Source organism: Panicum hallii, chromosome 8 (assembly GCF_002211085.1).
Source record: "Panicum hallii strain FIL2 chromosome 8, PHallii_v3.1, whole genome shotgun sequence".
In the NCBI taxonomy this organism is placed as follows: Eukaryota; Viridiplantae; Streptophyta; class Magnoliopsida; order Poales; family Poaceae; genus Panicum; species Panicum hallii.
Window position 1 is genome coordinate 6160167 of NC_038049.1, and position 71200 is coordinate 6231366.

The 71200-nt window shown below is 45.2% G+C and overlaps 6 protein-coding genes across 7 annotated transcripts in view; 4 read left to right on the forward strand and 2 right to left on the reverse strand.

Annotated features, from left to right (window-relative positions):
- Positions 1-1783: 1783 nt before the first annotated feature.
- On the reverse strand, positions 1784-13249 carry LOC112903389. Of its 2 annotated transcripts, XM_025972646.1 has the most exons (5): positions 13137-13249; positions 12853-13059; positions 2986-3390; positions 2703-2881; positions 1784-2600 (listed from the first exon to the last, which is right to left on the reverse strand). In XM_025972646.1, exons 3-5 carry the CDS (start codon positions 3355-3357, stop codon positions 1973-1975), a joined length of 1179 nt encoding a protein of 392 aa, XP_025828431.1. In that variant the 5' UTR covers positions 3358-3390; positions 12853-13059; positions 13137-13249; the 3' UTR covers positions 1784-1972. The 2 variants fall into 2 exon arrangements, with proteins under 2 accessions (XP_025828431.1, XP_025828432.1); XM_025972647.1 differs by lacking the exon at positions 13137-13249 and having other exon boundaries at positions 12853-13082.
- An 8266-nt stretch (positions 13250-21515) lies between these two features.
- On the forward strand, positions 21516-22236 carry LOC112903489. Its single transcript, XM_025972758.1, has one exon. The coding sequence runs from the start codon at positions 21542-21544 to the stop codon at positions 22016-22018; it is 477 nt and encodes a 158-aa protein (XP_025828543.1). The 5' UTR covers positions 21516-21541; the 3' UTR covers positions 22019-22236.
- Positions 22237-25056: 2820 nt separating this feature from the next.
- Positions 25057-26505, forward strand: LOC112903568 (transcription factor E2FA-like). The gene is made up of 9 exons (XM_025972820.1): positions 25057-25079; positions 25246-25345; positions 25435-25523; positions 25603-25654; positions 25788-25840; positions 25944-25994; positions 26066-26114; positions 26300-26365; positions 26466-26505. The coding sequence occupies exons 1-9, from the start codon at positions 25057-25059 to the stop codon at positions 26484-26486; spliced, it is 504 nt and encodes a 167-aa protein (XP_025828605.1). The 3' UTR covers positions 26487-26505.
- A 4724-nt stretch (positions 26506-31229) lies between these two features.
- Positions 31230-32123, forward strand: LOC112903315. Its single transcript, XM_025972558.1, has one exon. The coding sequence runs from the start codon at positions 31309-31311 to the stop codon at positions 31792-31794; it is 486 nt and encodes a 161-aa protein (XP_025828343.1). The 5' UTR covers positions 31230-31308; the 3' UTR covers positions 31795-32123.
- Positions 32124-62898: 30775 nt separating this feature from the next.
- On the reverse strand, positions 62899-63306 carry LOC112903569. The gene has a single exon (XM_025972821.1). It carries the CDS (start codon positions 63304-63306, stop codon positions 62899-62901), a length of 408 nt encoding a protein of 135 aa, XP_025828606.1.
- A 7687-nt stretch (positions 63307-70993) lies between these two features.
- The window catches only part of LOC112903570 (zinc finger protein GIS3-like), a 429-nt gene continuing 222 nt past the window's right edge, over positions 70994-71200 (forward strand). The window contains exon 1 of the mRNA XM_025972822.1: positions 70994-71200. This exon is cut by the window's right edge and continues 222 nt beyond it. Coding sequence (XP_025828607.1) covers positions 70994-71200 — 207 coding nt within the window.

A 71200-nucleotide genomic window follows, 5' to 3' on the forward strand; every position in this document is an offset into this window, starting at 1 on the left:
ATAGCAAACCATTTCAAAGAAAATCCAAAACTCCTCCATGTCAACATATATGTAGTATAAGACATGTAAAAAATATGTCCATGTATTATGAGGAAAAATAACGTTTTAGGCTGTGCAAACAAACGGGTGTTGCACTTCTTTAATATTAAACATTTCAAATCTTCATGATTTTCTAGAGACCATAGCTTAGATCCAATTGGGCTGAAATTTCTTTTATTGTCCCTTATGTGCTCCTAGTCTAAGAAACAATATCTGAAAAATAAAATAAAAATAAAAAAATTGATGTGCACTATAGCTTAGAACCTGTGAAAATGGATTTTCACAGGTGGTTTGTGACTGGAACCAGCTGTGAAAATGCAGTTGATTTTCACAGCCAGGTCTAGCCACAAACCGGATGTGAAAATGATTTTCACAGCCGGTTTACTTACAACTCGGCTGTGAAAATGTAACAGTGCCACTTTTTGAAAACTGGCTATGAAAACGCTGACTAGAAAAATCAATTTTGTAGTAGTGTGTAGTCGACGCTGCTGAGGATGGCAACCAGACCAGCGGGCATGGAGAGGCCGGCCAGCGGCCAGGAACTGGTGGAGGAGAGACGGGAAAGAGTGGATGAGAGTAGGGCACTGGTGGAGGAGAGTAGGGCGTGGGCAGCAGGAGCGCTCACATTTATAAACAATTATATTGATCCTGTTTCCAAACAAGAACCAAAGCTTCTAATTAGTACCTGTCGCTGCAGCCGGGATTAGAGACGGAGGCCTTTCGTTTGGCTGGGAAACCGGACAAAGGTTCCCCAATCGGGATTAAAGAGAAGTTTTGTAATATATATTACTTGCTTCACTGCTGACGCAATGAGGAAACACTAAGATGACCTCAGCAGAGTCTCTCGTGGTAAAGTAGCATCTACTGAGATCTAGATTAAATCACACTATATCAGCATGTTGCCTCATTACAACATCACATACGTGTACTTCAGCTCGCGCGAGGCTAGGGCAGCGGCAAACTTCGGGAGACTACCAGTTCTGGCTGCTGTAACATCCCGGGTTTTTCCCATGTTTCTCATGTTGGGAAGCTAACATGAAGATTGGGAGCTATAGAGGTGGGGTATAGAAGGCCTTCATCAAGAGTGGTGGAACAACAAATTGGAGGCACCAAAGATTTGGATCTAAACCTTCACAATATTGAGGATGAATCCCTCTTGCTCTCTTGCAAGATCTCCTTTCCAATCACCTTCTTCTCCCTCTCTTCTCTCTTCTCCTTGTGGAGGCTCTATTTTGAAATTTTCGTGGGTCTCTCTCTCCATGTTTCCATAGGCTTCTTCCTTATCCTGGAAGGCTGCACACATTGTGCTAAATATACCAAAGTTGGTCCATACCTTAGGCTATCTCCCTTACATGTGGGGCTGCTCACTAGGAGCTTAGTTACTCTCCTCACTGCTCATATTATGAGGAGGATTTCCCAACACTAAACACTCTCTCCACTGTTCTTAGCACAGATGGAAAAAAAATCAGCAAAAGCCCCTTCGATCACATCTCTGTAAGGGCAACCACTCAAAGGATAGTAGGAGACAAACTCAGCCCAGAACAAGTATAGCACGATGACTAGGTGGTGGCCAGAGCAACAAAGCCAAACAACTAGCTCACGCAAACAAAACTGAGCACTAGTACTGACAATTGAAAGGAACAGGGGACCAAATCATGACCATCCAAGCAAGACATTCAAACAATGTTTGGATACAAAGAAACAATGTTTGGAACATACATATTTTTGAGAATGATGCGACAGTAACAGATAAATTAAAGCGGAAGACCGAGTCTTTGACCTTGCTTATATTACTTTAGAAAACAAGGCGAACTATAGGGGCACTTAATAAAAAGCATGGCCCGAGCGACGATGACTCTGTTCTTGTAGGTTGTGCCTCTGATTGAAGAGACCACACTGACTCTGCAATGGAGAACACAATAACGTGATGTAGTCACTGTGCCTCTCTGATGATCCAGTCGGCCACGAGGTTGACAGGCGGGCATGGCCGCAGTTCATGCAGATGGTAGAGGCCTTTGACATCAAGAGAGCTGCGGCCCACTTGGACTTTCCCTATGGTCACCGGATGAGCTTCTCGAAGAACATCGCGCTTTGGTAAAATATCGATGTCAATCTGGCGAGCAAGCCTGTGAATCTGAAGCTCCTTCACATCCGTGCCCTCGAGGATAATAGCAAACTGGTCTTGCCGAAGCTGATCCTCCAGCTGACTAGTTAATTCAGTCATAAGTTGGCTCACAGAGACCAGGTTGGCGGGCAGACCTGGAACATGCAGGACGTTCTGGATTGTCACCCCGTAGGCCCCGGTAATGTTCCCGATGCCAGCAACCGGAAGGAGCCTGTCGTTCGCGACGTGGACGTCCCGGATAATGTGCGCGGGGAACCTGGTGTCTGTGCTTTCTATGTTGGTCTCTCGGTCACGGTCCAGGAGTGTTCCGTCTGGAACCATGTGGTGAGTCGCGCCGCTGTCCAGAATGAAGACACTTGGGTCGTATGGATCTTCAGCAGCAGCATAATAGGCCATGCCGACATGGATCGGCAACTCTCTTGGATCATCCGGCCTCCTGCAAGAGTATACGTACGTATACAGTGGTAGATATACTACGTGCATGCATGCGTGGATAGCATCAGGCAATTACATCTCATTTAACTCACATTTTACGTACCTGTTCAAGCGTGGGAGCCCAAACCGGTCTAGCACACGCTGCATCGCGGCCCCCCCTTGCTTTGCTTGAGATGCTGCTGCTTCATCATCCAACGGCAACTCCTGCTGTGATCCCTCTTGATCACACGTTTCTTCCAGCTTCGGCTGCTGTAGTCCTGTGGGCAAGGTTGCATCGGCGTCCTGCATGCATTCAAGTGATACCTTATTGTATTGATTGCGGCGGATCGATCGACCGATCGATCCTAGCTAAGGATTAAATCAAATCGATCATCAATACCGCGTACCTGGCCGATGATCAGATATTGCAACACGTATCTGCCGTCGCGTAAGACAGCCAGGCCAGCAATCTCTCCACTCTCTAACTCCAGCGTGCAATGGTCCGGCCCAAAGTTGGCAGACATGTTATGATCATTAGAGAGCTTGCACACGGAGATGATGTTCAATACTCGGCCGATGTCCGGAACATAGCGCACATCCGGGATATTGAATTTCTCCGTCTGTACCGACCCGCTCCCACGAATAGGAAAGGGCATTCCAACCAACCCAGTCATAAACTCGACAGGATTCTCCACAAGCTGGAATTCGTGCAGCAAATCTCTGTCCGAGGTAAAGTGGAAGGAGGTGCCCGAGTCCAGAACCCACTCGTCGGAACCCATGGTGAAGTGCAGTCCAATGGAAGATCTTGACTTCTGAAATTAACCGAAGGATGATGCATTATTGTCGCTCCACAGCTAAAATTCTAGTGCTTTATTGCTTGCTTCTTTGTTCAGGCCCGGATTTTTCTCTGTCCGATGGATACGTACGTGCAGCTAAATAATAATGTAGCACATCAATTTGCTGTATCAGTAAATAAGATCCTAGTCATCGTCAGTCTAGGCCTTCTTATCTTACCATTACTAATTGGATGCTTATTTTAAAATCTTCACGTTAATCATGATGAGACAGGCGTACTAGAAAAAAAGATAAATCTACAAATTTCTCATAAAAATAATAAATATCCGGGTGCCAATCCAATAGACGACTGCAATCATCATAGCCACTGGATCTATTGTGTCTCCTAAAAAGAATAACCACACATGCCACACTGAAAATTAACCTAAAACAACCCCGTTCTTCATCTAAATTACATACATATTCCATAATAAAAAATAACATAGAGTAACTCACTAAATTTGCATCTAAAATACTCACATATCCATTATAAACAAAATATATGGTAAATAGCTAAAGTTGCATCTAATTTAACTCCAAACATCATTATAAAAAGAGTACTACAAAGTACACCGGTATATACTAAATTACTTATTTCTTCCTTTGATATTTTACTAACATAAGTTATATATGCATGGCATGTATAGCCATGTAGACAAAATGTGTGAGGACCAATGGTGGTCACTCTTGGATGATGAGTGATTGAGAACCGTTGAGTGGGCTGATGTGTCTCTTGGCTCGTGATGTGCAGGTGCAGCATGCGACATGGCGGCCGACGGCGCGGTGAAGATTAGGCGAAAGGTTCATGCCGATGCACCAAGGGCGGTGAAGGGTGAATATGAGTAGGCTTCGACCAAGGGGCCCGAGGAGTCCAGTCGAAGTCACATGCAATCCGCATGGTGCCAGGAAGAGCAAGAGTACATGACAAGATGGAGATGGCGTCGTTCGAGTTAAGTGGGACGGAGGCGTCAAAGGCTTGCAGGAGGCCAGACACACGTCAACATCGAGGAGGTCGCGTGGCGGCCAAGGAGCCATGGACAGTTTACGTGGTTTGGGCCTCAAAACCACCATCCAGGTAGGTTAGCCGATTTGGGCCTCAAAACTAGGGGGTGCCTTTAGTGCGGCTTGATGGCGGGATGGAGGGCACATGGAGCCATCACAAAGCTTGTGTTGAGGCGAAGCTAAATCCTAGAGGCGGCACGTCCGTTCGATGCATCTGTAAAAAGTTGGACCATCTTGCCCCTCTGCGGGTGTGTATCTTATTTTCTGTAGCAGGGGTAATTTAGCCTTTAGCCAACCAGTACATGTAGTGGGGATGGCTTGTTGGAACCTATCTCTTGGAACCCGAACTTCATTTCCCATGTCTTAGAGAGAGAGGAAGAGAGAAGAGAGAGATCTACGTTTACTCAGCGTAGGCGCTTGGCAGTGGCCTAGCGCCTAGCCCTTTCTTGAACCTTTGTTAAGAATTACTTTTAGCTGCCAAATTTTTTTCGCCTTTTAAAGATTTTGAATACCTTTACCCTGGGCCCGCCCCTACCGATGTATCGGCCTAGGCTGGATTCCATCTCGCCTCTCGCCGCCCTGCTCATTACGGCATGCTACTCGGCTTCTCTCTGCTCGCCGTCCTGTGGATGCCCGCCGCTACTCGAGGCATGGATCCCGCAGCGAGGCCCTTTGCCGACGGCGCTGCCGGCGAGTCCACCCGCACGGACCCTAGGGAGACGCTAGCGCCGCCGCCACAGCGTGGCCCCTTTTGTAGCGGGCGAGTCCACCCTAGGGGTGCTCAGTGAGGAAGCCCGCACGTACTGCTTCCCACGGCAAACCACCCACCGTCTGCTCCTTTTAGATGGCCTGGCCAACATTGCCGCTGCCACACATGGATGTCGTGGCCTTGCTCAGTTGCTCACCGTGAGTGCTTGTGCCGGATTTGGGCTGGAGAAAGAGAGAAGAGAGGGAAGAGATGAACAAAAAATTCCTTATGAGTCCCATTCGAAGAAACCATCCGTTAGAGTTCGGAGTTTCTAAGATGGTGTCTTGCTGATTTGACAGTATGAACTACTTATAGACATCAATTCTCGCCTGCAACTGCGAGAAAAGTTGTATACCCTGTGGAATACACTTAGGCCCCCAAAGCTCCCTCGCCGGAATCCTAGGCAGCTGGCCATGCTTAGCAGCACGATCTACTCCCAAGTTCCATATCGTGCCCTTGTGACCCAAAGGAGAAATAAAAGAAGAGGAAAAGGAAACACGAAAAAGCTGAGGCACTTACAGGCAGATTTCACGTCAAAAGAAGATAGTAGCTAAGATTTACCAGGGACTGCTGCTGAAGTTGGATACTAATTTTGAGGCCTCCGGAGGCAGGGGAGCTTCTACTAGAAAAACAGGCCCCGGTACAAGGAGGCTAGTGTGGGAGATGTTAGGTTGATCTCCAAAACCCCCTCAGAGTCCTAACGGATCCGAGAGGGCCTTGCCCTCACGCGCCCTGATCGGGGGCGTACCAGCACGATCTAGCTGGTGGGCCCCCATCGCACTGCGCCATATAAAAGGAGGTGGGGGCCAGCGGCACACGGCACGAGATTCACCGGCGCCGCAGCCACCCCACCGACACAACCCTAACCCTAGCTGATCTAGAGGAGAGGCGCAGCAGCGGCGGGAAGCTCCTCCGGCCATCTCCCTCGACCTCGAGCTCGCGGACTCATCCACACCGCCGGCCACCGCGACCTTGTACGCCTACGGCCGGACCGCCCCGAGCCCCGCGCTGCACCACCATGGCGGGCACGTCTGCGTCAGCTGCTGGACTAGGGCACGAGGGTATGCCGTGCTCCTCTCCTCTCTCTAACCCTCTGCATTACCCGATTAAGCCATTGCACAGAGATTTTCCTAATCTAATCACGCGGTAGCAGATCCTATAATCTAACAATGGTATCAGTTGCCTAATCTGATTGGAGGAATACAGAGCGAATAACCCATCGAAACCCAAAGAGATTAAGAGGAACAGAACCCTTGAAAAGATCCCAGAAACAATCCCGAACAGAACCAAAGAAACCCTAACCCTAGATCAAACACAGAGAAGGGGCGGCGGCCAAGGATGAACTTACCCGTCATTCCTGTTTGCGCCGCCCACCGTCGGCGTGCACGGGATGCCGGTGCGCCGACCGGATCCCGCGAGGCTTTGGGCCCCGCGCGGACAGTGCACGTGCGAGCTGCTCCGGGCTGCTCGCCGCGCCACAGATCTGGGCACCACGGTGAAGCCCCTCGACGGCCGCGCGCTCACCTTGCGGTGGACGCGCACGCCGGCAAGGGGGCTCGCCGTGGCGCCACTCCGCCGGTCGCCTCGCTCTCGCTCGGGTGAGTGGAGAAGAAGGAGGCGTCGGGGAGAGAGAGCGAATGATCTAGGGTTTCGGGGGAGGGGCTGCGCCGTGTGTTTTTGATCCACCGAAAACCACGCGCGTCCGTTGATCTCGATCCAACGGCAGCCATCGTCCCGCGCGTGTGTGGGCTTCTTTAGGCCCAGGCGGGGAAGGGAAAGCGCGGCCCGGGCCCAGGTTTTCTCGCCCGGACGCGCGAGCGCCTGCGCGGCTGTGCGCGAGGGAAGGCGGGCCGGGCCTTAGCAGGCCCCGCGCGCGCACGGGCTGCTGTTGCCGCTGGGCCGCCGCGCGGGGAATGGGCCGGCTGGGCTGGTTGAAAAAGAAAGAGCTGTGCATCATTTTTCAATTTCCAGAATCACTTTTCCAATAGAATTTGATTGAATTTGATACATTTCAAATTCAAACTTGAATGAACTTTGATGCAATGTTTATAAAAGATAAATTTCGACATATTTTGATAGAATTACAGTTTTTCCGCTGCAAAGATTACATAGTTTCATGTGCTTTAATGGTTACTCGTCTTGAAACTTAAATTTGAACCAACGGAATAATTTAAATTCTTCAAGGCAAATAGATATTTTTCTGAGTCGTAATATTGTTATCCTTTTGACCAACGTTAACAAGTGACAATATTGCAACTTTTACTGAATTACCTTTTATAGATATTTTTCATGTATTATTTCTATTTATGCCCAACGGTATTCTAGATTTAATACAAACAGAGTTTATGCCTCAATTTTAATAGATAATTTTTATGTATTGATTCTAATTCTGCCCAACGGAGTTTTAGTTTTAATACACAAGGATATTGCATATTTTAATTTATGACCAACGTCGTATTTATACATATGCAATAATTTTATTTGACTTTAATTTAATGTTTTCACCACTCATGGATGTTTTTCAGGAGGAGTATCAATGATGTTTTCCATCAACGATATTCCAATATTAAAGGGAGATAATTACAATGAATGGTACAGAAAGCTGGATCTCTATTTCATCATGGGTGAATTGGATTGGGTCCTAGCTACACCGACTCCTACAGAGCCTGTGCTCCCTGAAAGAGAGGACACAGACACAGATGCTTCTTGGAAGCAAACAGAGCTTGCTTATAAGAAAGAAAGAGCAGAATATGAGAGGCTGTATGCAAAATGGCTCCCTGCCAACAAGAAATGTTTGGCAGTGGTAAAGAATACGATTGAGCCTGCAATTATGGGCTCAATCCCAGATTGTGCCACCGTCATAGAGTATCTTGAAAAATTAAAAAACCAGTATACTGGTTCTTCAAAGACTTATGCGACCCAGTTGATCAAACAACTGGTTTCAGAAAGATACACTGGCGGTGGTATAAGGGAACACATTCATCGCATGGTCAACCAGAATAACAAGCTAAAATCATTGGACCTTGCCTTCAAGGAGGATCACATTGTCCATCTGGTTTTTGCTTCGTTACCAAAAGAGTTTGACACGTTTGTTGTCAATTACAACACCCAACCACATACTTGGGACATTGAAAAGACCATTGCGATGTGTGTTCAAGAGGAGGAAAGGATAAGATCCACCACTGGCGGATCTTTAAACTATGTAAACAAGAAGAAAAATACCAATTTCAAGGGTAATTTTTCGTCCTCCTCTAAAGGTAAAAGCTCTCAACAACACAGACCGCAGCAGGGACAGGCTCTAGTAGATAAAGATCAGTGTCTCTACTGCAAAGAGAGGGGTCACTACAAGAAGAACTGTCACAAATACTTAAAGATGATCATGGAAAAGAGAGGTGAGAATGTTATTTCGTTTGTAAATGAATCCTTGTATATAGAATATTCAAAATCTACTTGGTGGATTGATTCAGGAGCAACTGTTCATGTTGCAAATTCTTTACAGGGATTCCATTCGACGAGAACCACTCAAAGAAGCGAAAAGCAAGTTAGAGTGGCAAATGGAGATCAGGCAGACGTTGAAGCAGTAGGAGACATTCATTTGGAACTCGACACTGGCTTCATTATTGTACTTAGAGATGTTTTATTTGTTCCTTCTTTACACAGAAACTTAATTAGTGTGTCTCGCCTGGACACAGATGGTTATTTTTGTCTATTTGGAGATGGGAAATGCTTGATCGAATGTAATGATACAGTAATTTCCACTGCATTCAGAAAGAATGATCTTTATTTGATATCGTTACGCGAAAGTGTTAATTCCGTATGCGATCACAGTGCGAATGTATCCTCATCTACACTCGCAAATAGAAAACGTAAGAAAACTCAAGATACGTCGTCGAAATTATGGCACTGTCGTTTAGGCCATATTTCGAGGGGGAGAATAGAAAGATTAATTAAAAACGAAATTCTTCCTCCATTAGAGTTCTCTGACTTAGAGCAATGCATTGAATGCATAAAATGAAAATTCGTAAAGAAAATAAAGAAAAATGCTAAGAGGAGCACAGGTGTATTAGAAATAATTCACACAGATATCTGTGGTCCGTTTAATGTAAAGAGTGTGGATGGTTATGACTCGTTCATAACATTCAAAGACGATTATTCCCGTTATGGATACATTTATCCAATTAAAGAAAGATCGGAGGCTTTGGATAAGTTTAAAATATTCAAGGCCGAAGTAGAAAATCAACACGATTTAAAGATTAAAATTGTAAGATCCGATCGTGTAGGGGAATACTACGGTCGACATACCCAATATGGCCAAGTTCCAGGACCTTTTGCGAAGTTCCTGATGGAACCAGGCATAGTAGCCCAGTACTCGATGCCGGGCGAGCCTCAACAGAACGGAGTGGCTGAAAGACGCAATCGCACCCTAATGGACATGGTGCGAAGCATGGTCAGTTACTCTACGTTGCCAGTGAGTTTATGGATGGAGGCACTAAAAACCGCCATTCACATTCTCAACAGAGTTCCAAGTAAATCGGTGCCGAAAACGCCGTACGAAATGTGGACAGGAAGAGTGCCCTCACTGAATCACCTGTGGGTGTGGGGGAGTCCTGCTGAGGCAAAAGTATTTAACCCGACCATTGCAAAACTAGATTCCAGAACGGTATCTTGCCATTTTATTGGCTATCCAGAAAGGTCAAAGGGTTTTCGTTTCTACTGCCCAGACAGATCCACGAAATTTGTAGAAACAAGACATGCAGTTTTCCTTGAGGATCAAATGATCCGAGGGAGCGGCACAGCAAGGAAAATTGATCTTGAGGAGAAGCGGGTGTATACACCCAATCCCGTGATTCAGGAATCCTTTTTCCCACTGCCCGCTGTGTCTGCACCGCCAGTGCAAGTCACTCCGATGCCGACACCTGTGTTGGCTCCTTCTGTGGTGACGATGAATGAGGAAGAGGAACCCATTCATCAGGCTCCTGACGAGCCAATTGCCGCACAAGAAGAGGAGCACCAGCAGCCCCAAATAGATGAGGCACCGCAGGCTCAGGCACACGGGAGACCTCAAAGAATAAGGAAGCGCGCTATTTCTATCGACTATGAAGTCTATAATAGCGAAGAAATTCAAATGGAAGATGATCCCACTTCATTTGAAGAAGCCATGAGAAGTGAACATTCGTCGAAATGGCTTGACGCTATGGAAGACGAAATAAAATCAATGAGTACCAACAAAGTGTGGGACCTAGAGGAGATTCCTAAAGGAGCCAAAACAGTAGGCTGCAAATGAGTTTACAAAACCAAATATGACTCTCAAGGGAATATAGATAAATTTAAAGCACGACTCGTGGCTAAAGGATACACACAAAGAGAAGGAATTGATTACAACGAGACGTTTTCCGCAGTCTCTTGTAAAGATTCTTTCAGAATCATAATGGCTCTTGTAGCTCATTACGATCTAGAATTACATCAGATGGATGTGAAGACAGCATTCCTTAACGGGGACTTAGATGAAACCGTCTACATGGCACAGCCGAAAGGTTTTGTCGTGGAAGGCAAAGAAAAATTGGGATGCCATCTGAGGAAATCGATTTATGGGCTAAAACAAGTTTCAAGACAGTGGTACTTCAAGTTCGATAAGACAATAAAAGAATTCGGGTTTAAAGAAAATGTCGAGGACAATTGCGTTTACGCAAAGTTCAAGAATGGAAAGTACGTCTTCCTAATCCTGTATGTGGACGACATTCTACTGGCAAGTAGTGATGTCAGTCTGCTACTGGAAACGAAAAAGTTTTTGTCCTCGCATTTCGAGATGAAAGACGTCGGTGAAGCAAGATTCGTCCTAGGAATCGAGATTCACCGAGACAAATTGAAAGGGGTGTTAGGACTGTCGCAAAAGACATATATAGAAAAGGTCCTAAAGAAATTCAACATGCACAAATGCAGTGCCTCACCTGCACCTATAGTTAAGGGCGACAGATATGGGGAATTTCAATGCCCCAAGTCTCAGTACGAGATCGATCAAATGAAAACGGTACCATATGCTTCTGCTGTGGGAAGCTTACAGTATGCACAAGTGTGCACACGCCCTGATATAGCTTACGTTACCGGGTTGCTTGGCAGATTCCAGAGTAATCCAGGACCAGAACACTGGAAATTGGTAAAGAAGGTTCTGCGCTATTTGTAAGGAACAAAAGGCCTCATATTAACGTACAGGAAAATAGAATCTCTGCGTATCGTAGGATACTCAGATTCCGATTACGCAGGAGATGACAGAAAATCCACGTCAGGATATGTGTTCACCCTATCCGGGGGAGCAATATCGTGGAAAAGTTGCAAACAAACCGTCACTACATCGTCCACAATGTATGCCGAGTTTGTTGCGTGTTATGGGGCTACAGGGCAGGTGAACTGGCTAAATAAGTTCGTACCCGGTCTGAGAATGGTTGATGATATATCTAAACCATTACAGTTGTACTGCGATAACGAGCCCGCAGTAATGTATGCTCACAACAACAAGACAAGTGGTGCTGCCAAACACATAGATATAAAGTATTATGTTGTGAAAGATAAAGTCCGAAATCAGATTATAAATCTTGAGCATATAAGCACAGTGAAGATGCTTGCGGATCCGCTAACGAAAGGCTTACCACCCAACGTGTTCAAGGAACACGTAGCCGGCATGGGGCTAAGGGATAGCCTGTGATTTTCGGACTACAGGGGCCCAAAAGGTTAAAGAATCGCTTTCTGAATAGAGGAGTATATTGTAGCTGTTGAATCTATCAGCGATTGACCGTGACGATAAAGCATGCTCTATGTACAAATCCATGAAGAAGCGAGAAAAGTAAAGGAAAGAAAAATACAAAGTGAGATCAAGGGGGAGACTGTTAGGTTGATCTCCAAAACCCCCTCGGAGTCCTAACGGATCCGAGAGAGCCTTGCCCTCACGCGCCCTGATCGGGGGCGTACCAGCATGATCTAGCTGGTGGGCCCCCGTCGCACTGCGCCATATAAAAGGAGGTGGGGGCCAGCGGCACACGGCACGAGATTCACCGGCGCCGCAGCCACCCCACCGACACAACCCTAACCCTAGCCGATCTAGAGGAGAGGCGCAGCAGCGGCGGGAAGCTCCTCCGGCCATCTCCCTCGACCTCGAGCTCGCGGACTCATCCACACCGCCGGCCACCGCGACCTTGTACGCCTACGGCCGGACCGCCCCGAGCCCCGCGCTGCACCACCATGGCGGGCACGTCTGCGTCAGCTGCTGGACTAGGGCACGAGGGTATGCCGTGCTCCTCTCCTCTCTCTAACCCTCTGCATTACCCGATTAAGCCATTGCACAGAGATTTTCCTAATCTAATCACGCGGTAGCAGATCCTATAATCTAACATGAGATGCTTTGCTCCAATATCTTTATACTAGGATTATGAAATGATGTAAATAAATCCAATTAGAATAAAATTACATTTCTATCTAGCCTAGTACTAACGTGGAAACTACTTTTTTTTGTCTACGATTTAAAATGAAAATTGATGAACCATTTTAAGTGCCTTGGTCGAGCGGCTCCTGGTGAAGCTATACCAAATCGTGCCAGTCAAAACAGCTCCGTCGACGAAGCCGGCGTGAAGCCCCTTCCCAAATTTCCCCTCGAGTTCATAAAAATTACACCCAAATTCCATCCTACAGCAGCACTAACCTTGATGGGTGCCGGAGTGCCGTCCCCGCAGCGCCGACGCCGGCGATCACGTCTCACCGGAGCAGATCCGCGTGGAAACCCTCCGCTGCAGTGGCTTTGAATCACCAGGCCTGGTGCGGCAGCACAGGGCCGAGTAATTCACAGGTCTCGGCGAAGGCCGTCCGCTCAGCAGCTTCTCGTCGTCCGCCGGTCGAGCAGGAGGCAAATCTGGTAAGGTGCAGGGAGCGGAGAGAGATCAGGTTCTGCAGGTCTGGAGACAATAAAAGGCAGAAAAAGTAGCTCACTGATATGCAGCACACGGTATAACTATAGCACTTTCAGAAGTACAGAGGATAAGAATTTCCGATATCTACACCAACAAAGGACTGCATACGTACTTCGTGCTACTTGCTTCAAGGGAGCTTTGTGGCATTGATGATTGTTTGCAAGGCAGCCTTAAATACGAGAGCCCTATGGCCGAATCACCAATTATTGGTACGGTGCTAGTTAAAGGTTACAGACCATCTTGATAAGTAAAAGAATATGCACACTGTTAAAAACACTAGCATTAGTATTGGTGATATGGCGTGGCTAGTACGGATTGCCGCAACCGGTACCACCTGGCTAGTACTAAATGAAGAACGGTTTAGTATCGGTTGCAGTAACTGGTACTAAATGCGCCATCTATTAAAAATAAAAAAATATAATGAACCTCCGAAGGCTTGCAAAAAAGCATCATCACAAGTCATGCGAATTTTTCATACGTAAATGCACTTGCGCGGCCGTGAGGATTCAAACCCACAACCTCAAGCCTCACGTGTACCTCCCTTACCATCCCACCTACACATCACATGTGACAAGTTAGAAGATGCTTTTTTTTTAAATAACCCGTGGAGGACTATACTATTTAGTAACAGGCCAAAGCACCGATTTATAATTTGGAACAGAATTATTGCTTAGCAATCTTGATTGAGGGGCAGATATTTCATTTTTTATAAGAATTTATAATATTTATCTTCCTTTTTGGTGTGTCTTGTGAAGAGTTAATGTAGAGCCTCTTGCAGTAATACTGAGATATATAGTGGAATCGCGGTGCGCTAGTCTTAGCGACAGTTTCATCAAAAGTTTCATAAGTATTAAATAAGCATTAAATAGCATGCTGCATTAGTAATTTTGATAACATGGCAAGTTTATTATGAGCACACTAGTACAGAAAATATTTGTGGCGAGACCTTCATTTTACTGTGTTGACAGTCGGTGTTGCCCAACGTCAGTACAAAATCTGGAGAGACCGGCGGCCCTAATGACCGCCACCAGAAATCTTGCCATGTCGCTCGTGACCACAAAGTCAAATGTGGAACCCACCTCTCCTAACCTTATCTCTTCTTTTCTTTCCCCTATGTCGTCATCCTTCTCTTCATTCCACTCTCTCGCTCTCCCCCTCCCCCTCCCCTACTACGAGCAGACGACGAAAAGCAGCAGAGGGCGTGGGCTCCGGCCCGGCCCTGGCCACCGGTACTCCGGCTTGACTGCGGCAGGGTTCCAACCCCAATGGCTCTCCACGGTGGCCGTAGCTCCATATAATGTTCCTTCACCTAACATTCCTCACTCCACGCATGCTTCTTATCGCGGGGCGCTAGCTCCGCCATGGCAAGCGCTTGCCATGAGCAAGGGGACTAGCATGTTGACGTTCAGTGGTGGCAGGGTAATTGGTCACCTGTTAGCAGCTATTTCCTAGTCGGATTGCCCAGCTAATAACGAGACAACAATTAGCTGGTGCCCGACTAATAAAAAAAAGGTAGCGCAGGTAAGATAAATTAGCAAAGAAAGAGACAAAAGAAAAGAAAATTGGTACTCGGAAAGCTGGAGACAAATTGATTGGGGCAAACGCTTGAATTAACAAATCCTCTTACTAATTAAGTAAAACAGGCATATAATAACCAGCCATAAAATAAATTTTCCATGCAGCGACATGGCCATGCCCAACCATAACTCTTATTTATCTATCTAAGAGCAACTCCAGCAATGATTCCTAAATTATACCCTCCAAATGCTAAATGGTGGCTGCCTTTAATTTTTAGAGGATTCTAAATTTGCTTCAACTTCAGCAATAGCCGTCAATTCTAAATTATAATAGAAGACTGCCTAAAAACCCCTAAGAATAGAGGGTGGAGGAGGGGATTTGGATGCCTCCCCAAAATAGAGGGACGAGTAGAGAGTCTGCTGGAGTGCATCTTTTTCTATTTCATCCTTTAAACTTGAGATAGGGGGCTGTTTAGAGAGTTTGCTGGAGTTACTCTGATTGATTAGATGCTACTTAAGTCCTATACTAGCTACGTAATAAACAATCAATTTAATCAGACATGTCTATCAAGTATTATTCTGCATTTCTTTATATGATGGCTTTGTTGATGTTGTTTGTTTATTTTCTGACCTAACCTGTTGGATTGTTTTAGAATGCTTGCATCTTGACAGCATGTATCTCTCTCCCAAATTCTACTTCTATATATGCATGCATATGCGAGTTAAATAAATTTTGGCTTGGTGGTTAAGTTGGACAGATACTGGGAGGTAAGGATGTACGGGAAGGTACTTTCCTATTTTGTTAAGTTACCAGAAGGTACCGGGAGGTACCTTTCCTATTTTGGTATAGGTCACAACTATGTTGGTGTCGTTTGGTACTTTTTCTATGTATCTCTTGGTACCTCTAGGTACTTTTTATGTCTCAATCATCGGATTCAGCCTGATGGACGATCCTAATTTGTTTCAACTATTGCAAAATTCCTCAAATTAAATACGTTAAGTTAGTCAAACTTAGCTATAGGAACCAAGAGCTGATGCCATGGATGAACTAATCCAGCATGCATTGCATTGCATATTCAAGCAGTACCCAGCCTTCTCGATGACATGGAGTAAGGTAGCATTCAAACCAATTGTGCGCGGGCTTCAATTTTGGATAACCTACGGATAAACATAAAAGTAAACTTGCTATGGACAGGATAGGATAAATATCATATGTCTCAAAAGAAATATTGTGCCTCACGGTCAACGAACAAAGCCATTCTCTTGGCCATCCTGAAGTGCTCTGATACAAAATTTAGATAGGTATGGTATATTCAATATTTGATAGAAGTATAATGGATGTTTGAACTCTAGATATGTGCCAGATTGCCCGTTTGTCGCAGACCGCTCCCGTTAATCTGGCTCACGCGCATGAGACCAAACCAACACACCGCTCCCATTAATCTGGCTCAAGCGTGAGACCAAACCAACACAGATCCTCACAAATCGTACTAATTTGTCGTGTAACATCTCAATTGAACCACCAACATTTTGATCGAAAACCAAATAGCAGCAAGTCTCACACGAAGGCGAGCTCAGAGGTTACAATTCTTCACAAGTTTTATATCACAGAGTTTCACATGGATAAATATTACAAACCAAATTCGAATTCTTAAAAGTTATTACATAACAGAGTTCATGGGCAAAACTGAAATAAAACAATAGTTCTAAATGACGATACAAATGACATCATATTGAAGCCCAACACATGACATCATTCACCACGGCCCTTTCCCGAAGCGGGCGGCTCAAACTCAACAGATCAACCAGGTGGCAGTGTACAAGGTCAAGTCAGAGCAGCTACTGGATCATAAGCATCATCGTCATCTTTAAGACTGAATATAGTAATACTCCGCAAAATTTACCCTACTAATGGTATATACTTAGCCAATCCTATACCTGCAAGGCTTTTGGCTGAGGAGTTTGTTTTGCCAAAAAGAAACTAAGAGTGGATCCTTACTAGGTTTTAGCATCTAAATTAATGTGAGGCTAACCATTAACTAGATTTGCAGCTACCAAATTAATCATCGTAGTTCTTCGCTCAATACAATGTGACAAGCTAAGAGATCAAGCAGCTTCATGTAACCGCGAAGGATGGACAACTCGAGTTGATTTTACCGCGAAGGATGGACAACTCGAGTTGATTTTAAACCATGCATGGATAGACGTAATCGCACTCCATGTGAGCGTCACCAACCTCATACATCAACCTTTCCCATCTCTCCCTGACGTCTGCATAGAGCCCACTCCAACCGGATGCAAAGCTCCAAACTGACCACATGCGAACCTAATCCGCAGCCACTACACCCGCCATCTCCCTACGTGTTTGAAGGAGTGGGAAAAAGTCAAACGACGGTTCCAATAGGTACATCGGTTTACCAGTTTCCATTATTTCCCGGCATAGGATTAGTATGTTCAAAAACTTGACCAACTGACCACACGCTTCAGCCTTAATCAAATTCAGCTACGCAGACGGGGCGATCAATCAACACACGAATATGGCACAAGCTCCACCCACGATCCTTATGATTACAACATAAGGTAAAGAACCTATATCTCACGAATGACAGGCAATCACTCGATATTTACTAATTAAGTCTTATTTAGCATGGCAAGGTAACGACCTACACATAATAGTAAGAGAACTTAGGTACTATACATCATGCATCTAAGATTTCAAGTAACTCCTGAAACTTAAATGCTCCGGTGCTTGCCTTCTTCACAGGGTTTAGCCTCTTCCAGATTTTGGTCCAGATCTCGTGGGGTCGGAGTAACGTCGGCTTGAAGCTGCTCACTCTCGGACACACTCTTGGACAGGGCCACCAACTCGTAGACGCCGGCAGCTAATGAGTTATCTACACGACATGCATGTGTATGAGATTCATGCATGCACAATAAGTATAAACACGGTGCTTACTATGAGTGCAGCAACTCAAACATACACATGGACAATCGTTTACCGAGTAGAAATCAACATAAGTGAATCTCATTATAAGGAAGCTGGCTGGCAGTTAGTGGGCTGGTTATAAAGGTGGTTCAGATGTGTGGTTAACCATTTTTAGATATTGAAAACTCTAATTAAGGCATTGAAAAGAGCAAAACTAGTCATTTAACTATACAAATTCAAACACAGCTATCATTAACCCTAACCGAGAGTGTTAAGCCCTAATCTGCACCATGATTTCCTGATAACTTTACCGTGAATTTGATGGAATTTACTCAGCACATAAACTAATTGAGATATTTTTGTGAACAAGAATTAAGGTGAACACATATACAGTGATATCACAGTAAAATATATTTTCCAGTAATTTATGAGTATTTTACCGCACCAGAATCTATTTATCCTAACACCCATAATATCCAAATAGGGAGATATTCACCAAAAAATCTAGGATTATTTTCTGTACTTGAAATTTTTAGGGGCACAAGTATTACCAGATTAAGATACTGCGAAGTTTTCAATATTTTCTGAGCAGAATATAATTTCTGGTGATTTAACTAACGTAAAACACCTAGAAAAAAAATACTAAATCATAAATAAATCTACACTTATTTTCTGGACCTGAGAATTTTACAGGGCACTTATATGACACATTATATCACATGGTAAATTGGCAGAAGTTTTTGCACATTATAAATATTTTATGCATTTTCTTGCTCTTTACTCATGCTTATGCTAAAACCACAGAAAACATGTACAACATATGCTGAACAGCTATGTCACTAAACTCTACTGATCACAATAGAGCTATCCCAAGTGGATTCATATTTATCGTACTCGGAATATTGACTAGGAATTTATTAATTTTATTTAGTATTTTCATTGCATAAATCAAAACTAATGTAACACCTTAGATTCCACAGTTCATGTTATACCACTGGATAGATCTACTCGAGAGGAAGCTAACAAAAGTGGTTTGCATTTTTACATTTTTATATGATTTTCTACGGATTAAACCGTTTTCAGCCTTCTATTCTATTAATTAAAGAAAAAACCGAAAAGTATTTGCAGGAAGGCTCTTAGATATATTGTTTTCTTCACAAAAGTCCCTACACATTTATGCATAACCCCCTGGAAATCTAAAACACATGGCAAAAGGGGGCTTCTTCAAGCTCGGAATGCACCCGAGCAGCCGGGACGGGCCGGGGTGTGGCTCGGGGCCCGCTACGCGGCCTGGGGCACGCGCAGCCTGCGACCAGCGGCTTGGCTGCGTGCTCACAGCGCATGGACAGCGGCGCCCGGCCAGAGGTGGGGCGGCCATCAGTCGGATGGTGCTGGGGACCAGAAGAACGTGGGGAAGGTCACCACAGGTCGGATCGCGAGGAAGATGACCGGAAGAGCGGGTCGACGGTGAGGTGCGGCTTGACGTGCAGAACGGAGATGGGCGGATGGAAAAACCTCGATTCCCAGCGAGGGAAGGTGGGGCTCGGAGCCTCGGACTCAAAGTGGCTCAAATGGGTAGGGGACAAGGTGTAGAGGCCATTTGTGCGAGGAATTGGAGGGAAATGGATTGTATGAGGCGAACTTGGAGCTCGGATTTGAGGACAACAATGGTGGACCTTCTATCGCTTGAAGAAGCATGGAAGAGATGCTGGTTTAAAGAGACATCTCGGAGGGGGAGGCCGCGCCAGCGTCGTGCGAGCTCCCTTGCCCGTTGGGCAGCGCAGCCATGGCCGGCCGCCGCGTGGCGCAGTTGGCCTAACCTGGTTGGCCATGACTAGGGCTGGATAATGAGCCAGCTCGGCTCGGCTCGGTCCGGCTCATTATATAAACGAGCTAGCTCGGCTTGGTTCAATAACAAAACGAGAAAAAGGCTGGCTCGGCTCAGCTCGATCTAGCTCGCGAGCTAGTTCGGTCAGCTCACGAGCCAGAATATTAATGTGACGGCTCATCGTCCTCCATGGCGGCTCCTAGTGGCGGCTCCCTGCTACGGCTCTGGCTATGCGCCCCCACCGCTCGGAGGGGAGTGCGAACAGAGATTGAGGCCTGAGGTCGGAGGGCAGCGGGCAAGAAAGATGGAGGGAGGTTGCAGAGGGGCCGGTGGGCGGCGAGCCGGTTACCGTCCGTGGCGCTGGTGTCCCAGGCACCCATGCGCGGGTGAGTCGAGGAAGGGGGAGGGGTGAGGTGTCGGCGTCCCAGGCTGCGCAATTCGAGGAAGGCTGACGGGCGAGGCTGACGCTCGTCCCGGGCGGCTAGGTGGCGCGAGTAGAGGGGGGTGGGGGACGCTGACGCTCATCCCTAGCACCGGCATCCATCACGACCATGCACATGAGTCAAGGGAGAGGGGGCGACGAGAATTGCAGAGGCCCTGGCGATTGCAGATCCAGCCCGCAACTCCCACGTCCCACGGCATGGCAACCAAGATGCCGTTGCATAAAGCCTTGGCCATGGTTGTCTCGTCCTCCAAAATCGAAGTCCTCGCACTGCAGGCAAGAAGCAGAGAGCAAGGAAGGGAAGAGAATGATGGCAACGGGCGCGCGTCGGCTCCTGCTTCTCTTTTTCTTTTGGAGTGTCTATTGGTCACTCGGGTGAAACAAAGCCTCTCCTCACTCAAATTTCTGAACCATTGGATCTAAAATCGAAGGCTCTCTCTCCACCTTATCTTCTTCCTCCCTCCCCTCTCCCCCACCTTTTTCCTCCTCCAGCCAGCCGCCGCCCACCCCGCCGCCGCCTCCCACCGCCATCGCCATCGACGCCCCTGCCTCGGCACCATTCCAACCGGCCTCCTTCACCGCCCGGGCCAGCCGGCGCACCGCCACCAGCCTCACCGCCCCCCACCCACCTCCACCGCCGAGCCGGCCTGCCGCCGCCGACCCTCCTTCTAAGGTTGGCGGTGCGCAGCCGCTCTCTAGCAACCCCAAAACCCTAACCCCGAAGCCCTAACCTCGTCGGAATCTCACCGGAGTTGAAGAAGAAGGAGGGATGGAGGTGAAGAAGGGAGTGAAGAAAAATTTGGGTGAGGAGGGGCTCTATTTCACTCAGGTGAGTGAAGGGGATGAGGGGACGACTGCGACTCGGTGGTTCAGGGCTAGCTAGAATTAGGGATTTGATGAACGGTTGGAGCTGGACCGATGTGGGCCGTGGGGTTGCTGCTTCTAGCTCGTAGAGCTCACAAGCCATCGAGCTGGCTCGTTATATTAACGAGCTAAAATGCTAGCTCAGCTCGTGAGAAAAACGTAAGCCGAGCCAAGCCAAGCTGAATTAGCCTCGAGCCGAGCAAGCTAACGAGATAGGAGTATTTTGTCCAGCCCTAACCATGACCGACTGAATCCAAGGTTCAGTTCAGTTCAAATTTTGCAAAAATGACCCAAGTTTGACCAATGATTTCTAGTCCCTAGGGTTTGTAGTTGTAAAAATGACCCAGTCTAAGAAACAAAATGTTCTAGCAGTGAAATAAAATGTTACTAGTAAAAAGTGTTCTAATTTATTTTTTTCTATCTTAGATGATAGATGGATGAATGCAAACTCTTTGATTTTAATCCAATGGTCCCAAAAGTAACATATTTTACTCACGTAGCCCGTCAACATATAAATAGATAGTCCCTTTTCTTAAAAAAAAAAGATAGTCCCAGAAATATTCCAGACTGTACATTCATATTCATTTGTAACTCTGATTTTAGTTGTCAGTGAGTGTATGTCTGGTTATTTTTAGATGACAGAAAAAAATTATTCCAGGCTGTACGTACATTCATATTCATATGTAACTCTGGGTTTAGTTGTCAGTGAGCGTATTTCTGGTTATAGGCTGGCTACATGTTCATCTAACCTGCAAGGCGTCTTTATATACAGCCGCCTGGCCGGCTGGCCCATCCATATTTGCATAAGAAATCGCACAATCCACAAGCAAGAACCAAGCCACCAACCATGGCCCCCAGCAGGCACCATCTCCCCCTCCTCGGCGTGACCATCGCTCTCTGCCTCGCCACTCTCACCGTGGCCGCCTCTCCCGACGACACCACCACCCTGGCTCCCTCGCCGGAGCCGGAGCCGCCACAGCCGACGGCCTACGAGATGCTGGAGCGCTACAACTTCACGGAGGGCATCCTGCCGGAGGGCGTCACGGGGTACGTCCTCCGGCCGGACGACTCCTTCGAGGTGTACCTCCCGGGGGACTGCAGCTTCCGCGCCGGCAGCATGCACATCCGTTACAGCAGCCGCGTCGCCGGCAGCATCCAGCCCATGTCGATCACCGGCGTCGAGGGGGTGAAGGTGAAGGTGCTCCTGGCGTGGGTCGGCGTCACGGAGGTCGACCGCGACGGCGACCAGCTCCGGTTCTCCGCCGGCCCGGTGTCCAAGTCGTTCCCCGTCGACACATTTGCCCACAGCCCACAGTGCAGCTGAGGCTTTTTGTCGATTGCAGAGAAAATCATGTAAAAAGCATTGCAGGCTGTAGCATTGATTACCTGTTGATTTGATTTGCTTGTGTGTCTTTGTTACATAATCTTGCTAGAATTGGTTACAGATAGTGGTTAGGAAGAGTCCTAGGATGAGGTTGGAAATCTTCGAGGTCATCTCATTTGTAACCAAGCTCTAATTGTTTTGAGTAAAGATACACAAAAAAGATCCAAACCACAATACATTCATTTATACGCCGAGATCAATCCGAATATCCCGGGAGAACTTACCATCACCACCACCAACTGATCAAATATTTCAAATAGTGAAGATAATTCATAAAGCGCCTGTAAAGAGTAAAGCAACATCATGCATCCAGCATCCTTTTGTGGAAGACCTGAATATAAAGCTAAGTGGCCAGATTGTGTGGTCAATTTTATATGCAAACACAGCACGAGTAAAGTGATCTAGAAGGCTGACATAGTCTCATCTATATATGTAGGCCCATCTAAATGTAAAGCCCAGTAATGCTAAAGTCCAGCTTGTAAAGTACTACTGCTGCTGGCTGGCCACGCTCTCGACTAAACAATTCCATACATATGCGCATCAGCAAAAATTAACAGCACAAACAAAATGTTGATCTGTGCTGTCCAATCAGTCCACTATCAGCTGTCACAAACAGCTACGTTGAAGGAAGAAAATACAACACTCACGCGCGCGAGCAATTTCAAAATTCAAATCCATAAACTCCTCTCAGTTCATATACAATCCCATTTAAACAATTCTACACGCGCGCCCAACAATTATTGCAAACCCAGCGTCACTTCATTGGAGTACTCATTACAGCACTCAACTCGATATGTCCACACTCCAAGAACAATCAACTGAACAAGCTATGCAGCCACACCACGTCGTCGCATTCCTTGGGTGACTCAGCTTGCCGGCAACTTACAAGAGAAGCTTGGTTCCTACAACTTTTTGGGGAATGAACGACCTAAATCTATTATTGAAAGATTGTTTTTACAACATAATGATCATTTTTTCACGGTAAATCTACTAAAACCATTTCATGCATGTCATAAGAATTAATAATTTTGTGTGCATCTGCTCAAAGTTTCTAAAAAGTTACTACTTTCTGACCTAAACGACATCAATTAGAGAATAGAGGGAGTATTTTAAGTACTATTCAACTAAACCATACAAGAAGGAAAAATCCAACCAACTGAATATATACTCGACCTAAAAGACCAACTCAATAGTCACCCTCACCAACCACATGGCATGTTTATATAATTTTTTAATAAGATTTGGAAACCAATTCAAATCTAGCACTTGCTCTGTTTAATATTTAGAAAAATCTAATTATCGACCGTTTGATAGGGCTTCTCTAGAAAGCTGGTGAAGCAAAACAAAAAACTATCTTCACTCACTTTCCAGTTTATTTTTGCTTGGGTTTGTACAAAGGGTTTGTGCTAAGCGCATCGGTTTGCGAAAAGTAGGCGAAGCTAGAGCTGGTAAAAGCACTAAACTGGGCCTTACTGCAAAAATAAATAATTAGACTATCGAAATGACACATATCTAAAATCGGAGGAAGTATATGTTTATTTGTATGAACAAGTGCTCCTACTGATATAGCGGTCTGGCGCACCAGGAATGAAGAAAATCTTGGTGTGATCCCAAAAAATGAAAAAAGAAACAAGTCATTGAGATCAAAAGCCCTTTCTTTCCGACAGAAACAAGGGAGTGAAGTACATAGGTCAATTCTATCTCAACAGATATAGATATAACACTACACCAAAACCGCTCAATTTCGTGGGTCATATATAATTTCATCGGCCAAAAAAAGCCGACGAAAATAACTCACTTATTTCGTCGGCCAACAAAAACCGTCGAAATTATCACTTGTTTTCGTCGGCCTGAGCAGGCCGACGAAAACAGTCTCATATTTTCATCGGCTAGTGCCCGGCCGACGAAAAAAAATTCCTATTTTCGTCGGCCTGCTCTAGGCCCACGAAAATAAATGGACCCTAATTAGGACGATAGGGTTTGGATATTTCTAGCCCGCACAGCACATCCCCGCGCCCAAGCCCCCCGCCCCCGCGCCCCACCACCACCGCCCCCGGCCCAGCGCCCCGCCACCCGCCGCCGCCACCGAGGCCCCGCCGCCACCACTGCGCCCCCTGCCGCCACCCCGCGCAGCCCCGCGCGGGCCCTGCGGGCCCCCGCCTCCCCCGCCTCACGCGGCTCCACGCCGCCCCCCCCCCGCGTGGACCCCACGGCCGCCGCCCCTCTGCCCCGCGTGGCTCGGCCCTGCAACCGCCGCCTCGCGCGCCTCCATGCCGCCCCCCCCCCCCCGCGCGGCCCCCCGCGGCCGCCGCCCCTCTGCCCCGCGCCCCTCTGCGCCCCCCCCCCCCCCCCGCGCGCGGCCCCCCACGGCCCTGCCGCCGCCGCCGCCTCGAATATGTTCCTTAAACATGCATGGTCGCTTGCAAGTTGCATCATATAGGCTTTAAGAGCAGGATTAGGTGCCTGTAGTGCCACTGCAGATTACTGTTGTTCCGTGACAGTTTAGATGTATGTTTGCTGTTGTTTCACATAGTTGCAAGCAGGAAGAAAAGTCGCAATTCAGTCTCTTCTGCTATAATATCCTTTTGTGCATCATGCCCAATTATGCTGTATTATATCTACAAGCTAAAGCTTCATCTTGTCATCAAGAATTCTGGTTTCTAGAGATACCAGTTTTATTCTGTGAAATAGATCGGAGCCATCATGGATCACCTTGGAGCACTGTGCTTGTTTGGGTTACCTATGGTACCAAATTGGTGCCGAAACATGCCTCTTGTGGATAGTTAGCAGAACTTTTCAGGTTGATGCTCCACAAATATAGTTGCGGTAGCGTTTATGCGTAGTTTGAATTCTGAGAAGTGGAGTCGTATGTTAATACCATTGGGTCCCTAATCTAAGCAACTATTCCTCACACACTTATGACTATATTTCACAAGGTTTCTTTCAAATATTTGGGACTGTATTATCAATTTCTTGAGATGAAGCTATATTGTGATCTCTGGTATTCAATTTCTTATGACTGGCCTTATGGTTGAGAACCAGAATATATTTGTAGTCCTTAATGGCATCTAACATATGTTCATCATGTATTTATCTATTTCTTTAAGTTTTGTCAGGGTTTAGCACGTCTTGCTGGTTACCGCTTATGACTATATCCAATATCAAAGGCTAAATGCAGCAAACCTGTATGACTATATCCAATGTCAAAGGCTCAAGCAGGCTCAAGATGGAATTCTGGATTTGAACAGCACTGCAGATAAGTTAGATGTATGAAACGTTTGCTCATCTAAGCTGGTGTTGCTAATCGGCCCACTTGAATCTTGATGCAAGCTTCTGGGTGATTTATGGAAATTCAGTTTCAAAAAAGGCGCATTTATGACATTACAAATGTCCTTGAGGGAATTGGTTTGATAGAAAAGAAGTTGAAGAATAGAATCTGTTGGAAGTAAGTATTGTCCTCCTCCTCTACTTACACTTTTATGCCTGTAATTATGATGCAACATGCTAATGTCATGAACTTTTAGGGGTTTGGATGAATCAGGAACCAATTTGGATAATGATCTTTCAGTTCTGAAGGTACTTATTTCTGTATGTTCATCTTTCAATTTCATGCAATCATGTCCATATTATCAAACTCATAGTCAATCTATCTGTGCTTAGTCATGTTAGAATCCAAGTCTAAGTAACACTTGGTGTAACCTTCTTGCAGAGTGAAATTGAAAATCTTAATCTCCAGGAGCAAGCATTAGATGAACATATAAGGTTTGGACCTGCTGGAGGTTGCAAAACTACCAGCTTCAGATTTCTTTGCTGCTATTTCAAATGAGAATTGTAATACCTTCTAAAAGTTGATTCTTCTTTGCAGTAAAATGCATAAGAAGCTGAAGGAGTTAACTGAAGATGAAAGCAGGCAGAGGTAATTAGTTTTCTTTCAGTTTTGCATGTTGCTGTTTTACTCTTCAATCATGTTTATCACTGAATGTTTAGGTGGCTATTTCTTACCGAAGATGACATCAAGGGATTGCCCTGCTTTCAGGTTCGCTTAAATTTCAAAGAAAATTCCATATTGTAGTTTCCCGAAAGTTCATCCTATTTCTAACTTTTCGTACAAGATTTAACACCAATGTAACTATTTCCTACTATTCAGACTATACTTAACACCAACCGTGACCATCTGGACTTAATTATGTATTGAGCTCATATAGCCTATGTCAACTGCAGAACCAAACACTAATTGCAATAAAAGCACCTCATGGATCTTCTGTGGAAGTTCCCAATCCTGATGTGGTAAGGAGCCAGTGAAACAATGACCAGTCCATATACACTACATTCTATGTTTAGTTATTATTAACTATTTCATGACTTTGCTCAATTTTTGTTTCATAAGATGACCGGTGAGAGCTTTTGAAGGAGATATAGAATAATAATACGGAGTACAATGGGCCCAATTGCTCTCTACTTGGTTAGGTAATGTTTGAATCTTCTCTTGGAGCCTGCACCTTCAAAATAAATTGTCTGACACACATCCTTACTGTATTATTTAGTAACTTTGAGATGAAATCGGAGGAAAAGCTAGATAAAACTGCAACACTGGCAAGTCACACACATTTGGCAAAACGTGCCTCCTCCATAAAAAGCCCCGGAACAAAAAGAGCTGGACAAAGCTGTAGCAAGGAGGTGGTGTTTAATGCTCAGCAGATCCATAAAACTCCAGATCTAAATGCTCCATATCCTTCTGAAGGAGTGTTGAGGAAGATTACACCTTCAGATGTTGATGTCATGTAGACTGTGGATTTCGCGTTTCGTTGACATATATGTCATGTAGATTATGGATTTCATGATTGTACTTATTGGATGTATTTGATGATTATGTGATGATGTATTTCATAATTCTCCTTATGGATATGCTAAGTAATTGCTTATGGATGATTGCGTTATGGATGAGTGCATTTCATAACCGCTATTATATGCAGCTGTTTTGAGCAGGATTCAATTATTTTCATCGGCTTTTGAGCCGTCGAAACAAACATCAATTTTCATCTTATTCAATGGCACTCTGGCCGACGAAAATAGTACTCTTATTTTCGTCGGCCACGCTAGCCGACGAAAATGTGGACGTATTTTCGACGGCTTTTCTGGCCGATGAAAATAAAATATAGTTATTTTCGTCGGTTGCCGACGAAAAAGATCTTATTTTCATCTACTTTTTTCTGTTGGCCTATTTTCGACGGCTTTTGGCCTATTTTCATCGGTTTCTGGCCGACGAAAATATACTGTTTTTCTGTAGTGTAAAAATAGATACAGAAGCAGAGATATATAGTGTATTACGATTGCCTAGTATATTAAAGTTATTCTATAATACTTGAATCTATCTTGGTCCTATTTGTACAAGCCAACTGCCTCGTAGTTTGTCTTATTCAATGGCATGAAAAGGTATTTTATGATGTGGAGAAGAGAGGGGAAGTGAGAGGAAGATGCCAGATTCTTGGAGCAACATTCTTGTAAGCTAAAATTTAGGATTATAAGATAACTGTTGCACAATTGTAGAGTTAGTTCTTGCCATACTCCTCAAAACATTCCATTGTTCTAGTCACAAATTAATGAACAATGAAATTGTGAGGATAGAACTTAAAATATAAACCATTTAAGGTTTGCCTATCAAATCGTCTCAATATTATATTGCACTGCGTATGAGATTGGGTATAAGGCACTACCAGCAATAAAGATATAGAGTAACCAAATCACATAGATGAAGTATATCTCTAATTTTTGGCATGTAGTTATTAACTACTATATATGTTTTTACGCCTCTATTTTTTATGATTATTAGCTGTCTTCAAAGTATTCTGATCCTGTGTGACTATAATTTGGTAATGTTTAAATGTCACATCAATTTTATCTATGTACACTTCAGGAGATATTTCAGAACATGGTATTAAAAGTTGAGTGCTTTCGATGGTCACCAAGTCTCCACAAGCACGATTCAGAGTGACCCCATATGTACGTCATTGTGATAGCCAAAAGGCACATAAAATTAATAAGCGCTATATTTTAAAATTTCTCAGTGTACCTATGAATCTTTGATCTCTATAAACTATCCTTATAAAGGGCCCCCTCCCCTTGCTAGTCTCTGCCTCCTTGTGTCCGATCCCAAGCACCAACTATGGCCAAGCACAATCTCCGCCACCTCTTGCCTCTTCTTTTTGTCGCCACCGTTGTGGCCTCTCCATCCACTGCCTCAGGTAGCTCCTTGACATCACCGCCAGCAACACCGCCAATTGCAGCACCTCCGACAGCAAACTCATCAACACCGACAGCATATGAGATGCTGGAGCAATACAATTTGACCCGGGGTATCCTCCCAGAAGGTGTAACCGGGTATGTCCTTTGCCCAGCTCAACTTCTTTGCTGGCTCGATATCGAAGTCGTTCCCTATTGGTAATTTTGCCAACAGCCCCCACTGTAATAGCTGAGGCTTTGTTGCAGAAAAGGAAGCAAAACATAGCCATCAAGAAAATCACAAGTTGTCTCTTGTTTTTCATATGAGAGCTTTCGAGATATAGAGTTTAAGTCAAGAAAATCACAGGGAATTTTGTAGTTGGGTTATAAGAATGTGAATGAAATCCACTACCAATGCGAAGGTTCATGATAAATAAATAAAAAAGCTATGCCCTATATAAGAATTTATTGGAATCATAGACTGTAAGATTTTAACTCGAGCAACTAAAAGCGAACTCGTAAAAAACATTCTAAATTATTATTTATTTTAATTTTTCTAAATACATATATTTTGCTATGCACTTAAACAAACTATTACAAAAAAGGTTGTTAGGAGCGGGTAAAAATGTATTTTTAGGGAGCAGGTGCGGTACCTGTCCCTACTTTTTGCAGCTAGAAATGCTATTTCTAGGGCCAGGTAACAGGCCCACTCTAAAAATCAGTTTCAACTTCTTGGGGCGGGTCATGCCATGGCCGAGCCCTACAAATTCATTTCTAGAAAATAAAAAATTGGAAAAGAAATCAAAAATAGCAAAATAAAAAAGAAAAAATATTTCAACCAACCAGCCACCACAAGCCCTTGTATTGTCAAGATACAATTTTTTTTACGAAATATGCACACTTGCATCACCCGACGTTCGAACCGCATAGCTCAAGCCTCGCATGTACCTTCCTCTCCACCACACTACACAATCACTTGTAATTCTATAGGGTATGGTATTCTTATGTACTAACTCTGAAATTAATCTGTAGGGGTCGGTGACGCCACCACTCGCCCCTAAAAATATTTTTTTATTTTATTCCAAAAATTCATTTAAATATTTACATATAGCAAAATAAATTAAAAAAGTGAAACTTCTACACTATACTTATTGTGAACACTATAGATAAAAAATATTCCAAATATATTTTATTGTATATAAAGGTTAAGATTGTGAAAATGTCAAAGTATGACTTGAGTTGTATGAGATACTGTATAGTCATAGTTATAGTCAAATGTAGGGTACAACTATTAAATGATCTTGTAATTCTAAAAGATCTTAAATGAATAATGTATAAACTATAAAATTTTAGATCTTACCACTTCAACTTTGATATGGAGCTACTCTAAATCCGAGGTTGTTTGAAAAAAAATCAAAACTTCTAGATTTTAAAATTAGAGAAATTATAATAATTGTTTGGACCATTAAATGAAAAGGTTATCGACTACACCATTTTAGATCTGGTCATTCTCTACAATTTTGATATAAAGTTTGACTTCATCCGAAATTATATGAAAAAGTTATGAACCTTTTTACGTGGGAGTATTTGTAGGGACGGGTCATGCCATCACCCGCCCTTAAAACTATATTTTTAGAGGCGGGTGACTCCATCACCCGCCCTCGGAAATGATGCCCATTTGCAAGAGCCCGTTCCTAAAAATATTTTTCTAAGGACTGGTCGGATGCTACAGTAACCACGCTCTATTTATAGGAGCGGATTACCTTTTGACCTGCACCTAGGAAAAAACAAACGGGACGGCCCTACAAATCATTTTTGTAGTAGTGATATAACATATTTTTAGATGGATAAAAAAATTATGCATTTAGAAAAGCCAAAACTAATAATTTTGGACAGAGGAGTATTGTACTACAATTGCCTAGGAAGCTATTGGTTACTTTTTGTATGTTGTCATTTTATATGTCGTATGATGTGATTCATTTATCAAATTGGATAGTTTAGCTGGTTTCTTGCTCTTCTCACTAGACCGTATGTTAAGTGTAAAATCATGTATAGTATAGATCAGTGCTTGCAAAGAGGATCGTGCAAAACTGTCTCTTATCGTCCCCATTGTACAAGACTAAAGACTTGAGTCGAAGTGACATGGACTGGCATGAATGCTGGGCACCCATTTACAAATCCAAAAACGGCCCAATAAAGTGATATGGGAAATGCTCATCTCCGCAGGCCCATCTAAACAGAAAGCACACTACACAGGATCTAACTGAAAGCATAAGAAGTGCTAACTTTACAATCACTTTCTTCCTTCAAAAAAAAAACTTTACACCCACTGTGCTCCTGGTAATCTTTGGCAGTCATTTGATCGTTTTCTCGGCACAGCAAGAGCGTTACGTTTAGCTTTAACCATTACTCTGGCGACATTTAAACTGCGGAGAAGTGGTAACCCAAATTATACGCATAACCAGTGGTCCGAAATTGGAAAAAAATGTTTTCCTAAAAAAAATTTTGTATGAATTAGTACGGTTCCAAAATGCTAAGGAGATTTCTCCATATCCATCAGCAGCAAAATTAATGGAAAGTGGATGGTTATTTTTCCTTAAAAAGGTTAGATGGTAAGCAACTAAGAATCAAATAAACTGTGTGTCCTTACATCATCCTCCATCCTTGGTGGTGGTGTACCCGTCGGTCCAGAATGAGCTGACACAGGCCACACTATTTCATAATTCCAAAGTCAACTGCCACTGAAAGAAAATTCATAGACAGCACACACATACAAGCAACTCCAAAATGTAATCTCCTGGCTAATCACAAGCATTGTCATTAAACAACTGCAGAAAAGTACACATCCTCTATAATTTTTGAAACCCAACAGCACTCTATAGATTAGCCATCTATCGCTCCACACAACTCAACTCAATAAATCCGCACTCCAAGAACAGAGAAGTCAACCAAGCCAGCCATCTATCATCTACCATTTTCACCACCAGCCAAGAAACCAAGAAGCAACACCCATGGCCAAGAACCACCACCAAGTCTACCTCCTCTTCTTCCTCACGGCCGCCGCGGTCGCCGCCACCGTCTCCGCCGCCGCGGCCAACTTGACGGCGTACGAGATGCTGGAGCGGTACAAGTTCCCGCGGGGCATCCTCCCGCAGGGCGTGCAGCGGTACGTGCTCCGGCCCGACGGCTCCTTCGAGGTCTTCTTCTCGGGCAGCGGCTGCGAGTTCCGCGTCGGCGGCCGGTACCTGCTCCGGTACGAGCGGCGCATCGCTGGGACGGCGCGCGCGGGGTCCATCCGCGGCCTGCAGGGCGTCAGCGTGAAGGTGCTCTTCGTGTGGCTCGGCATCAACGAGGTGGACCGCGCCGGCGACCAGCTCAACTTCCATGTCGGCCCGCTCGCCGCGTCGTTCCCGCTCCGCAAGTTCGCCGTGAGCCCGCGCTGCCGTTGCGGCTTCGACTGCGCCACCGCAGGAGATGCCGCCGTTGCGGCGTCCTGACCCCGTGATGCCTCCTCATCGTGTCCTCTTCTTTGGCTTGCATCGCGTCGCCGCCACCGCTGCGTGTCGATCACTGTAATCGCTGCTGGTGCATTCGTGGATGTATCGTGCCATTGGATTGTTTCTTGGATGATGTACGAAACACGAGGACAGTCACAGAGACGTGATCGGTTCTTGGCATTCGAACAAATAAGATTCGAGTTTGACGCGATGGATGAGTTGACTTCTCCAACTGATCTTCAGCGTTGCAAACTGGCTTCTTGATGTTGTCTGATGATGATTGTTCCTCGCGATTTCTTCCTTGAGTGATTTGCATTATTATTCTTTAATCTTTGGATTAAGGGCTTGTTGAGAATGCGATGTTTACATCATCTCAATTCTTAGACTCTATTTTTTAAGCTTCGCGAGGTAGAATATTCGGTTGTTGCCACCTCAAATTTTATTCTAGATAATTTAAGTGCCGAGCGGGCTCTAATATTATATAATTTTGAGCTAAAAATATATAAAACTCAAGTTGGATTGTGAAGAGAGCACTAGAGCCATAATCCATTACCATCCCTGGTCCAGTGAAGGAACATGGCATCTCGTCATGGATCTGGCAGAGCAGGAGGAGACAGAGCTCGGTCGTGTGGATTATTTTTGGCACGATCCGATCCGTGGAGAAAATGATTCTTCTTTTCCTTCTTTCCTGATTGATTGATCTATCAGGTGGCAGCACGGCGGACCAGGATGCGGTGGTTCTCCCCGCCGCCCTTGGTGCACGCAGTGCAAAGGGGGAGAAATGGGTGAATCTATTAAGGCTATAACTGCGGGAACCATCACCATAAAGATATATTATATGGACCGTCGTCAGCCTAACTTAGGACTGTTTTTAGGCGTAGCGCTTCCTGATGATTTAGGAGAGAAATAAGATTTTATGCCTGCAAAATAGTACAATTGAAAAGGACTATGATGTCGGCTAGATGGGGTAAATAGACGTACCTATAATTTTCAATTCAAAGTAGCGGATAAAATTTACCGCCTGCCAAATTCGGAACTTTTGGGTTTGAAAATCCGGAACTTCCGAATTTGAGCAGGGCAGTAGATGAACATGGAACTTTCGGGTTTTGCAAACTAGAACTTCCGGGTTTATATAGAGTAGAGTGAACACAATAAATCTAGTGCGAGTAAATAGATACAAGTTCAAACTCCAGATGTAGGGTAGGCTCGGTGGAGTTTCTGGAGCAGGTTCACATAGTCCCTGCACTTACAAAACAACAATCTCTCCAAAAACATAAGTGTCCAACGGAGAGCTCCTTAAATCCACAAGATAATATCAAACACAATTGACACAAGAATTTTTACCGAAGTTCGGATTCACTGCATATGCTACACAAGGTCAATGAATCTTACTCTCCGTTGAGGAGCTTCGCGAAGCCTCCCCGCCAAGACGTTACAAGCACACTTTGGCCTTCCACTATCTTGATTCCCTTGCATTGCGAACGTGGAAACTGACCCTAACAAACTTCCACGACAGCCCACACAATTGGATGCTCGCCTAGCAACACCTAGCCATCTAGGAGCCAAAACTCCAATAGTAACAAATGCGAAACACACAATTTCAGCCAAACTCAAGTGCTCAAGGTTTGATGTACTCTTTGTTGTTCTCAAGCTTTCACTCTCTCAAACCAACTCAAAGATATTACAAGAATCACACAATCTCGTAAAGAGAGGTTGGGAGAGCTTAACAAGGGTACCAAGCTTTCTTAGGACGATAAGCAAGCAACTAAACAATGCCTGGAACAGCAACCCACCAAGAAGGGAGCTCAAGGGTATAAATAGCTGGGTCCAAAGAAACTAGCCGTTATGTGACAGTTAGAACCCGGAACTTCCGGATCTCTATATCCGGAACTTACAGATTTTCAAACCAACTAGTTGTTAGTGCCACGTGTGCCAACTCCGGAACTTCCGGATTGGAAAATCCGGAACTTCCAAATTCTCTCTGGAAGAGAAATCAAATGTGCATGTGAGGTCTTTTGTATTTCTCTCAACTCACTTAGGTTACTTGAGCACTAAGACTAAACCAAAATATAATATTATAAATTCATAATGTGATGAATCCCTCTTGATAGTACGGCATACCTATACTCAAGATCAAAGATAGATTACATTTCAACGACTTGAACTTCTTAAAGTGTAACATGCTGTGCCTTGATCATTCACAATCTGAGGAGTGAAATTTGGTTTCTATAACTTCAGCACAACTTTCTTGAGCTAGTGACTCGAACCCTTATCTTTGAATGAAAACCACTTCTAGTTCAATTCACCATCTTCACAATATGATTCTAGAAAGATTGATACTTCTCATTATGAACACAATACATGACCAAAATTCTTCAAGTTGAATCCAAAGAAAGTTTCTTCACTCTAGCATTGGTGCCTCGGCATAAACCAATTGCCCTTCGCCAAGTTTAATCCCTCGAAACACTATCCCGAATTCCAATTCTTCATCCTTGCAACACATAGAGTTCCATATAGGCTTGTATCATAATTAAATCATCAATGAAATCTGTTCTTTTCAATTCTTTGGAACATATATCTTCTATTGATAAATTATCCATTTCTTCACCGGATATTCCCTTCTAGTGCTATGACCTTGTCAACAAGCTAAATTTGGAAATAAGAATAAATATTTGTCATCAAACACATAACTCAATCAATACAGTACTCATTGCTTGACAATATCATTACTTTCAATATATTTTATCACAAAGAAGCCATTGATATGATAATGAATTCCTGCTCATATATTAGTTCTTTTAATCGTGGTGTCATTCAATTCACCAAAATCCACTAGAGGTCTAGATGCACTTTCAACAATACGTGACATAACCCACGTAAATCCAAAATTAAAAACCTATAAGTATTAAACCGAGCATCCAAATTAAATTTAGGTTGCACCATTATCTTTCTTCAAGATCTTCAAAATAAGACAGCACAAAATTTAAAAGAACATTTTTTAATAGTAAATAATTAATTTTGGTTACTAGAAACAATATTTTAACAACACGAACAAATAATTATTTCTATGAACAAAAAGTTAAACATGATGAATAAATAATAATGTGCTACGAACAAAATATTAAACATCATGAACATTTGATGTATAGGATAAATAATGGAAAATGAATATCGCGAACAAATAATTCAATATCACCGAACAATTTAGTCTACAAAACAAACAAATAATTTGGCATTGCAAACAAATTAGTTACATGCAGATAAATAATTTGGCATTCCTTCCTCACCAGCGACCTGCTCTGTGGGTCGCCGTCGAGCTTTCCGCCGTCGCACTCCCTTTCCTCCCTCTCTTGCTTGCTCTTTCTTCTTCCTCCGCGCTCCTCATTGTTCTCCTCCTATCTCTCTCTTGCCGTTTCGTGCTCCCTTTCCTCCCTCACCGGTGACCTGCTCTGTGGGTCGCCGGCTAGAATTCCGCCATCGCGCTCCCTTTTCCTCCCTCTCCTGCTTGTTTTTTCTTCTTCCTCCGCGCTCCTGCTTGTTAGGCAAGATGATTCAAGCCGACACACTTAACTCAACTGAGGATTTGTCTCCATCTTTTAGTTGTAGCAAGGTAAATTTCATTCACCACTAATTATTCGATCTTTTCTTTCAAATTTACCTAACCTATTATGCAATTAATTGAGGTCCGTAATCGTTCGGAATCTTGCTATGCTTTGCCTGAACAAATCAGTAGTTCTAGTGATATCAATGCAGTACCGTCAGCAAGTTATCATCTAAGCACAGGACAGAGAAAACGTGTTTTTCTTTCAGCATGACCAAGGTCAAACGATAATCCGGCAGGTGCTTCAAGGTTAAATACACCGGCAGTAGCTCCATCTCCTCCCTTGAGTACAAATCCAAACAATTCCAGATCTGGTGTGCCAGATTTTCCTTCTTACATTAGAACTAGTTACCCTGATCATGTATGTCTTCATTATCTGAAACTTTTCTACATTTTTGTTCAGCAATTTTGATCCTCCGTCATTTAATCTCAACCCAATTGCAGATGGATAACTGGTTTATCGACGCGCTAAGATATCACAATGCACGTTGCCTTCAACAGATAAGAGCAAAAACCCTCTAACAGCGGCAATTGTAAGTGAAATATAGCACTTGCTGATAAGTTTATGCAACAACATATGAGACAGTCAGTATCTGGTATTCCAAAGTATTCAAGGAAGAATTGTACTTGTAATGCAAAGCGAAAGACATACGATAACGGGTAAAATCCGCGCGGATACACACTTTATATACCCGTATCCGCGAGCCAAAGTTGATACCCGAATCCGCGCCCGCTACCCGCCACGGGTAGAAAACCATACCCGCACCCGCTATCCGCGGATATCCTGTACCTGCGGACACGCCCGTGTACCCGCGAGCCATAGAAAATCAAGCACACAAAAAACTTGAGGAAGACAACGCCACCGGTGGTTCTGGGGGCGGCAGGCCGGCGAGGCAGCGCAGCCGCACGGAACTGGGCGATGAGGCGGCGCAGAGGCGCGATGCAGTGGCCGCCTGCGCACCTACTGGGCGTCAGGGCGCGGATTCATCGCCTAGGCATAGATTCGGTGAGGCAGGAGGGAGGAGGGCGGCGGACTAGGGAGGGCGGCAGTGTCTAGCAGGACGTAGGAGGAGAAGTGGAGGAGGGGCTAGGGGTGGCGGCGGTGGCGCACGGGAGGAGAGGCGGACGGGGGCTGGGGGACTGAGGACAGGGCTCGATGCCTCCGCCGCTCGGGAGTCACGGGATCTCGGGGGTGGCGGCCGAGAGGAGGATTTGGGATGGGAGGAGAGATGTGGTCAGAAATCCTAGCTCTTGCTTATATAGCCGGGTGTTTGGACCCACATGTCAGCCCTTAAAGCGGGTCTAGTGGGTTTGCGGGTTCGGGTATCACTTTATCATACCTGTTAGCAGATATCCGTTGGGTTTAATGCTATACCCGTGCCCGTACCCGTGGGTACAGATTTAGACCTGTATCCATGCCCGTCGGGTTTGCTATCCGCGGATACGCGGATATTCACTACCCGTTGCATCTTTAAGCGGCCCTGAATCCGGCAGTGAAGGTACTTTTCTTATAACCATCTCATCACTATTCCTTTTTCAACACATATTAATGTTATCTTGTAACAAATACAGTCCTTGAAGAAAGGCTTAGCCCACTTTTCCCTTTTCTTATATATATTTTCCAAGTACTTGTTATCAGTTAGGTTGTGCTGGTATAGCATGTAAGACCAGGCCCTCTCAAACTCATCAACAGTAAGCATATCATTAATGATTTTGTGAAACAACATCCTGAAAGGAGAACCCTTTTTGTATACAGGCCCCAGGTTTGCCCCTGCATCCTTGAACATATGCCATTTGCAAAGATGTGTTACACCTTGCCACACCTTTTGCAACGCTGCTGCCATTGCAGCACATTGATCTGAAAAAAAAACCAGTAATATTAGTGTGATAGGTACACTAGTTTTGTTTCTTAATATTTGTGAAGAATCTTCACTTTTCAACTCACCTGTGAATACTGTCTGTGGGAGCTTACCACCCATGAGGCTTAAGAATTCAGAGAATACCCAGGAGAAGCTGTCAGTAGTTTCTTCCTTCATAAACACACCTCCAAAAATAGTTGTTTGGAAGTGATTATTGACGCCAACGAACAAATCAAACGGAATTTAGTATATGTTCGTGCAATAAGTTGTGTCAAAGCTTATAACATTTCCAAAACACTGGAATTGGTCTCTGCTTTTGCCGGTGATCCACAGCAAAGTTCGTATCTTTTTATTCTCATCAAGGTCAACGCTAAACTGAAAACCTGGACCCTCTGCCCTTATCTCCCTGAAAATAGCCAATGTCTTCCGCACATCTCCATCCATTTGTTCTTTTGCAATCTGGGCACAAATTGCACGGATTGATCTCTTTGACACAGGATTGTTATGCATCGATCCAAACATACTACCCATTATACAGTGAACCTTTGTCAATGAAACTTTATTTTCCCTTAGGTACTCATATCCTTTGCACACTGATCAAGTTTCCCATGAGAGTATCATTCCTGTTTTTCTCCACAAGTCTCAGTCAACTCATGGTTGTGTTCAGCTACAAAAGTACCTACCATCGTCTTCCGATCTCAGGAGCCTAATCATAGCCTTACAGCCTGTCTTTTTAGTCTTGTACTCAGAGCGTTCTTCTGTCCCCTGCAAACATTAGATTGATCAAAATATATTCTACTTTGTCATTTTACATCAGGTAGTGTGTCAAAGCTTTAGTGAGAGTGCAAACCATATGTAGTAGAGATTTGTTCCAAGAAATTGCTCAATGAACAGATTTATTGTGCAGTTCAATAAGTTGCTGTTTGACCGGAACAAGGCAGAGGACAGAGCAGAGTTTGATACTAAAATAGTAAGTTCCCAAACAAAATAAATGCTTCTATACTTGTAAATACATTTCTGATTTACAAATTTTCTTTCTCACTGCAGTTTCAGAATGTCAGGGAATGCGCTTGGCCTATAGAAGAGCATGCATCTAAGTTTTACATTTCAGTGGCTTATACATTGTTCAGAAAGGAGGTGACAAAATCCACTAATTATTTTGCTAGAGAGAAAGTAGAAAAAAATATGAAGTTGTTCATGTCAAACCACACAAGAAGCTTCCTTGGGGAACAGAAAGGTTCATTGTTGTATTCAACAGCACTATTGGAAGCTACGACTGTGAGTGTGGATTGTACAAACATTTTGGAATTCTGTGCAGTCATGTATTGAGGGTAAGTATTCAATCCTGCAAGTTTATTTGACACACTATCAGCAATGGAAAATCTATAGCCAATGTACTTTTATATTCAAGTGAGCACAGAATTCGTTAGAAATGATTAAAAGGAAATACTTTTTTCAGGTACTAATTCAGCTAGGTGTTTATGAGATTCCAAATGAACACATCCACAAAAGATGGACTAGATCAGCTAGAGAGGTACTGCCAGGACTGAAGGGATACCAAAAAGATACTTTGTGTTTGCAATCTATGACAGTCAGGGCATAGCTACTTCTATGTCAATGCATTGGGTATAGTGCAAGATGGCAACAAAGACTTGGGTGCTTTTGATATTGTCACAAAGTCTATCAAAAAAGACTCAAAGAAAACTTAGAGAATATTTCAAGAATAAAGAGAAAACGGGTAAAATTGAATCTCATGCTGTTTTCAATAAGCAAAACAGGTACTACCCAACAGAGAGTGAAGGCGGTGTAGACAGCGCATCAGAGGTTGAAGGTATGCCAACAAACACCTATGGGGCGTCTGGTTCAATTTCATGGATGAGCGACTCTGAGTTGTTGGCGATTAAGGCACCTTCATTCATACGTCGTGCTGGCCGTCCAAAGGAAACAAGGTTCAAGGGGGTTACAGACTATTATCAAAGCAAGCAGAAGAGGAAAAGGTCCAATGATGCCGGTAGCAATTGTAAAAAACCAAAAATTTCAGAGTCAAAGAAGAAGAAGTTGGTGAGATGTGGAGAGTGCAAACTACTGGGGCACAGCGCAACACAGTGCAAGAAGAAACAAGTGGATTTGGACTGTGAGCTTCCGGAATTCTGATGGTTCGTCTGGTTAAAATTAACTACGGCTGCTAGTCTATGTATTTTGAAAATATTTTGATACTCTATTAGATAGGAAATTGAAACTATTTAGTGTCCAAAATGATATACCTCATTGTAGTGAATTCCCCAACTGATTGGAGACATTGTCGTTGTAACTTTTATTCGAGGGGATCTACATGTTTGACTCATGATGGTATGACTTGCCTAGTCATTTCTGTGCGCGGATGCTGATGAAAGATCAAGGTGTTGTAGGTTAGCTCAAAGTCAAAAATAAAAATTCTCTTACTATTCTACAAAGATATTATCCTAAAAAGAAGGAAAACTGGTCAACACGTGCTAAGTGATCGAATGTTTTTTTGTTATTGTCGTCAATAACGTTCATTGAATAAACAAAATAAAGACCTGCTTGTTGCTACAATTAAGTGTGAGTAGGAGGAATAATATCAAAAAGTCAGAATTGATATGTATGCTCGTAGCTACAAAAAATGTTGAGTAGAAGCAATCGTATCAGAAAGTCAAACAGCTAGGATGAGCAGATAAGTGCAGGTTGTGTTAAAGTGATGTGAAAAGATAATGTAGGCTGACACGAAGAATTTGACTATTATAAGAAACAACCTATACTATAACCATAATAATAAAATAACGACCATCAATAGTCTTGAAATAAGTAGACCTTCCTTTGAAGCAGCAGGTACAGATATCTTAGGATTACAGGCAACCCAAACGAATTGAGGTAGCATCAGAGTCTCCAAACAATAATAATAAGAGAACGACAACATAGAATCTCTGAATAAGTAGAGCTTGCGTTAAAGCCCAAACAACAGATATGGCAGGCTTACAAAAAGCACAAAATAAGAGAGATCAGCAGGTACATAGACATTTCCATGTTAATGACTATTGATGCATAGCAAGGCTAGTCGTCGATAGTCTGGACATAGACAGAAGGAGGGGTTCCCCTGTTGTCTTTCAGACAACAGTTCATAAAGCAAATACTGTTTGAACTTGAGAAGAGTTGCCTGGAAAACGATTTTAATAAACGAGTTAAGTAGCATAAATGACAGGTAAAAAATCTTAGAAAGTTGTATATGAGTTAACCTCGTTAACATGTATGATGTGGTCCCCACTGAAGTTCTTGATGCAGTATAGAGTGAAAAAACCTGTGTCGGAACTGCCAGAAAGAACTTCGTAAGATTCATTGATTTATACCCAAAGCTAGCTGAACAAATTATACCTATTGCATGAAATTGGTGGAAACCTAACAACAACTTCATCAAAATGATCAGATCCAATTTCCCAGCCGGTGAAAAGGCAGCTGATAGTACACCTCAATGAACCAAGCAAGTGTTTAATAGTTCCACGGTGCACCATCAGAACTGAAGATTCATCCTTGCTGCTAGACGATGGATCAATGATGTATACGTAGCGCTCTCTTAAGTCAAAAGCATAACACTAACAAGAGCCACGAGAATGCGCAGGTACCAGAATCTATATTGTGAGGGAATAAATTAAAGAAAAAAGTTATATTTTTACCAAATCCTAATTAATATGATTACTGTAAGCATTATGATAACAGAAACACTTCGTAATCTGCTGCTGCACCAGTGAACTGTTCCCGTATTGAGAAACTGTGAACTGGATGTTCATTTGCAAGGACGTGCATCTGAGCCAAAAAAAATTTTTTAAAGCATTGTAGTTAAGGAAGCCAACAATACTAAAACAACTTAGTTTACTTACTGAGAAATCTGATTCCAAAATGTAACGCCATCTAAGAGGGATGGGGGGCGGGGGGTATATGGAGCTGACAAGTTGTGTAAGGCGACGCACACAGATATCAAAAAGATCATATGTTGTTTCAGTACCACATACAAACTCTTTCCTGAAATCATGACCTTTCCGTTCAATGAAGCGCGGGACATCATGCATAATCCAAGACCTAATCAGAATACAATTTTGTAGAATAAATAGCTGATCACTTATTAAGAAGAACAGGAATACATTTTTTTATAGGATATACCTTTCCAGCTCCACTGTTAGTTGCAGACAACCAGTCTAGCAATGTGCTTGTTACTCCTGCATCCCTATTAGGGTGGTCAATGCCAAGAGCCCAATGGGATTTCGCACACCTACCCATCTTGACTACCTTCTTCTGCAAAGATGAATTGTTGTACTCAGCATGTAGTGTCCTGTAGTTGAGATCCATAGCTACCATGGAGGATAACATCCTTACGGATAGGGCAAAGTCTGAGTGGAGTTTATTTTCAGTTGTAGGTGATAATTCAGGAGACAGAGGGGCCATCTTGGTGACAGAAGCAGGTGTATGGTAACTTTCATCCAAACTAGTCTTCCCCCGCACAATTAGGTGTGTGAGAAGAAAAAGTCTGAAAAAATTTGCTCATTACCATCTGTTCTAATTTTTCTAAAAATAGCATTATCAGTGGTACCTGAGGAGAAAATAAACAAATCAATTATGTGGAAAATTAATCATGAAAAATAAGCATTGATAATCAAGTGTAGGATGTACCATCAGGTTGCAAATTTTGGTTGCTGAATGCCCTTGAACCTGAACCTGGAGATAGAGCATTATTTTGTATCTGATTACTTGGCTGTATTGGAAGTCTTTTGTCAGCGCTGACTTCACCAACTTCTACTGCCATTGATTGATTTTGTTGGTAAGTAAAACCTGAAAAAATCTCTAATTAGGGGAGAACTGTTGCAATAAGTAATTACATTCATGGAGAATATTGAGATACCTTCTGACAATAATAACTCTAATTAACTGAGAGTGCAAATGCTTTACTTATTGTTAGAAAAGTTTTTGCTAAACCAAATTCTGAACTATTTAGTTTTACTTAACCTTCAAAAGCCAAGAGTTGTCGAGGTATTGGGTGTCCTAATAAAGAATACAATGCGTAGTCGTCAGATGCTGCTCCCAGTAGACCAAGCATCGACTCTCTCCCATCATGTGAACTGTACAAAATCGATTTTTATTTACTGGTACTACACTTCTGGAATCCACTTGTTTTCCTAGAGTTATTTTGTTTCCCTACAAAAAAATCAAAACTTCGTAGGGAAAGATTGTTTCCCTGTAACAATGTTTCAAAGCCGTAGGGAAATTCTAATTCCCCTAGGAATCCAACGCTTTCCTAGGGAAGTCAGAGGGTGATCCCACCATTATGCTATCGCTGGTGGCAAAGTTCCCTACGAAATTCTACAGCACCGTAGGGAATTGAGTTAGCCAAAAAAAAAATTCACCGCAGCCAATTTCCTACCGCCTACTTCAAAAATTTTGGCCGGTCCTATCTTATAGATACAGACATCATCTTCACACATTCTCAGCCACTCACTCTTATCCTCTCTCTTCTCTCACGTTAGTTGTCTTCTGTGTCTGCTTTTTTCTTTAGAGAAAAGGGGTGTCCCCCGTTTTCATTTCAGGGAAACAAAAACGGTACAAGTCTTTTACAGCGGTTTAAAGTTCTGACAGCGTGTTCGAAGCACGTCCGCTAAACGAGCTGGCTAAAGCAGCAAACACTGAAGCATCCTGGGCAGTAGAGTCAGGCCCCGCGCTCACGCCACAAGCTGATGAATCGGCCGCCCCGTTCCCCACCAGGCTGAGTCGCTAGAGCAGCCAACGACGACCCCGGACTTGACCAGCTGATGCGAAGCGGTAGTCCTGCTCTTCTTTCCAGATCTTCCACAATCTCCCCCAGCTGGAGTTCCTCGGGACCCTTGCGTAAACTTTTCCATCTCAGCATCCCGCTTGCCATCCGGATCAACGTCCTCACGTCCGTCCATTTCGCCCCATGAAAACAAATAGCATTCCTTAGCTTCCATAAACTCCACAAAATAGCAGAAGTGCACATGTTCAGAACGGCGTGTTTTTCGTTGCTGATCCACCACCTAGCCACGGCTTCAAAGCCTCTGGCACCCTGAATATTCAGAATGTCTACACATAAGTTCCACATCTCGGTAGCAACACAACAATCAAAGAAAAGGTGGTGAATGGATTCATGCTCTTCACAGAATAAGCATGTTTTATTATCTATCCTTTTTCCTTTTAGCCAGGTTATCCCTGGTAAGCAGTTTGTTGTTGCTTAGCAACCATAGGAAACCTTGCACTCTAGGGGAAATCTTAAGCCCCCAAACAGCAGGAGAATGAATCGATCAAACCGATTCTTCTGTCTCTGCTTGTATCCTGGTGAGGCTTGGCATGGACATGGAGCAGGAATCGGCAGAGTTCCGCGGCGAGCGACGCGACATGTGAGCGGGTGCGGGCGCCGGGGGCATAGCTTGCTAGACCAGCACGGCGCCGGGGGCCGGGGCCGGAGCTCGCCGTGCCTGCCCGGCATCCGCTGCCGGGGGCGGAGCTCGCCGGACTAGCACGGTGCCGGGGACCGGCACCGGAGCTTGTCGGGCTTGCACGCGGCGCTTGCGGGCCGGGGGCGGAGCTTGTCGGACTAGCGCAGCGCCCGCGGCCGGGGGTGGAGCTCGCCAGGCCAGCGGGGCGCCGGGGGCTGGGGAGCGGAGCTCGCCGGGCCACGACCCACCCACGCAGTGGCGAATCTGGGATTCAAAGTTAGGGTGGTCCAAGCCAAAAATTTTGAATACCACGGGTTCACAACAGATTAATAAAATATTTTATAAACATTTTCAAATCTATATTTAACTATGAGACTTGCATCAAATGAAGATTACAACTTATAATAGTTCAAATAAGGTTACAATACTATTTCTTCTCGGATTTAGGCTTTCTCATGTCCATAAAATTCTCCAATATATCATCTTCATTCACATTAAATAATATATCTCGCTCAACGAATGTGGTCAGGATATCTTCTAAAAGACTATCACTCATCCTATTTCTTGACGTGCTCTTGACCGAGTTCATTGCTGAAACTGCTCTTTCAACACTTGCCATTGCCACCGATAGAATCAATACCAATTTGAGAAGCAAATACACCAAATCATAAACTTTATCCCTGTTTCTTTGTACAAGCTTAGCCGAGAGATCAACAAGATTGTTTAGATCTTTAAAGCTATCATCTTTTCTCACATCATCAATATAGTTATCAAGTTGCGTTTCAAGTTTTCGCAAAGCATTGTTTGGGATATCATTGGGGTAAAATTCAGCAAGCCTAAGTACCTTGTAGGAATAAAAAGACTGAAATAAATTGATATTTCAAGTCATAACAAAGTATGAACGGGAAATAAAAAAATAAATGAGTTTGCATGGTCTACATACCTTGTGGGAATCAAATGAAGAAAATAAGTTGGAAGGATTCAATGCTGTCATACAAGAAAGCAACTCCATATTAATCTCATCAAATCGAGTATCAAGTTCTTGACTAATTTGGTCAATAATGCCAATATATACTTTTCTTCTAAAATGATCATCATTTGTTTGGTTTGCAACAAACCGTCTTGATCTTCCATAAGGCATATAAGCATCCTTCATTGTAGGAACATGAGTGCCATATTTATTGCAAAATAAAGTGACCCTTCGAAGGAATAACTTACAATGGGAAATCTGTCTACTGGATCTTGTGAAAGGCGATCAAGATCAAAAATCGGTGGTGGCGGCGGTGGTGGAGGTGGTGACGATGGTGGCAGCCCTGGTGAGATATCTTCAGGTGGAACTGTAGCTGCGGGTGAGGAAGGTATGCCACTGCCTTCTTGTTCTTGAGCCAAAAATGGGACAACTTCAGTATTTGGTGCAGGCGCTGCTGCCTCTGCATCATTCTTTTTCGCTTCAAGTTTTCGAAAAAGAGACGCAATGTCTCCCAGTCTGATCTTTTTCATATCTCAACTTTTAAAAGTCCTGCAACAAAATGATGTAAGAATTTACAAATTGCAATATGTAATTCTTAATCCTATCATGCCTAATCGGCTACCTGCTAGTCTACTACCAATCTAGATTCTAGAACTACCAGCTACGAGCCTACGAATTGCAAATTTGTAGTCATGTTATCATGCAGTGCAAGTGAAAGTAAAAGCAACAAGCTAATTACATCAATTTCTTTACCTTTCCGGCTTTCCCTTAGCGGCTCGGCCCTCCTGCAGTCCTGCTTGGCTGCTCCGCGGCCCGCGGGCGTGCGCTGCAGGTAGCTGCTGGCTGCTGCCGCCGGCCACCGCGGCGCCACCCCTAAATCCTAGGAGCGGAGTCGTCGCGGACTGACGAGAGATGGAGAGACAGGAGACGGGCGGACGCAGTTTGGGATGCCATTATACATCGCTTCAGGTGACATCTGTTTCAGTTTCCTGCCGGTGGACCGAGCGTGGGATTGATTGGGCTGTAAATTACCGATTTCCACCTACCGATTGATCAGGCTATTTACGTGCAGTTAAATAGGAGAGAATTTGAGCATCCATGCTGAAAAAGATAACAATGCTGATGTCACCCACATGCATGCAAATCTAAAACTAAAAAATGTATAAGTGTTGAACCGATCATCCAATATAAATTTAGATTGCACCATTATCTTTCATCTTCAAAATGAGATCACACTACTATGTTTGCACGATATTTTTTAAAAGCATTTTCTTTAATACTAAATAATTAATTTTGGATACAAATAATTATTTTTACGAATAAAAAAATAAACATAACGAACAAATAATAATGTACAACGAATAAAACATTTAACATAGCGAACATTTGATTATATAGGCTAAATAATGGAAAATGAATATCAAGGACAAATAAGTTAATATGGCCGAACAATTTAATCCACAAAGCAAACAAATAGATTATGCACCTCGAACAATTATATTATGGATACAGAACAAATATTATGTATCAAAAAGTAGTTGGATAAATTGAATAATAAGGAGTAAGAGAAGAATATAAAAATATAAAAAAGAGGATAGGCATGGAAATAACAGATAAAATGAGTCCAATAATTATTAAAGAATAAAAGAAAATACATTGAAGAAGAATGGGATGAGTAATTGCGTGGTCGGCTCAGGAGGAAGAAAACTGCATTGAAGGAGACACGTCGTCCAAATGGGCCGCACCGCACCGAACAGTCCAGATGGATCGCCTTTTTGCAGCACAAGCGACAGCTAGTCCCTGCACGCGGTTTGGTCGAGGGAGAAAGCGTCGCTGGCTGCCCCTTCAGATTCTAAAGAAAAGAAATTACTTGTTGGGCTATTTCTTAGAGTGGGCCGCGACCTACCCAGCCCACCTTTGGATCCGCCCCTGTACCCACGACGAGCTCGCGGAGACACAGTCACTCGAGGAACGTGACCACCCACGGCGGCGCAGAGGGAACTGAAGGGTGGGCGGGCCAGCGGCGGCTGTGGAGCACCCTGAGCACGGATGATGCCAGCTGCCGGCGTTTGTTTTTTAATTTTTTTCATGGAAAGGTTTCCAAGTGCTTAGAATTTCCTAGGGAAAGCTTTCCCTAGCGTATTCCATCGCAACCGTAGGGCACTTGGGATTGCCCGTCGAATTTATCCCTAGAAACTTTTTCCTACCAAATTTCGAAGGAAACCCGATTCCCTACAGTTCTCCGAGGTTTCCCTAAGGAAATATGCCGATTCCAGTAGTGAGCTAGTAGCAGTAGCAATAGTAAGACTAGTCACACACTACTAATACGATGTTGTGTAATTCTACTAACATACAAAGAATAAGCAATAGTAAAAGAAATTTTTTTGCAGCTTAGCGATCTTCCAATGGTATTTTTTGCGATCTAAACTTATCTTGAACTGATGAGCCGCCGGCGTCGCCGCTCTCAAACATCGTTAGCAGTTCCGGAGCTCCACCAGCTCATCCTTGATAACAAATCTCAAAAAAGCAAATGCAAATGTATTTTACCTAAACACCTTAATCCATTTCTCCTCCCACCGCCGGGTACCTAGCAGTTAAAGGAAAAAAGTATTAGCTAGATGCCCTCCTATTTCTGCCAGATCTGCGATTAGAAGAAGGAAGCAAAGATTCGTAAAAGTACAATGACCGACACTGCATCGACCAGAAGAAGAATGAGGAAGATTTGAGAGATTAAGGGTCTTGGATTACTTGCATTTTAACATTTTCCTCCGTTGAAACATGCCGGAGAACAATGGCGACGCGACGGAGACAGAGCATGAAGAAGCTACCGGAGCAAACTCAGACGGAGGGGGGAAAGGCAGGAGAGAGAGAGAGGTAGCGGAGAGGGGTGGGGAGAAGGAATCCTAAGGTTGGCCCGCCATGTACGCGTGGTGTATCGATACGTACACATCCAATCCAAGACAGGCATACCTATTAAACAATTCAGTGCGGAAGGAACGTCCGATTACATACGAGGCTTGGTGAACGGTTCATATAGACATTCTAAGGACATGCATTACATTGGGTAAAACCGCGTTCCATGCCGGCCAGCGAGCGGCCGGCCGCGGCCCTGCGTGCTGTCTAGGAACGGGCGCACATCCTGGCCAGGAGCGGGCGCGGGCGGGTGCGTGACCCGGGCAGCGCACTAGCCAGCAACCGGGGGCTCGCGTGCCGGCCAACCGCAGCTAGCCGCAGGTGCGTGGTCTTGGCAGGCGGGAGGCAATCCGGTCATTGATTTGGAGGCCGAGTAAAATTGCAACTCAGAGCTTCGGTTCTCAGGGCAATTAGCTTGTGTTTTTGTTGGTGTGATTTGTAGGTCAAATCACGTGGTTATGAAGCTTGTTGTTAGGATTCATTCATTTTCGGTTTACCTGACCAAAGATATGGATCAGGAAGAGGAGAAAGATTAGTTGTATTGCTACTGGACATGTAATAGCTCAATATTAGCATTTGCTTTTGCTGGTTATGATGCTATCAAAATTTTGACAAAATTTATCAATCTTTACTCAGATTCTAAAAAAGTATACTATTGGTTGAAAAATTAAAAGTATACTATTGGTTAAAAATTCTCCTTTGGATTGTTTGGAATGTTGTCCAAAGAATTTAGGAGTCAAACAGGGGTAAAATCACTAGATTCTTTACATAAAAGTAGTCAAATCTATCCCTATTGCTGGTGGAACTCAAATCTATCCCTATTCATTATGTATGTCTAAAATACACTAGTCAGCTAGTACGAGACACGGCATGTATAGTTTCACATACGCAGCAGTATCGGTGCATGCACGACGCATTAATAATTGTGTATGGGGCCGGCCGCTCAAATCGACATACGACACATTTTATTGGGCCTGCCAGTAGCTAGCTTACGTCCTTGCTCACGATATGCTAGCACGATATATTACGGCCCATTGAAACCTATCAGCCTGCTGGTGCACTTTCAGGCGACAAAAATCTATTTTGTAGCGCGGGTGATATATGGCGAATTTTTTTGAAAAAAGGTTAAAAAAATTAAATTCGAAAAAGAGGTGCCGTTTTGGAAATTTTTAAAAAATGAGTATCTCCCGCCCGATCAACGGGCGGGATGCGTGGGGCCGGAAACCTCCCGCCCATCCAACGGGCGGGAGGTTCCAAAGTTTTTCCCAGGCCCCTCCCGAGGGCCTCTTCGCAAATAAGAAACTTTTCCTATTCGTGAAGAGGTCCCTGATGCGGCCGCCGGGGAATCCCGCCCGCCCAACGGGCGGAGGTCCGGGGCCCGTATAGTGCGGAGGGGCATCCCGCCCGTTGGAGACACGGCAAGCGGCAAGTATCAGGAAAAATTCCCATTTTATTCAGCAAAAATCAGGAAAAAAAAGAAAGGGAGGAGAGGAAGAGAGAAGAGGAAGCGGCGAAGCCCTGTTCAAACGTCGGTTTGGAGGTATATTCTCGTTCTAATTGTATAATTACATGAAAATAGCTATAATCTAGGAAATATTTCTTAGGGTAGTTATATTTTAAATAGTTTTTAGTATTTTCAATTGTTTTTAGAAATATTTTTTAGGGTAGTTATATTTTGAATAGTTTTTACTATTTTTAATTGTTTTTAGAAATATTTCTTAGGGTAGTTATATTTTGAATAGTTTTTAGCATTTTCAATTATTTTTAGTATAATTTATATTTTGAATAGTTTAGAATCTGGAAAATATAATCTAGGAATCGCTGAAACTTAGGGTCGTTGTGTATTAATATGTAGTATAACTAGTTTATTAATAATTGACAGATATATCTTCCGAGAAGGGTACTTCTAGTATATATTACGGAGAAGGAAATGTGATTTATGGGCCGAATGGGGTAGATTTAAGTGAATTCAACTGTGCGGTCAGAGGAATTACCAGACCGCACGAGAGGATATTTGAATCACTATGCAACTGGTTAATGAGCGGATTAAGGATTAATCAGGAGACACACTCTATGAGTGTTCAGTGCGTCATAAATCGTACCACTCATGTTTTGATCTGGGAGCTGATGCCACTTGCAAGCAACGATGACTGGTTAAGTTATCTGCAAAATGCAAGTCATTAACAATGGCCACTGGTACTCCTTGTCAGTGTGTACCAGAAGCCTTTGATAAACATCGAAGCTGCTGCGGGGGATGAAGATGTTGATGAAGAAGTTGAGAAGCCAAACATTGTGGCAGGTGGCACCGCAGCACCTCAATGCGTGGCTAATGAGGGGGAGAACATACCCCGTATTGTTGAACAGCTGCGAGACGAAGATCGTGAGTTTGATGAAGCAATGGATGCCAATTTGTCTGATGATGATGAGGATGTGCCTGAAGAATGGGTTAGCTGCGACTTCAGTCATCTTGTCCTAGATGAGGACCCAGCGTGCCTTGGGATTGCAGGGAGAACGAAGTTGTCCAGGGTACGAGGTACCAGTCAATTGATGAGGTGAAGGAAGGTGTTAAGTGTTGGTCTCTCTCTTATACGAGAGTTCAAAACAGTCGAGTGCAAGTCTCGTAAGTATGATGTGGTATGTGTGAAGGAGGGCTGTCCGTGGCGGGTGCATGCCTATAAGGGCAAATGGAAATATTATTAGGAATTCTCAATTGTCACTCAGCATACTTGTCATTTGCCGGGCGTGCAGAAGTCCCATCGCAACCTTACATCGCAATTCATTGCAAACGAGATGTACGGGATGATAGTAGCCAATCTGTCATTTGAACCAAAGTCTATTATGAGGCATATTCAGGAGAAGTATAAGTATATAATCTCGTAAGGGAAGGCATGGAGTGAAAAACAGAAGGTGTTAGAGATGAGGTTTGGCACGTTCGAGGCTGAATATGATAATATTTCTTGATTGTTGGCTGTCATTTGTCAGAGAAATCCTGAAAGCTATTATGACCTGAAAAGTCTAGACGGAGGACAAGGTCCGCCCTTCATATTGCAGCGGGCCTTTTTTAGCTTGGGTCCATGCATTAACGCATTCCAACACTGCCGGCCTATCCTGTGCATCGATGGGACCTTTCTCATAGGAAAGTATAGAGGGCAAATGCTGACAGCCATTGCAGTGGATGGAAACAATCAATTGCTTCCGGTTGCTTTTGTTGAGAGCGAGAATACGGACAGTAGGTACTAGTTCCTGGAATGGGTTAAGGTTGCAGTCGTTCGGGACAGGGAAAATGTGTGCCTGCTACATGATCATCACGCCGGCATACTAAGGGCAATACTAGATTTGCAGGAGGGGTGTGTGGAGACCGGAGAGCCGGCCAAGTGGCGTGATGTTCGCAGTAGGTGGTGCATGAGACACATCGGTGCAAACTTTTTGAGGTAGTTCAAGAACAAGCACATTATGGATATGTTCAAGAGGCTATGCCAGGAAACAAATCAATAAAAATTTAACAAGCAGTGGCAAAAACTTGATGAAGTGACCGGAAAGAAAAGAAGCGAGGACGTAGCAAAAACCAGAACTGCACAGGACGAAACAGAGCCTTTGTGTCCTTTGCCAACAGATACTGCACGTACTCGGAGTAGGTCCAGGTCAGTGGTGAAAACCTTTTCTGAATGGATTGAGAATGAACCGAAGGAGAAGTGGGCGTTGCTTTACGATACCGATGGTGCAAGGTACGGCATAATGACCACTAACTTCGCCGAGGTTTACAATTGGGTGATGCGAGGTGTTCGTGGGCTTCCACTGGTTGCAACTGTGGAATTCATCGTCCACGGGTGTACCGATTACTTTAGGGATCGATTCACTAAAAATCAGGCATACATGCAAGATCCTGACAGATATTTTGGGAGAATGATGATATACCGATTACTTAGCATTTGTATACTCTCTGTTGTATTCGTTATGTATGTTTCTAATACATGTATCTTACTTAATATTTCATGCAGATATGGCGCAGACACCGGAGCTCCTTGACGCAAACACCGACGAACGGCACAGGTCGTACCTGGCAGCGGTGGAGGGGCAACAGCTTCACGAGTTGCGCCCTCGTATAGCAAAGGAGTTGTTGCACCTGGACGGCCGCTGGCTTGATAGGTGATACTTTGTATTTTTTTACGAAATGAATGTATTGCTTGTACGACAATTGTAACCATTATGCAAAATATACAGGCTACGGGAGGCTGGTTTGCTGCCACTCGCCCGTATGCTTCAGTCCAGCGACGGCCAAGACGGTGGTGCCAAGAAGCGAATGCAGCTCGACCGCTCTCTACTTGCGGCGTTGGCGGACAGGTGGCGTCCGGAGACGCACACGTTCCACTTGCCGTGCGGGGAGATGGCCCCCACGTTGCGGGACATGTCGTACCTGCTCGGGCTTCCCATTGCGGGTGAAGCCGTTGGCCCGGTTGCCGTGCCACCTACCTGGAGGGTGGAGCGTTAGAAACGGTTTGCTCTAGTGAACCCGCCACATTTTTTGGTCCTACCTAATGCGCCCGGCCCCGCCAAGGGTTGGGTAATACAATATAGGGTACATACAATTATTTCTAATTAATTTAATTGAATCATATGTGACTACCTCTAAGCATTGAACAGAAATATTTCAGGCTCAGGATCTCCACCCACTGGCTGGGCAGTACGAGGTGTCGCGCTGCCTGGACGCATATCTGTTGTGGTTGTTCGGCTGGGCTCTTTTCTGCAACTCTAGCGGCAACTATGTGGACAAGGTTCTCATCCAGTACGCGCGCGCGATTGCGAATGCGGAGCCGGGCCAGGTACCTGGGTGGAGCTGGGGATCGGCAGTGCTTGCTGCCACGTACCGAGGCCTTTGCCAGGCCTGTTTCAAGATGGAGAGGACCGCCGTCATCACAGGATGTCCACTTCTGCTGCAGCTATGGTCATACGAGTGATTCGCCATAGCATGCCCCCTAATCAGCGAGGAGCCTTATCCGCCCGAGATGTATGGGCTGTGGCACGAGAACAGCCCCACGATGGGTTCGCTTTGGACCGATCGACGGGTAAGATCTTTAATTTACTGTTGTACATTTCTGTATATGTAAAGTACCAACGCAGTTGTGTAATTTTGCAAATGAGCTGGGCACATCGGCAGGTCCGAAAAGCATACCCGCAGTTCGTGTCCAAATTTGATCGGTTGCGGCCACAGGATGTCGTCTGGACCCCGTACACCGCTGCGGCTGTCCAGACACGTGCGCCGTATGGGTTGTCCTCCCTGTGCACGCGTGACGAGGCGTACTGGCTCACAAAGGCGAACCTAGTGTTCGATATTGTCATGGAGCTGTACTGCATCGAGCGAGTGATGAGGCAGTTCAGGCGATGACAGCACTTCCCTCTCCTACCCCGAGCGTTCCAGGCTGTGCCGCGCAGTGTACACGAGTAAGAGTAAGTTTGTGATAACTCATTTTCTATTAATTTTGTAACCGTTATCATGAAATAATATTGTCTTCCAAATGTTTGCAACAAATATTCGCACAGCGGATATCATGCCAACGAAGTCAATTGGGTTGTCAAGCTGCAGGAGTACGTAGGAGGGTGGCTAGACGCACCTGACGATGTGTGGGACGAGCCGCATCCACACATAGAGGCTTCTTACGGCGCATACCTCCACTGGTACCTCACTCGCACGCGTCCGTACGTCACTCTTTCACGTATTGATGACGCGGAGCATCAGCACCCACCGACCATCTCCGACACGTATCTCTTGTACCGTGATCAGCTGCAGCGTGGCGCGGTACGTCTTTTGCAACTTCAATTATTAAATCTTTTTTTAAAAAATCGATTACAATATTACTCTGCTTCCCATTACTCAGGCAGATCGATCTGATCCACTGCGCGGAGGTCAAAGCTGCATCTCAGAGCACGTTATTTGACCGTGGAGTACGTGTACCGGAGGCACAGTACAAAGAGAGCTTTCGTTGGATTCATAACAACTTGACGCGAGCGTTACGTGCACTCACGTGTTGCAGCAGAGACGACGTGGGGGCCTCCATTTCATCTCATGCGTTCGCCCACGTGTACACAGCTGGCCCATCAACCTCTGCAGCACCGCACGCAGCGTCCAGCGGTACTGCCGCCAGTTTGAGCTGTAAGTCCTTTATAATTGCCATTTCGATCAACTTTTATTTACACGACTAATTTCGTTTATTTTTATAGTCATGCACTCGACGGCAATGGTGCCTCCTCCTACAAGAATGGAGCCTCAGAGGTCTGACGCCTATGCTCCAGGAACGTCTCTTCCATCGTGTACTCGGAGGGGCACATACGCCGACGGCCTAGGACTAGGGGGAGGACCGAGAGAGCGCGAGGACCGGGACAGGCAGAGTAGATGCTCCTGATTCGGTGGACTCTGAATATTTAAACTGTTTTTATCATACTATTTTATTTTTAATGGCTTAATGTATTGTACTATCATAATATTTGGATTCTGGATTCTATGTTGCAAAACGTTATGGCTTAACCATCTTCATACGAGTTTTAGATACCGTAATCTTCTTCGTAAAATTGAACAAAATTTTTTTAAGTATACAAAAGAGTATGGCGAATAAATCTTGTATTTAAAAAAGTGTGAATTTTAAATAGTTTCTAAAACATAAATTGGAAAAAAAGGCACCTCCCGCCTGTTGGCCGGGCGGTATGCCTTAACCTCCCGCCCGTTGGTCGGGCGGGATGTCTTAGGGACCTCTTCACGTATAAGAAAAGTTTTTTATTCGTGAAGAGTCCCTCGGGAGGGGCCTGGGAAAAATTTGGAACCTCCCGCCCGTTGGATGGGCGGGAGGTTTCCGGCCTCACGCCTCCCGCCCGTTGATCGGGCGGGAGGTACCCATTTTTCGAAAATTTCCAAAACTGCACCCCTTTTTTGAATTTAATTTTTTAACCCTTTTTTCAAAAAAATTCGATATATAGCCACGCCGCGAATAGAAGCCCCCGCGGCTCAGGCTTCTTTCCATCTCCTACTCGTTTTGATTTCCTTTCTTTTCTAAAAAAAAGTTTGTGGGCTCTTGATGGGCTTTAGGAACTGCTGGGCCTGATATGATGCTAATCGTGGGTGGCCTTTGGCATGAGAAGGCAGTAGCCAAACACGGTTATAGTTTTCCATTTGGCTCGCGGCGCGTGGGGCAGCCCGTAGCATGAGTTTTTTGGCCCGTCCAAGCAACCGTCCGGCGTGGGGTCTATCATGCCCATGCCTCGTGTGTCGGTGTTTAACCTTTAAGCCTACCAAGAAATATCTCTGAGATGGTAGATTGTAGGTGGTGTCGCTTAGATCATAAATTTAAAGGTGCAAGGAACATGAAAACTTTAGACAGAAACTTTAGACAGGTTCGGACCACAGTATATGTAATACTCTATGTCCTATGTGGTGGTTTGTATTGCCTTAGATGTGTCTTTTCCTGGAGAGGGTCCCTGCCCATCCTTATATAATCTTGGAGACAGGGTTACGTGAAAGTCCTAACCAAATATATTCAAGCTCAGGAGTCCCACCCGAGTATTGCTTGGGTAGTTTTCTTATGTTCCGACTAGTCCTACTTCTGTACGAGTAGTTACAACTGGTGTAGGACGTAGGCCATGTCCCATTCCTTATCCTAGAAAATGTATATCATCTGTGCAGTCCCGTGGCCCCAAATTTGACAAGCTCCCGAGCTCTTCGTAGTCTAGTACTGCAGGCTTCCGAGTACTTCTGAAGGCGTCTTCAAGTTCTCCCGAACTCCGTCTTGAAGGTATCTTCTGAGTACTTACTTGGCTGCATCGAGGCTGTGAAGTGCTCGTGCCCCAAGTAGTTGTCAAGTCTTATTTTATATGGAATGCGGTGAACTCGCACTACATATGGAGTAGCCCCCGAGCCTTAGGTTGAATCAAAAAATCAGGCTGAGGGTCAAATTAGTCTTGAATCTTCTGCTCTTATCTTCCAAAAATTCGAAAAATAAGCCGTCGATGACACGTGTCCCGCAACCCGTGAGCCTTGAATCCAAATCCTAAGGTTTGGAAAAAAAGGATCCAAAGAGTCGTGGCATGGATTGTTGAAAAAATTAAGAATTTAATTTGATGGTTAAAGTGAGTAAATTGGTTCAGAAATTTGAAAATCCCTTTTTTGATAACATCCTAAAAAATGGTTACGCAAATAAAATTTCCAAAGTAATCCAAAATTACCGCTTAAAATAAATCTTATCCCGAGGAAAAAACCCTTCGCATTTCACACAATAATTGTGGAACCACTGCTGGTTATTTAACCGTGCTGTAACTTAGGGTTTACTCACCCTTTCGCTTGCACTTTCATTGCCTTGGCCTTTCATCTTCCTCCGTCTCGCAGCCGCCGCCACCTCTATATTCAGATCTAGGCCAATCACAGTTGATCCTCTCCTGTTAGGAGTAGTGGACGAGACGTCCCCCCTTCTTTACAGTGATGCTTCTTTGCCCCAATCCTTAGCCTCCGAGCGCACGCGAGTGAAGCGGTTTGTGATAACAAGAATGGTGAGTAAGAAAGGCACCACTAAGTCAAAGGGGAAGGATTCCAAACCCGCCGCCACCACCGGCGATGGGCGATGGTAGATGAATGCCTCCTGCAGCCCAAGAAGATTATTCAGTGGCGTTCTGCCACTAGTGATAAGAGACCATATGAAGGGGCTGAGCAGATTGTTTTGTTTCAATATTTTGTTGAGAGTGGATTGGCCCTCACCGCTTCTGATTATTTCGTGGTCTTCTCTTCTATTATGGCATCAAACTCCATCACCTCAACCCCAATTCTATTATCCACATTTCCATCTTTGTTCATTTCTATGAAGCCTTCTTGGGGATATAACCCCACTTCGACCTCTTCTGCTACCTCTTCCATCTCTAACCATAGCCCAGCAGTATCATGTATGAAGCCGGTGATGCCGGATTTCAATTGAGGCAGAGGATGGAAAATAAGTACATCCCCTACAAATTCCTGACTAGTTTGTCTGGGTGGAGGGAGCGGTGATTCTATATTGGAAACCATCATCCCTCACTTCCCGAAAGGACCGCTAGGGCACTCAGGGTCTGTGGCGAGTGGACAATGGCATGCCGTGACATGAGCCAAATCAAGGAGCTGCTCGGAATGATCAAGAAGCACGGGGATGCAAGAGTTACTAGAGTATCAGTGATGTACACGTGGCTAGGCAGGCGGATCCAGCCTCTGCAGAAGCGCACGCGCTTTGGCTTTGAATACCTTGATGTCTCAGATCCATCTTGGTTTTCTACAGAGCGTATTGAGAAAGGTGAAGCCCTGCAGTGAGTAAGCCGGGTGCTCATGGGCGCTTAAACCGTCCCATATGTGCCGAGCCTGTACTTGGCGAAAAATCCTCACAAACAGGTAGCGGTAAGTAGTCATATCATTCTGTTGAGTACTTCTGATATCCTTTAATCTACTTTTGTACTAACAAATATTGGAATATTACTACAGGATGATGTGAACATATATAGGAGCATGCCTCCGATGCTGGACATTGACCGTTCGAGCCACCTGATGTCGCCCCGGCCCACTATTGATTCAGATAGCGTGGAGAACGACGAAGGCACCGATGCCTTGGCAGAGGTGATAAAGGGAAAATCCATGAAGACCTCCCAGAAAGGCGCAAACTCTCCTGGTGGTGATCTTTTGCCAAGTCACCCAAAGAAGCCGCGGGTTACTACCCGAAAATGTAGGGCAAGCGCTTTGCCAGGTGGTGATGATGAAGAAACACCCATGTAAGAGTTTTTCCTAAACTTGTGAGTACTTTTGCTCAATTTGTAATTGCTGAGTTTTGTTGAATTCTCCTTTTTTCTTCTCTAATAGCTCCTCAAACCCCAAGCACTTAAAGCGAAGGGTTGGGGATGCTGCCGGGGATGATACCATGAGGGAGCAGAGCGTGCCCTCCATCATAGTGGACCCATTGTCAAGTTCCGTTGGGGCCACGCTGGGGCAATCACCGCCTACGGCTGGCCTGAGTTCGTTGGTGACCATTGCGGCTGCCCCGCCGGAGCAAACACCGCCCTCGGCTGGTGAAACCGCACCGACGAGTGCTTTAGGTGCTATCCCAACACCTAGACCACTCAAAAAGAAGAAGTTAGGAGTAAAGAAGTCCGCACTATAAGTATCCAAGTGCTTTCACTTGTAAATTGTAGGTTCATTGTCATAAATGATAGAACACGTTGCTTATTCTTGTATGTAGCCCTTCCTCTGCTCTAGGCTTGGAGGAGCCTGGCAATGCCACGGAGACTCCAGCCCCCGAGCCAGATACCATGTTGCAGCGTCGAGTGCGGTACCGGCAACAACCATGCTTGTCGAGGCGTTAGTGCCGCAGGAGCCCCCAGAGCCTATCGTCGCAGAGGCCGAAGGAGCCAACATTGAAATCGAACCGCCCATGGGGGAGAGAACCGAAGCCGAAAAGGAGTCCCTAGAGATTCCCACGGGTAAGTTGATTTAGCCACCCTCGCTCATAGGATCTACTTTGCCTGAACTCTTCTGATCGCTATGGGTAAGGTGACAGATATCCCGCAGCAGCCTGCACCTCAAGAACAAGGCGCTGCAAGTACTTCTTTGGGCGGCATATTGGTCACTCCGCCAAAGTGGCAGTATGCCATTTCGCTTAAGCTAATTGAAGATCCGATGATTACATCAGCAACCCTGAAGCAGTTCCAGGACACCTTTAAAGATCTGTATAAGTTTTCCACAGTAAGCGTCCTAGACTGGAGATGATAGCCTTTGTCAACTAGCTTGATCTTTTCTAATTGTTTCCTTTTGTTGGACAGGTGGCCGACCGCTCCAGGAAGAAATTGGACAAGCTCCAAACTGTCAAAGATGGGTTCCTCTAGTTGCAAGAGAAAGGTCGCCAGATTGGCGAGCAAACTCACAAGAACGTCGACTTGAGGAATCAACTCGACACCATCAAACGTGAGTGTACCTGACAGGTCTGGCTGCTGAAGAAGGAGATTGAGGATCTCAAGAACAAAAACAGACTGCAAGCCAAGACTCACCCAGGTGATACTCTGTCGACTGCTTTATCTTGTTTTGACATACGCAGAAAGTAGGATCTGAACTCGTACGAGTACTTCTTCATCTCCTTTTGCTTGCAGAACTTAATAATACCATAAGAAATAAGGATGACGAGATCACTGACTTGAAAAATCTTGTGTACCATCGTTCAGATGATGCAGAGAAGTTGATTAAAGTGCTCAGGATGCAAATATGAAACTTGTAGAGTGTGTGACATAGATCAGGGACATGGCCGCTGAGAAGGAGCTAAAAGATAAAGAACTTGAAGAGCTCAAGGGTGCGGCGCAAGTAGTCGTAGACATGGTGGATCCTCCAAAAGAGGGGGTAATCAGCGAGAGGACACTGCTGGAGGACTCCGTGAAGCCCCAGAGAAGATTTCTGGATACATCTCGAAGACCACCAAAACTTATGTAGCACACATCCTTGGGCTCGTAAAGTCCTACTAGGCAAAGGCCAATCTAAATCCACTAGCAGATGGCATGGCAGCCGACTGCTCTGAGGAAAAATTATTAGAATTTGTTGAGGAAGCAAAGCCAGTGGCTCAAAGGTTAGGGTTTAGGGAGGCCACACTTCTGGAGGTAGTCGATGACTTGGTGTCCAGCGCAAAGTCCATATAGGGGGAACAAGCGAATCGGGATTTACTCGCACCATGCGATACTCTGGATTGCTTTTATAGGCGTGGGAGCCTCTTCAACTTTCTTGCAGTGACTCATGTCATTGGTTCCTACAAACTGTTAGGCTAGTACTCAAAGTTGTCGGAGTTGGTCGCAAGTAGTCTTTGCGCTTTAGCCTGTAGGGCAAGTGTGAAAGTAGTTGTTTAGAAAGGACTCGTGGCGACAGCCTCCGAGTACTTCTTGGTGACTTAGCATAGTTAACGCGTTGTTAGTACTCGTGGTCGAAGCCCGCGAATTCTTTAGTCTAGCTTAGAGACAAAAAGTAGTCATTTGAAGATCAAACTAACTCTTTATTGATAAACATGCTGCACTGCAGCAGACAACTTTGTGTACAAGTTATCTAGGGATAGAAACGGCGTAGGTGCTCGATGTTCGAAGAGTTTCGTATCTCCTAGCCGTCGGAATCTTGCAGTTGGTATGACCCCGGTCGTGTAACTTTGGTGATGATGAAATGCCCTTCCCATTGCTACTTGAGCTTGTGAAGCCCTATCTCATCTTGGATACGACGGAGGACCAAATCACCGATGTTGAAGGACCTAACCTGTACGTTGCGGTCATGGTAGCGTTGGATGTTTTGTAGGTAGCAAGCTAACTGTAACAAGGCATTGCATTTGACTTCTTCTGCCGAATCAAGCTCGAGATGTCTTGCCTGATCAGCTTCGCCTTCTTCATATATCTCCAGTCTTGGAGACTTCCACATGATGTCTGCAGGGAGGATAGCTTCTAACCGATAGACGAGAAAAAAATAGTGATTGACCTGTGGTTTTGCTTGGTTGAGTGCGAAGCCCCCAGACAACTGAGGAAAGCTCATGAATCCACTTGCCCCCTTTTTTACTATTCTCGTCGTATTAAGCCGTTGGTGTGCTCAACCTGGCCATTGGCCCGCGGGTGAGCAACCGAGACATACTTTACCTCGATAGCGCTATTCTCGCAGAATTCCCAGAACTTGTGCGAGTGGAAATTAGATCTCAGATCTGTGATGATAGTGTTGGGGAAGCAAAAGCGGTGCATGATGTCATAAATGAAGCTGACTACTCGATCCGCGAAGATCTTTGTAATCGGCTTGTACTCGATCCACTTTGTAAACTAGTCGATGGCCACCAACACATGGGTAAAACCTCTTGACGCCATAGTCAAAGGCCCAATCATGTCCAGGCCCCAACAAGCGAAAGGCCAGGATGGTGGTATGGTGATGAGGTTATGCACCGGGACGTGAGCCTACCTGCCAAAAACTGGCAATTGGTACACCGATGAACGAGATCTTCAGCATTAGCTAAAGCTTTTGGCTAGTAATACCCAGACCTGAATGCTTTCCCGACTAGCGTCCTTATCGCTGCATGATTGCCACATACTCCTTCATGAATTTCTTGCAGAATTTCTTGTATGGCTTGTTGCCGACCAGAACATAACCCTTGCTTCGCCTGATGACACGTGCAGCTTTGGCGCTCCTTTCGTCAATGCCTGGGGGTAGCTTCTGATCTTTGATGAAGTCGATGAATAGTACCCGCCAGCCGACCTCGATCATCATGACCTCTCATCGACTAGGTTCTGATGAGCCTTGATCAATGATCATAGGATCTAGTTGCCTGGTGGACGGGTGATGTAGTTCGTGAACAAATACTCCTGGTGGGACTTTTGCTCGATCGGAGCCCAACTTTGAGAGCACGTCAGCCCCCACGTTATTATCCCTGATCACATGGTTGATTTCCAGGCCCGAGAACTTGTTCTCCAATTTGCGTATCTCAGCAACATACGTGTTCATGGTTTCTTTGTTGATGTCCCACTCCTTGTTGACTTGTTAGACTACCAGCAAGGAGTCGCCATAGAAAAGTAGATGCTCAATGCCAAGAAAGAGTGTCAGGCGGAGCCCATGCAGTAATGCCTCATACTCGGCTTTGTTGTTTGAGACCTCGAATAGTATCTGGAAAACGTGTTTGAGCTGTTCAGCTCTTGGAGATATGAAAAGAACTCCTGCGCCATCGCCTCCGAGCTTGAGAGAACCATCAAAGTACATGACCCAATGCTCGGGCATGTTGGCTAGAGCTGCAACTTGATTTTCTCACCACTTCGCCATGAAATCGACTAGTGCTTGCGATTTGATGGCAATCCGAGGTTTGAAGTCAATGTTGAGGCCCCCCAGTTCCACTGCCCACTTGAAAATATGTCCAGTCGCGTCCCGCCAATAGGAAATCATTAACAACTGAGATCTTGTATTTGTCGAAGTAGTGGTGAAGATTCCTGGAAGTGATGAGTATAGCATAGAGAAGTTTTTGAATTAACAGGTAACGAACCTTAGATTCAGAGAGGACTTCGCTGACAAAATACACTGGCCGCTGCACACCAAATGCATGGCCTTTCTCGGAGCGCTCCACCATGATGGCTATGCTGATGACGTGAGTAGTCGCAACAATGTATAGTATTAGGTTCACGCCTGGTAATGGAGTTGTGAGGAGGGGGGCGACTGTAGATGATGCTTGAGATCTTTCAGTGCCTGCGCCGCCTTCTCTATCCACTAGAACTTGTCTTGCCACTTTAGAATTTTGAAGAAAGGTAATTCTCTTTCCCCAAGTTGTGAGATGAATCTGTTAAGGGCCGCCATGCATCTTGTGAGCTTCTGGACGTCCTTGATCGTCTGTGGAGCTCCCATGCCTATGATGGCAGTAATCTTCTCCGGGTTGGCTTCAATTCCTCGATGACTGACAACAAAACCGAGTCGTTTCCCTTGCGGTACGCCGAAGATGCACTTGGTTGGGTTGAGCTTCCACTGGAACTTGCACAAGCTGTTCAAGGTTTCCTCACGGTCGGAGATGAACTCGTCATGCTTTCTGGTCTTAATGACCATGTCATCCATGTAGGCTTCAACATTGTGGTGTAGCTGATCGGTGAGGCATAGCTGGATGGCTCACTGATATGTAGCTTCTGTGTTCTTTAGCCCAAAGGTCATAGTCTTGTATGCGTATGCTCCAAACGGGGTGATGAACGCTATCTTGATCTGGTCTTCTTCCTTGAGGTCAATCTGATGGTACCCCGAGTAGCAATCAAGAAAAGAGAGTAGGACACAGCCAGCCGTGGAGTTGATGACTTGGTCGACGTGTGGGAGCGCGAAAGGATCTTTTGGGTAGTGCCTGTTGAGATCGGTATAATCCACACACATCCTCCATTTATTATTATTCTTTTTCAAGACAAGTATAGGGTTAGCGAGCCACTCTGGGTGATCCACTTCTTTAATGAAGCCAGCCGTGAATAGTTTTGCTAACTCCTTTTTGATGGCCTCCCTCTTGTCGGGGGAGAACCGGCGCAGTTGTTAATTCTTGGGAGTAGCTTTTGGATCGACTTTTAGGCAATGCTCGATCAACTCCTTGGGCACCCCTAGAATATCCGCTGACTTCCACGCGAATATATCTTTGTTGGCCCTAAGGAAGTCGATGAGTGTGAGTTCCTATTTGTTGTCCAGCATGGTACTGATGAGTGCTGTCTTAGATGAGTCGCCCTCCTACAGTTGGATGGTCTTTACGCCAACGTTGCTAGTGTTGGGCTTCGCCGTCGACTGGCCCAGCTTCTTCTATGGAGGTACAGCTGGAATCACCATCTCTGACTAGGAGAGCTGTTGCGTGGCTGTGAAACTTCAGATGAAGGTTCTGGCACGCGTGTAGTCGAGGCGTACGCGATTGCCTCTTGATCGCAGTCGTACAACTTCTTCAAGTCGCAATGGAAGGTGGGTACCCCTATCTTGCCCGGCATCTTGAGAAGTAGGTAGACGTAATGGGGTACGACCATGAATTTGGCCAGAGCAGGTCTACCGAGGATGGTGTGGTATGAGGACTCGAAGTTCGCCACCTTGAACTTGATGTACTCCGTACGGTAGTTTTCCTTTGTCCCAAAGGTAACTGGTTGTGTTACCGAACTAATCGGTGTAGCCGCATTTCCTGGAACGATGCTGTAGAATGGAGCCTTGCTTGGGGTGAGCATCTTGGAGATGTCCAGCCCCATTTTCTTCAAGGTACTCATGAAGAGCAGGTTGATGCCGCTCCCATCATCGATGAGTACTCGGCTAAGTTGTGAGCCGGCCACTACGGGATCCAAAACAAGCAGGAATTTTTCCGGCTCTAAGAAGCTGGTCCACTGATCCTCTCGAGAGAAAGAAAGCAGGACCTTGTTGTATCTTAAGGGCCACTGTATGGCTGGCTTGACAGACAAGATCTCGTGCAGAGTAAGCTTCTGCTCGAGCCTAGTTGCGAAACAGCCATCGCCGCTGAAGATAACATTGATGACATTTTTGGGATCTTGATATCCCTGGGCCCCCAACTTGTCTCCCTTATCATCTTCCTTGTCCTTCCCCTTTGCATCCTGATCAGGGAGAGGTGCGTTGAGAGACTTGTGAAAGCTGATGCACTAGAAGAGTGTGTGCTTCGACTTTAGGTGCATCGGGCATTGTTTGTGTAGGATCTTTTTCGAACTGGTCCTGCTGATTCCCCGACTTCTTGCCATGCGGGTTGTGCTCGACAGCCACGACTAGGTCGTCTGGCTTGCGATTTGGGGAGGATCCCGAGTAGTTTTGCTGGCCTTTGTTGGAGCGGTTGTCGTTGTTGCGGCATCGTTGTTACGCTTGGGGAAGCGTTCATTCTCCTCTTCCTCTTGGTTGGCCTATCGCTGCATCATGTCACGAAGCTCCATGGTGGTCCTAGGGTAGTTGCATCAAAAGTTGCAGTAGACATGCTTCACGGTGAGGCCATTCTGGAAGTAGTGGATGACATCCTAGTTGGTGATGTTGGCCATGGTGGCGCATATCTCGAAGAAGCACCTGGTGTAGGACCTAAGAGTCTCGTACTCCTTCTGCTTGACATGTGACAAGTCATGACGAGTACCTGCACGGAGCATGTAGCCCTGGAAGTTGTCGATGAAAGTTTTCTTCAGATCCTCCTAGGAGTCGATGGAGTCTAGCTTGATGCTTTCGAGCCAGGTGAGCGGTGCAGATTCCAGCGCCACCGGGAAGTAGATAACCTTGGTCGTGTTGGAGCTGCCCGACACTTCAATGGCGGTAGAGTAGCAGCAAATCCACTTCAATGGCCATGTAGATGTGATGTTTCAGCAAAAATTCTCCACTGGAGCTATAGTTGATGAGTACTATCTTGCCTTCTCCCTCCTTCGCAATGGGAGAGAGGGGCTTGCCTTCTTGAAAAGGCAGTTCTAGTGTGAAGGCCACAAGGCGGAAGTCGTATCCGAGTAGCTCAGAGGGCTCCATACCCTTTTAGTACTCAAACCGGTCCTACGGCATTAAAGTTGTAGTCAGGCCCAGATGACAACTCGAAAAGGGTTCAGAGTTCGAGTACTTGTTGAAGACGGGGGCCTCCCGGCAAGGCGGTGGCACCCTCATCGCCGATCTTGGGTAGGTTATTCAAGTCCTCTTCCAATACGGAGAGGAACTCGGATTGCATGAGCTCCTGGTAGACAGAAGCTGCTTTGCGTAGTCCGAATGGGAATCAGGTACGCGGTTCTTCGGCTCAGATCCGAGGAGTCCTGGTGCAGCATGAGTTGGAGTCGGGTCAAAAATGGACTGTTCCTCAATCTCCCTGGCTAGGTCAGGGAGCAACATCTCATCAAAATTGTTGATGAACTCGTCGACACGGTAGCGTTGGGTTGCCGCAGTTGCCTCCGGCTCCCTGGTGTAGGCCAGGTGGCTGTTGAAGCCACCCGAGCCGTTGGCGACGCAGATCTAGGAGCCGAAGATGAAAGTTGTGCCCTCGTCAAGCATGGCGCTGGTGGAGTCTAAAGATGCCATCGAGTTCGCCGGTGGATGTTCAATGAACACCCCTATCTTTTTCCAGGCCCCTCCCAAGGGCCTCTTCGAGAATAAGAAACTTTTCTTATTTGCGAAGAGGCCCCTAACGTGGCCGCGGGGGCATCCCGCCCACCCAATGGGCGGGAGGTGCGGGGCCCCTATAGTGCGGAGGGGCATCCCGCCCGTTGGGCGGGCGAGAGGTTCCCCTCCCCCTATATAAGCCCCCACCTGCCCCCTAAATTCCTATTTTATTCAGCAAAAACTAGGAAAAAAAGAAAGGGAGGAGAGGAAGAGAGGAAGCGGCGAAGCCCTGTTCACACGTCGGTTTGGAGGTATATTCTCGTTCTAGTCGTATAATTACTTGAAAATAACTATAATCTAGGAAATATTTCTTAGGGTAGTTATATTTTGAATAGTTTTTAGTATTTTCAGTTGTTTATAGTATAATTTATATTCTGAATAGTTTAGAATCTGAAAAATATAATCTAGGAATCGCTGAAACTTATGGTCGTTGTGTATTAATATGTAGTATAGCTAGTTTATTAATAATTGACAGATATGTCTTCCGAGAAGGGTACTTCTAGTATATAGGACGGAGAAGGAAATGTGATTTATGGGCCGAATGGGGTAGATTTAAGTGAATTTAACTGTGTAGTCAGAGGAATTACCAGACCATTATGTGTATTTGTAATATTTGCCGCAGTGACTTTTAACAAAATTATGTGTGTTTGTAATTGTAACTGTGACTTGGCATTTGTATACTCTCTGTTGTATTCGTTATGTATGTTTCTAATATATGTATCGTACTTAATTTGTCATGCAGATATGGCGCAGACACCGGAGCTCCTTGACGCGAGCACCGACGTACGGTACAGGTCGTACCTAGCAGCAGTGGAGGGGTAGCAGCTTCACGAGTTGCGCCCTCGTGTAGCAAAGGAGTTGTTGCACCTGGACGACCGCTGGCTTGATAGGTGATACTTTGTATTTTTTTACGGAATGAATGTATTGCTTGTACGACAATTGTAACCATAATGCAAAATATACAGGTTACGAGAGGCGTTTGCTGCCACTCGCACGTATGCTTCAGGCCAGCGACGGCCAAGACGGTGGCGCCAAGAAGCGGATGCAGCTCGACCGCTCTCTACTTGCAGCGTTGGCAGACAGGTGGCGACCGGAGACGCACACGTTCCACTTGCCGTGCGGGGAGATGGCCCCCACGTTGCAGGACGTGTCGTACCTACTCGGGCTTCCCATTGTGGGGGAAGCCGTTGGGCCGGTTGCCGTGCCACCTACCTGGAGGGCGGAGCTTCAGGAGCGGTTTGCTCCAGTGAACCCGCCATATTTTTTGGACGTACCTGACGCGCCCGGCCCCGCCAAGGGTTGGGTAATACAATATAGGGTACGTACAATTATTTTTAATTAATATAATTGAATCATATGTGACTACCTCTAAGCATTGAACAAATATATTTTAGGCTCAGGATCTCCACCCTCTGGCTGGGCAGTATGAGGTGTCGCACTGCCTGGAGGTATATCTGTTGTGGTTGTTCAGCTGGGCTCTTTTTCTGCAGCTCTAGCGGCAACTATGTGCACAAGGTTCTCATCCAGTACGCGCGCGCGATTGCGGATGCGGAGCCGGGCCAGGTACCTGGGTGGAGCTGGGGATCGGCAGTGCTCGCTGCCACGTACCGAGGCCTTTGCCAGGCCTGTTTCAAGACGGAGAGGACCGCCGTCATCACAGGCTGTCCACTTCTGCTGCAGCTATGGTCGTACGAGCGATTCGCCATAGCACACCCCCTAATCAGCGAGGAGCCTTATCCACCCGAGATGAATGGGCTGTGGCATGAGGACAGCCCCACGATGGGTTCGCTTTGGACCGATCGACGGGTAAGCTCTTTAATTTACTGTTGTACATTTTTGTATATGCAAAGTATCGACCCAGTTGTGTAATTTTGCAAATGAGCTGTGCACATTGGTAGTTCCGAAAAGCATATCCGCAGTTCGTGTCCGAATTTGATCGGTTGCGGCCACAGGATGTCATCAGGACCCCATACACCGCTGCGGCTATCCAGACATGTGCGCCGTACGGGTTGTCCTCCCTGTGCACGCGTGACGAGGGGTACTGGCTCACAAAGGCGAACCTAGTGTTCGATATTGTCGTGGAGCCGTACTGCATCGAGCGGGTGATGAGGCAGTTCGGGTGACGACAGCACTTCCCTCTCCTACCCCGAGCGTTCTAGGCCGTGCCGCGTAGCGTACACGAGTAAGTTTGTCATAACTCGTTTTCTATTAATTATATAACCGTTATCATAAAATAATATTGTCTTCCTAATGTTTGCAATAGATATTCACGCAAGGGATATCATGGCAACGAAGTAAACTGGGTTGTCAAGCTGTAGAAGTACGTAGGAGGGTGGCCAGATGCACCTGACGATATGTGGGACGAGCCGCAGCCACACACAGAGGCGTCTTACGGCGCATACCTCCGCTGGTACCTCAATCGCACGCGTCCATACGTCACTCTTTCACGTATTGATGACGCAGAGCATCAACACGCGCCGACCATCTCGGACACGTATCCCTTGTACCGTGATCAGGCGCAGCGTGACGTGGTACGTCTTTCGCAACTTCAATTATTAAATCTTTTTTAAAAAAATCGATAACAATATTACTCTGCTTCCCATTACTCATGCAGATCGATCTGATCCACTGCGCGGAGGTCAAAGCTGCATCTCAGAGCATGTTATTTGACCGTGGAGTACGTGTACCGGAGGCACAGTACAAAGAGAGCTTTCGTTGGATTCATAACAACTTGACGCGAGCGTTACGTGCACTCACGTGTTGCAGCAGAGACGACGTGGGGGCCTCCATTTCATCTCATGCGTCCGCCCACGTGTACACAGCTGGCCCATCGACCTCTGCAACACCGCACGCAGCGTCCAGCGGTACTGCCGCCAGTTCGAGCTGTAAGTCCTTTATAATTGCCATTTCGATCAACTTTGATTTACACGACTAATTTCGTTTATTTTTATAGTTATGCAGTCGACGGCAATGGGGCCTCCTCCTGCAAGAATGTAGCCTCAGACGTTTGGCGCCTATGCTCTAGGAACGTCTCTCCCGTCGGGTTTGACGCCAGCTGCTCCGTATTCTCAGGGCTTTACTCAGCATGCGTGGTCGATGGGAGCTCCTGCACACGGTGGTCTGTTCGGTGTGCCGGACTGGGACAGCGGCTCCGTCAGTTTGTTAGAGTTGGAGGGCGGCGGCGCTGAGCCAGACATCATTGGCCCCTCCCAGACGTATGACACTCCACCTCCACAGTCCCAGGATTACCCGTTCACGCCGGCGCCTCCTCCGCCTCATCCTCACCGTGCTCCAGATGCACTCACGTACTCGGAGGGGCACATACGCCGACGGCCTAGGACTAGGGGGGAGGAACAAGAGAGCGCGAGGACCGGGTCAGGCGGAGTAGATACTTCTGATTCGGTGGACTCTGTATATTTAAACTATTTTTTGTATCATACTATTTTATTTTTAATGGCTTGATGTATCGTACTATCGTAATATCTGGATTCTACGTTGCAAAACGTTATCGCTTAACCATCTTTATACGAGTTTTAGATACCGTTATCTTCTTCGTAACATTGAACTAAAATTTTATATGTATACAAAAGAGTATGGCGAATAAATCTTGTATTTGAAAAAAGTATGAATTTTAAATAGTTTATAAAATATAAATTTGAACAAAAAAATAAGAAATCCGCACTGTTGGGCACCTCCCACCCGTTGGGCGGGCAGGATGCCTTTGCCACCGCGGGAGGGGCCTCTTGGCGAATAAGAAAAGTTTATTATTCGTGAAGAGACCCTCGGGAGGGGTCTGGAAAAAGATTTGGCTCATCCCGCCCGTTGGATGGGCGGGAGGTGTCCGGCCCCACGCCTCCCGCCCATTGATCGGGCGGAAGGTATCCATTTTTGGAAATTTTCCAAATCGACATCCATTTTTTGAATTTAATTTTTTTTAACCTCTTTTTTTAAAAAATTCTTAGATTAGCCACCGCGTAGCTGACAACATCTTGTACAAGAGACCCACCTCCCTCATCTTGTCTCTGAAAAGTTTCATTTTTTTTCCCGCAGTGCACCAGTCGCCAGTTAAACTGTGATCACCTCAGCTTCGTTATATGAAACCCTCAAGGAGCATGTAAACAGTCAATGAGACCACTAGGTTGACATGTAATTCACCACCGAAGTTGTATGATAGTTTGCATTTCCCGAAGTTAGCTCCTGTTTCGTCCAGAATTTGAATCACTGATATGTCTCTTGTCTGACTACTAATGCGTCATTTTAATACGCACTGCATATTAGTATGCTCCAAGCCTCCAAATGAGGTCATTTCCACAACAATGTGCACTGCATGCGTGCCCCCTAAATCGCAAATGAAACCTAACCTCTTTTAATATCTGTATGAAACTTTTGTCAAACTTGGAACATATGAATCGAAAAGTTTCATGATTGTTTCACACACATATATATATATATATATATATACTTGGTAGTAATGAATACAAAAGTTTCATGATTGTTTCACATATAAATGTGCATGACTCCTGTGATGAAATTCTTCCCAACTACCCTAGGTTGATGATCCCAAGATCTTTGCAAAAAAGTCTTGTGGAGTAGCTGAACTTACCAGAAACCGTGGTCCGTTTGGTCCTTCACCTTGATACTTTAATTTCTTGTGTCAAACTTGGATCCAGCCCGGACGCTGCGGCTTGGAAAGGGTTACCGTAGCAATGATGGCGCACATGCTGTGGGAGCAACTTTCAAAAAAAAAAAAACGCGTGAAGACAAACCATGGCAAGCACTCCTGTTTCTTACAATTTCCGGTACCCGTACGTTTGTTTGTGCTGCCAAATTGCGTCATCGCCATCAAGTCTTAGTGAGGCAATTGGCAATATCGTACATAGGCCCAGGTCTCTCGAAGGAATTGGTACCATCGCACACCCAATTTGAAGCATTGAACCATGTGGATTTGTTCATAAATTTGATGTCGACGTAATAACAGCTATATTGCTCTTGATTTTTAGTTTGTGACCATGCCTAAATTAAACCTTTTTTCCCTTCTTAAATCCCATTAGTCCTCTCGACTATGTTGCGATGCAAGTCTGAAATGCAAAAAATTGAATAAGGGTTCGAGTACCGATGGCTTTAATGAGTATAACACTTCAATCAGAACCGACGATGCTGGTGTTCCTAACTTCAAGATTTGAAGTTTGGAAACGATAAACATTATAGGGTTTATAATGTCCCTGACAATTCTCCTGCAAAAGCTAGCATAATTCCAAAAGCACAAAAACCACGTTTTCAAAAAAAAAAGAAAAAAAGAATACCATACCAGCTTCTCGATACAATTGGTGGCTTTACATGATATGGAAAAGCTGAATGCAATAGCCACTTGTATGTTGCATTGTGTCACTTGACTAATTAAGAGTAGTGATGCAGACGAAATTGTTGCTTCTTGCTCATCATGTAACACTTGCTCCAAGGTCTCTATCAGCCATTTAACCTTGCTCTGTTGCTCAGCTCTCCCTTCGACTACGTACTGCCTGATATCTCATGAACTCTTTCGTTCTGTCCTTTCCATTGCGTTTTCTTTTGTGGAGCCTAGCTATCATGAATAGCTGCGTCAACTGGATCACCGTAGTATCAAGAAAAAACAACCTCTCTCAGCTGTCTCTATCTAGCTACCCTCGCTCGCTACAATTAGCATTTAGGATTGTTGCAGCAGCATCACATATCAGTTGTTCTCCCAAAGAGCTATCACCTTTTCTTTGCTCATTTGCATGGCTCTTGACTTCTTGAGGCGCCTGCCTTTTGTCTTCTTGCCATACAACTCCGGCCACCATGGATCCAAGCGGCGAGGGTTGCGGTGGTGGTGGTGATGCACACACACACCTCGACCTCAACCTCTCCCCGCGGTCTTCGTTGGAGGAGGATCTGGAGCTGGAGCTGGAACAGCGGGGCTACTTCTCCTGTTCCTACTGCAGCAAGAAGTTCTACACCTCGCAGGCGCTCGGCGGCCACCAGAACGCCCACAGGTTGGAGCGCAGC

Excerpts from the sequence above, each read along its gene's own strand:
- LOC112903389 (XM_025972646.1), bottom strand. The coding sequence starts at position 3,357 with ATGGGTTCCGACGAGTGGGTTCTGGACTCGGGCACCTCCTTCCACTTT. Across the intron at positions 2,882-2,985 it reads AATATCTGATCATCGGCCAG|GACGCCGATGCAACCTTGCC; the intron begins GTACGCGGTATT and ends GAATGCATGCAG. Across the intron at positions 2,601-2,702 it reads GGGCTCCCACGCTTGAACAG|GAGGCCGGATGATCCAAGAG; the intron begins GTACGTAAAATG and ends ATACTCTTGCAG.
- LOC112903568 (XM_025972820.1), top strand. The coding sequence starts at position 25,057 with ATGAAGCTATATTGTGATCTCTG. Across the intron at positions 25,655-25,787 it reads ATGATCTTTCAGTTCTGAAG|AGTGAAATTGAAAATCTTAA; the intron begins GTACTTATTTCT and ends ACCTTCTTGCAG. Across the intron at positions 25,841-25,943 it reads GCATTAGATGAACATATAAG|TAAAATGCATAAGAAGCTGA; the intron begins GTTTGGACCTGC and ends TCTTCTTTGCAG.
- LOC112903315 (XM_025972558.1), top strand. The coding sequence starts at position 31,309 with ATGGCCAAGAACCACCACCAAGTCTACCTCCTCTTCTTCCTCACGGCC.
- LOC112903489 (XM_025972758.1), top strand. The coding sequence starts at position 21,542 with ATGGCCCCCAGCAGGCACCATCTCCCCCTCCTCGGCGTGACCATCGCT.
- LOC112903569 (XM_025972821.1), bottom strand. The coding sequence starts at position 63,306 with ATGGGGCTGGACATCTCCAAGATGCTCACCCCAAGCAAGGCTCCATTC.